Source organism: Phyllostomus hastatus, unplaced genomic scaffold (assembly GCF_019186645.2).
Source record: "Phyllostomus hastatus isolate PE091 unplaced genomic scaffold, TTU_PhHast_1.1 phas_contig_86, whole genome shotgun sequence".
Taxonomy (NCBI): domain Eukaryota; kingdom Metazoa; phylum Chordata; class Mammalia; order Chiroptera; family Phyllostomidae; genus Phyllostomus; species Phyllostomus hastatus.
Genome location: NW_025333977.1, coordinates 16,419,817 through 16,491,905, shown reverse-complemented (window position 1 = coordinate 16,491,905; position 72,089 = coordinate 16,419,817).

The window sequence follows — 72,089 nt, the reverse complement described above, 5'->3', positions numbered from 1 at the left end:
TCAGAAATAACCACATTATAGAGACTATCTTTATTCCATTGTAAGCTTTTGCCTCCTTGTCAAATATTAATTACCATAAAGGCATGGGTTTGTTTCTGGGTCCTCTACTCTGTTCCATTGATCTATGTGTCTGTTCTTACACCAGTACCAGACTGTTTTGATTATAGTTGCCTTATAGTATGGTTTGATATCTGTTATTGTGATCCCTTCAACTTCACACTTTCTCAAGACTGATGAAGCTATCCACGGTCTTTTTTGTCTAGTGCACTGTTGGTGGGAATGCAGGCTGATGCAACCACCCTAGAAATCAGTATGGAGTTTCCTCACAAAATTAATAATGGAACTGCCTTTCGACTTAGTGAGTCCACTTCCGGGAATATAGCCAAAGAATCTTGAAACACCTGAAACAACATATGCACTCTTATGTTCATAGCAGTGTTGCTTACAATAGCCAAGACTAGGAAATAGCCTAAGTGTCTATTAGCAGATAAGTGGACAAAAAAAAAAAAAAGCTGTGGTGTATTTACAAGATGGAATACTACACAGTAGTAAAAAAGAAAGAATTTTTACATTTTGTGACAGCACGGATGGACTTGGAGACTATTATGCTAAGTGAAATAAGCTAGTTAGTGAAAGACAAATGTCATATGATCTCACTTATAACTGAAATTTAATGAAAAAATAAATGAGCAAATGAACAAAATAGAATTAGAGGCATAGAAACATGGAACAGACTGACAGTTGTTAAGAGGAGAGGGAAGAGGTGGAGACTGGTTGAAAGAAGGTAAAGAGATTAGACAAAGAATCTATGTGCATGACCCATAGACATGAATAACAGTGTGGGGATTGACTATGGGAATAGGGGGTGGTGGTGAGCTGAGGGGAAGTTAAAAAGGGGGAAATTGGGACTGTAATATCATAAACATTAAAAAATACAAAAAGTAAAAAAATTAAACAAGGGGAAAAAGAAATAACTAAATTATACACTATTTTAGAGTATGATAAGGACTATGGACTATGAAATATCTCAATTTAAGGTTCATGAATATATATGTGGTGTTCTTCTCAATGATAAAAAGGGTATTCAGATTATGCATATTGAAGAAGATGATACTTAACCCATGACAAAAAAATAACCTTTATATCAACTTATGTTGAAGAAGCTAAATAACTGACCAGTGGAATCAGCATTCAGCATACTCAGTAAGTGAAAGACACATGTCTGGATGACAGGCATAAAAAGTAACAGCACTTGAGATGATTTTGAATGTAAGTTGCAAGCTCAGTTTTTGAAATAGTTATTTCTTTTCCCTGTTAAAAAATTATAGCTTTTATTCCCTTGATCATAGATTGTGTGCCTTGTTAACAAAATTAAATTTCATGGAACTCATTTTTCAAGAATGAACACTTTGTAGGAAAATTGCAATTGTTTTTATTCTCTTCCATAAATTTAAACCAAAGATTCAAGACAATTTAACAGACAGAAACTAGCTTGGTGCATGAAATTTCATAAAAGTATCTATAAAGAATCACATTTTATGTGTTGTATAAATGATATAAATGATATGTGTATATGAATGATATATGTGTGTGTGTGCATATATTTATATAAAATATAAAGAAAAATGCAAAATAAAGTTTAAAAATCTGATGCTATATGTAGTTTTTTGCTTTATTTCTATAAAACATGTATAGTTGCAACCAATTTTTTACTTAAAAATAATTCTAATAGAGTACATACCAAAGTCCACATGGAGAAATAATCGTTGAAGAATAGCGAGGGGGGCACTAAAAGGAAAAATACATATGGAAGTAAATAGTCTTACCAGATGAAACAGCATAATATAAAGGCTCTCTAATTAGTGTGGTCTGGGAACATGAATAGAATGGAGAGTCCAAAATTATACTGAACTACATGTAGAAATTCATTATATAATAAATATTTTAAAATATTCTTTTTTCGGATACCTAAATAACCATTTGGGCCAATCAGATAAATGTCTCTTATTTTCACCAGCTTTCAGGTTTCTTATTCTAAGTTAATATATTGATAGCTTTGTTTCCTCGTTTCCATAATAAATGCACTTTCCCTTAGCTGTTGCTTTAACTGTATCCCATCAGTTGATAAGGAAATAACATTTCACTTTTTGTTGTGAACAATCTGTTCCATTGTCATGTATTCAAAACTTGGATGCAATTTTAGCTTATTAATTTTTTGAAAATCACTGTCTTTATTTTTTAATCTTTTATTGTAATTTTTGTGTTATCCTTATTCCCCTTATAATCTCTTCCACTTTCACCCACCTTCCTTCCCCTTGCAATCACCACCCTGTTGTCCATGTCCATGAGCTTTTACTTGGGTGTAATTTTATTTTTGTTTTTTTTATATTTTTTTATTAATGTTCAAGTACAGTTGTTTCCATTTTTCCACCACCACATTCCCCCACCCTACCCACCCCTTTGAGTGAAATTTTAAATTTTATTTCACAGACATCTCCCCATGGGAAATGCTCACTTCATATATAATATACCATTCAAAATCAGCTAATGATATCTAAATAGAAATGTCACCTAATTCACCAGAGCTTGAAGTTAAACATTTTATTTAGGGACATTTTATTAGTTATATGAGAAAGAATATATTTTATTCATTCCAGTTGGTGTTATAGCACAATTTAAATGACACCAAGCTGTTATTTTCAAATGGATTTAAACAATGAAGTTGTAAATTTGATAATAACTTTGACACCTGATCTTTCTGCTCAGACTGCTCTTCACTGTCTTACTCATACATGCCCTATACTGAGCAAAATATTAGTGTTCACACATTGATTTTTATAAATAACTCAAATTTATCATCAGCTCTCTTTGATTCACATAAGACACTTGTGTTTCCACATTGTTTTTCAAATTTTCTAAAGCATACTAGTTCACAAGGATGTCATGCCACTGCTTTAATAAGGAGATATGAATAATTACAATCTCAAGATATTCTTATGTTATTTTTTCCTAAAATGCTAACACTGAACTTCATTTTCTTATAGTGCTGAAGATTAGAGTTGCAGAATGAAAGGATGAGACTTACCTTATATGTAGAAAAGTTGGTGAAAATATCACTGAAAACCATCATTAACGTATAAGTTTATGTTTTTGTAGCAAACACCAAGTTGAAACAGCTTGCCTTTTTCTGCTAATTTTAATTACTGTCTTTGTGAATTTCTTTATAACTGCCAAATTTACAAGTAATGATGTGTTCTGTGATGGCATTCATCAGGTTGTCATTCATTTTGTGAAGTTAAAACTAATTGGCAATGCTTTCAAGAGTGGCTTGTTAAAAAAAAATCTTTAGATAGACTTGGTAGCAGTGAAAAAAAGCTTCAAACTGCCCAACAAGCAGATGGTTCAATATAAATAAATTGCATATTTGCCAAGCTGCAAGCATTTTCTTGCTATGTGAAAGCAAATTTTTTAAGAATCCAGTGCTTAAGACATGAATACTGAATTTCATAATTTTAACAAAAATAACATAATTGTAGGCATTCCTAAAGATAAATCAAGTATATACTGAATATTTCATCATGAAAATGATGCTAATGCCACAAAGATATCAAGAAGTTCTGGAAGAATATGCAATCATTTCTCAGTACTTCACATAACGAATATGCTTGGCTCTCAACTCTGGATTTACACGTAACTGGATACATACCAGACTCAAAACTGAGAAAGGAAGCCATGGACTCTTTAGTTAACAAAAGCTATTAATAAATACATACTACAAGCTTTCCAAGGCAGAATAGTATAATTTTTCCAGGAAAAAACAGCAGAGATAGGTCTATGCCTCTCAGAGCAGAGGCAGATGGGCTGTGGAGTGCCCAGCCTTGTACGCTTTATCTCACTTGCACCCAAGTTGCCTAAAGTGAGCTCAATTTCCTGATCAAAATTCACTCCAATAATATGTCAATAATAAAAAATTGACACAAACCAATCAAACTAAATTTTTACTTGGAAATTAAGGAGGACATTGCTAGGCAATTGTTTATGAGTAGTTCTCTAAGTGTGGCCCCTCTCTAAGCAGCATTCAATCACCTGGAGACTTGTTAAAAGTGTACATTATTGGTCCACACTCCAACCTATTAAGTTAAAATCTCTGGGGATATATCCAGAAATCTGTGTTTTAAACTCACCAAGTTATTTTGATAAATACTAAAATTTGAGATTCACTGCCCTGGAACAAAATGAAATTGAAAATAGAAATTAAAAATTCTTCTAGGAAACAAGGAAAAGGAAAACACCACATACTTAAACTTATGGAAAAGTAAAATCTGCACTCAGAAGATTTATAAGCATTAAATACCTTTGAAAAGCCCAAAACTGAGCTTTTGAATCTATAATTATTTTTTTAATATTTAAATCTATGTAAAGTCATATAAAATGATAACTATTTCCCCAATTCTTTTTAAAAATCCAGCATAACATTAATACTAAACCATAAACAACAGTAAACAAACACACCCATACAAACACATGTGTTCCACATTTTAATCTTGAACCTATGTACCTACCCCAATGTTCATAGCAGCACAATGCACAATAGTCAAGTGCTGGAAGCAACCTAAATGCCCATCAGTAAACGAATGGATCAAAAAACTGTGGTACATTTACACGATGGACACTATGCAGCAGAAAGAAAGAAGGAGCTCCTACCATGTGCAACAGCATGGATGGGTCTGGAGAACATTATGCTAAGCAAAATCAGCCAGGCAGTGAAAGACAAATACCATATGATCTTACCTATAAGTGGAACCTAATCAACACAACAAACAAGCAAGCAAAATATAACCAAGGACATTGAAATTAAGAACAAACTGACAGAAACCAGAGGGGAAGTGGGAGGGGATAATGGGGGGAGAAAAGGAAAAGGATTTTCAGGAACATTTAAAAGGACACATGGACAAAACCAAATGGGGATAGGATAAAGGGTGGGAGGTGGGGATGGCTGGGGTGTGGGGATTGGTGGGGAGGAAATGGAGACAAATGTACTTGAACAACAATAAAAAAAATAAAATAAACATTTTAAAAAAGAAAATTTGGAATAGTTAAATTAATATATAAAAATGTAAAAAATTGGAGTTTGTACAGACACAGGACAGACAAAATAAGGATAATTTTATTTTAATTGATGTTATTTTTCAGTATTTTCTTCCTAAATAAACATTGCTTATAATAAAATATAACTTATGATCCTAGCTTTCCTGAGAGGAGATACTTAATAACCTATCTCTGAGAATAGCCTGGCCAATATTCAAGAGTATAAATAATCCATAAAAGTGAAATTGAGGGTACTATTACTCAATTTTTAATAGAAAATAATTTGGATTGAGAATCTGCTTACAAAATATATGTTTTCTGGCTTCAGTAGAACTTGCAGCATTACCAAGTGTCTTCTTTAATTTTATAGTTAGTGTATGTATGATGTACACTTGAATCAATATATACAGAGGCTGGTTCATGAGACTAGACTGAATTTATACTGAAAGCTACAAGGTATTTTGAGACCTAAGGTATAAATCTAATTTTGTCTCTATTAACATCATTTTCCCAGTTTTTCCAATTTGTTATCAGCACTCAGTCTTACATAAACCTTAATTAAATAGATTATAATTAATGTAACAGAAAAATATACTCTCCTAGGGGGAGCAAATGATTAAGTATAACAACCTTAAAAGATTTTTTGACTTACAGGAAAGGTCAAACTACATAGTTTAGTATTTAAAGCAATAGATAGTACAAACTTTTTAGAGACACAAATAATAAAATCCCAAGTAAACTAGGTGACTAATGTCATTATAGAGTATCAGTTATAAGATATTTAAATAAAAATTCAATATATCTAAGTAATTGTAAGAACTAGAACTGGTACATTATTGATGCATTATCAAAAGTCACTTTATTTCAAAGGAACGCTAAAGAAATGGAGAATGATGTCATTTTTCTCCTTATGTTCCAAATCATTGATTTGATTCTTGGCTTCATCCACTCTGCTGTTGATTTCCTGTGAATTGCTCTTTATTTCAAAGTGTATCCTTCATTTCTGATTGGTTCATTTTATGCTGTTGAAGTGCCCATTGAATTCCTTGAGCATCCTAACACCAGTGTTTTGAACTCTGCATCTGGTAGATTGCTTATCTCCATTCTGTCAAGTCAAATATCCCTCTTCCATTCCTTTGGCAATATTAATTCATTTGCTAAAACTGTGAGGTCATTACATTTGCATAAAATGTATCTACTTCTTCCTTTCTTCTTTCCTTCCTTCCTTCTTTTCTTCCTCTCTCACTCTTTCTTTCTTTGTTTTGCAAGTTATAGCTGAAAGAGTGTAAGTTGATACTACTTCTTAAGTCAGAGATTTACATTTCAAAGAGTATAAAACAGCCTGGGGTTTGAAAGAGTTAAAAATTGTATCTTACTGAAAAAGAAAAAAGCAGCTCTGCAGTGTACTCAGGTCCAGAGGATAGAGAGAGATAAAATCAACTGCAAAGTTAACAGAAAACACAGCTTCTCAGAAAGTCATGCAGTAGCTCTAAAATGCCATAACCAATCCCTTCAGCAATACTGCTTTTAAAAAAGCTGTGGTGCCATAGATGTTCTTATCCTCAGGAGAGCACCTTTCCTCACTTAATCTCCATTTCAATCTGCCTCAGAAACAACCACCAATCCACAACCCATCCATACTTCCCTTAGATCCTGCTCAAAATTCTTCAAGGGAACTTAAACCTTACCTCTTACCATTTTCCACAGTTCCTTGGAAAAGAGCTCTATTCCTATGTTGAGTCAATAAACTTGATATTGTCAAATCACAGGTATGTTCCATTGCATTTACTATCTGTATGTATTGCAACTGTTTGTGAATGTATTATAAGACCCTACAAACTGGGATGCTAAAAAAATAATTTATAGTGAAAAAATTATAGAAAATCTCTAAATCAGCCCTCAGTTTACTTTACGGTTGTTTTTAAGTTATTGCTCTACTCTTAAGAAACTAAAACAAAACTATTGTATGATGAATTTTAGGTATTTTTAAAAGAAAACCTAAAGGAAACCCCCAACCAGTGGACTTATACTCATAATAAAGATAACCAATAAAATACATATTCAGATTATTTAGGGAATATTTGATTATATCATGAAATGCTTATCTTTATATACTGGGGTTTGAAGTAAGCTTTATTTATTATATTTTAATGTTTAAAATATTGTTAATAATGAACATGTGTTGCTTTTCCTCCAACTGCAGAGATATTAGATAATATGACCCAAAATTCTGTATATTCAAAGATTAGCAATAATAATAATGATTACAGAGCAACTGGTTTTGTAGAAACTGAATTTTACAAAATATGGGGGCTTTTCAAGGAAAAGATTGCAAATTAGAAATTGAATATTTTAGAATGAATAAAGTATTCAAACATATCATAAATTTTTAAAAAGCTGCCAAATGCCATTTACTTATCCATGACTTAAAAAAGGAACAACAGTAACAACAACAGCACTTCTAAAATAAATATTTCCTTACATGTTCTGGGTTTATATTCTTTGTCTCTTTAAATGACATGTTTTAAAGAGAAAGATAATTTCATCTTTCTTCTTGCACAGTTTACTAGAATCTGGTTTTTATAATTTGGAGTTTCGAAAAGTTTCTTTTAGCTTCATAGCTCATTCATCCAGGCTCCGGTAGAAGTAATGCTTGTTTGAGTGTGGTTGGTAGGATAATAAAATGGGTGGAATAATTTATAGTTTTAATTTGAACATTTCACCTAAAATGTCATATGGTGTGCTTAAGTATAATATTGCAATGTTACAAAATTCCACACTTATGATTTTGTAATAAAAGACTTTGTAATTAAAAAGGGGCTCATTTGTGCTAGTCCCTGTACAATGTAAATTTTTAGGGTTATTGTCAAAATTGAGGAAAACTCTACCAATTTTTAATCATGCTGTGAGATTTCAGGGAATGTCAAGTTGTTACAGGGTGCAGCCGAGAGGGGGGACCCCAAATAGGCATTTGAAATGGGGTCCAGAACTCAAGGTGTCCAGGAGATTTTAAGATGTCTTCACCCCTTCCCCCACAGGTGTGATTTGGGGGAAGGGGCACATGGAGCAAGAACATGCAAGGCAGCTTTGCAGCTAATCCATGGCATGGTCATTTAACATACCTATAGCCTTTGGCAGGTCACTTAGATATGCTAAATAGCTATGGCCATGCTCTGGGCCAGGAGGATGGAAAGAGACCCCCCCCCACACACAAAGATGAGACTAAGGGGCAGGTCACCCGAGTTACAGCGCCTGAGTGGGAGCTCAGAGAAGACTGGCTCCATAACATGGGGCCTCACCTGCCTAGACCCATGATGGCAGCCAGAAAAGCTGGAAAGGATGGGAGATTGAGGGCAAGTGTGGCTGAGTGTGGGAGGAGTCAGAAATGGGGCTGCAGAGGAAGATTGGTGCAGGGATTTAAACCCAGACACGGCAGCCATTGAGAGGAGAAGCACGCAGTTTTGGCTGGGTGGGGATTCCCATGGCCCTGGGAGACAGGTCCTCGTGCCTTTGCCAGAGTGGGGACCGCCGCAGCATTAGTAGGGGGAACCACCACCCGGCTTTAGCAGACATCCCGGCGACACAGCTGAGGGTGCCGAGAACCCAGGGAGGCCTACCAGCCAAGACAGATTACTGGGAAGAACCAGGGGCTGCCTGAGCCAAGGACTTCTATTTCCTTTCCTGAGATACGGTACCCCAGACTGGGCAAAGGGGGAAGGAAGGACTGTGTATGTTTGTGGATGTTTTAAGGGACTTTAGGATTTTGGTGAAGACATTAGGTCACTACTTTAAGTTTGTACAGCCTTAAATAAACATTTCCTTTCCTTTTCACGAATCTCTGGCATTGAGAGACATCTTTCCTATAGATGGTGAACATAATGGACCTGGGGATACCTTTCAGTAATAGTATATCATCCCAGGCCCCCCCACCTTGTTGTTCTGTAACAAAGTCATCCTCAATTTACATACACTCTTATTTTTATCATCAGGTTCTGAAGACCACATCTATATTATGTCATATCTGGCTCTGCTCTTTAGTGTCATAACACCTAGTGAGTCATCAAGCACTTGGTAGTAGTCATGTGCCTGAACACCACTTTTACCCCGGGATGGCTAGTAGTAATTAATTATGGTAGGTAGAATTCTGAGATGAATTCTGAAATTTCAGCCTCCTGGTACATATATTCTATGGTATTCTTCTGCATGAGTATGGGCAGAACTATGATTATAATGGACCTCACTCTCATAATTAAATTTCTTTACATAACAAAGGTGAAGAGATTCTATAGATGTAATTAAAGTTGCAAATCAGTAGACTGTGAGTTGATCAAATGGACTGGGTTCCTCCTGAAGGAAGAGAATCAGAACATGAGGATATAAGGAGGCCTAGAGGGAAAGCCACGTGGCAAGGAACTGTGGGTAGCCCCTAGAAACAGTAACTCATGGCTGACAGGAATGGAGACCAAAGTTGTATAAGTACAGAGAATTTAATTTTACAAAAAAAACAAAAACATATGATTAAAGAGAATTCTGACTTATAGGTAGGAAAAATGCCAAGCTAACACCCTGATTTATGCTTTGTGAAACCCAAGTGATAGAACCCAGCTCAGCCATGATCCAACTTTTGAAACTAATATCCATTTTCAGATTTTAAAATTCAGTATTATTTTAAGTATTAAGTCAGCAGTAATCTGTTATATATAATAATAAAGGGCTAATATAATGATACATGTATATCATTTATGTATATCATACATACATAGACACACATATCTCCTAACACCAAACTAAACATATTTCTGATTTGATACCCTCTTAGCCCAAATTGAAAAATGTCCACAGCTATTTCAGTGTACTTTACACAAGAAAATAATGTTAAAGAGAAAATACCAATGAGAAAGGATGGGAATACCCAGAATTAAACTGTTTTAACTTTGTAAAAATTACAAAGCACATTTAAAAAAAAAAAAACTTAACATGTTCTAGGCCCCTCCTAAGTGTTGAAAGGGAACGATAAATTTGAAATACTGAAATATCCCATACATTAAGCACTAGAAAAAAACATTTTTGTGCACTATTTCACTTGATACTTAAATCTATGAATGAATAATAAGGATTAGGCTCTGGCTGGTGTGGCTCAATGGATTGAGTGCCATCTTGTGAACCAAAGGGTCGCTGGTTTGATTCCCAGTCAGGGCACATGCCTGGGTTGTAGGCCAGGTCCCCAGTGGGAGGCACATGAAAGGCAACTACACATTAATTTTTCTCTCCCTCTCTTTCTCCTTCCCTTCCCCTCTCTCTAAAAATAAATCTTTAAAAAATGATGCTTTCTTTAAAAAAATAATGAGAATCAGAAAGTAAGTTATTTTACTACAGATTCTGTGATTCTAATTGTTATGTCATACTCAACTGCAATTAGGTCACTTTCTCTATATTACTGACATACAAAAATGTCTAGAAAATAAGCATATTATGGTCAATATCAAGAAACCTGTATGAACAGTTTTTCTGACTCTAAGATTGCAAATTTCCTGGTTAGGAGTATATTTGTTTTGATATCTAAAAATTCAATAAATATCCCTCTTCTGTGATGTGATTAGTAGCATTGGCTCCTTTGTTTTCTGTAAAAGGTGATCACCTAAAGCGAACTTGTGCATAGTAAATGAGGACCATCCTGTAATGGGCGGGGAAACACAATAAAGGCCTGTCATGGCAGAGGCCATGACTTTTGCTCCTCTTAAGAGAAAAGCCATGCTGTCCCTTTTTCCTCCACCAGAAAAAAAATTCAATAAATAAAATGTGATAAAACAAATGTATTCATTGAAAATTAAAATCTCAGTGTCCTAAGCCTTATGCTGGAGCAAGAACTAGGAACTATAGCAGAAAAGGAATCCCTAAAACTATCCCTTTTTTAGGAAGAAAGGCCAGGGAGCAGTGCATTGGGAACATTATGTGAATGCAGCACTGGGAAAGCAATGTAAAGCAGTCCTGAAATATCAGTTCTCAGCTAGAGAATAGTAGGAATTTTTGCTCAAAGGTTTTTCATATTTTTAATCTTCACAAAGGGAATTAAAAATATTTTCCTGAGGGTATGGTTTATATTGCAAACAAAATCTGGATGAAAATAATAATTTGACATCAAGATAGGATGGTACCCTGTGCTCAAATGTGATTTTTCTAAGAATAAATCAGAACTTGAATTTGAGAGTGAGTTCAGAAAATTAATGTTAGAGGAAAAGAAAGGTAGAAATGATCTCTTCTGCTAGGTGAACTAAGGTGAAATTCATTGGCTTTCATTTTTCATGCTGGGAGCTGACATGTTCTTCAAAAGGTAGCTGTCTATCCATCTTTTAAAATTCAGAACAAATTAAGACTTTCAGAAAGTCAAAAGAATTGAAGCTATTCTCTTTTTTTCTTTTGAGAAATAGAAACTAGATTGGATAGGGGAAACTGGGAGTTCATGGAAACAGACTTCTATTTACAAAGTTCTTAAGAGAGAAAAATGCAAATGGAATACAACTGTTAGGAAATTTAAATAGGAAATTTATAATCTTTAAAGCAGCTGATTTTTCAAATAAAAAAACAATTGTATAAGATGGATATAAGTGATAGAATCTTACCAACTGTTATTGAAATATACATAATTTAAAAACTAATTTTATGTGATATTAAATATATTGATTAAAGACAAAAGCATCATAACAATTTACAAAAGATAACATTTACAGTGATGATTTTAATTTAATTGTAGAAACAATGAATTATCTTTTGGATAATTATTTGTTATATGGCAATGCTCATTAACTTACTTAAATAAAACACATAATGAATATTTTAATAAAAATCTGTAGACTACTTACTTGAAGTTAAAACAAAGCAATATTCATTGTCTGCTTTCACTTTTAAATTAAATATATTTTAATTCAATAAGTTGATGATAAGGATTAATTGATAATTTGAAAGATTTGTTAGTACTATCCCAACTCCCTCTTTGTGTAATTTTTAGCATTCATTCATCACCGCTTCTTTCAAGGAAAGCATATGATCTCTGGTTTGCCTCAGTGCCCCACCCCACCCCCACTGCTTACGTGCTTAGTGTCTTTAGGCATTTGAGCATGAGTATTGTCTGCATGCAGACACATAAATAATTTTGGGCTTGTGATAAAAAATAACATACTTGCCACAATGAAATTTGTACAATTTATGATAATATACTCAGTAAATGGTTGAAAAAGTTCAGACTCTTCATAGAAAACAGAGAATTTAATTCACCTATAAGAAAATGCTTTTGTGTATCTCTTAGATACTTATATTAAACTGAAAGTCATGCAACTCAGTTAGCATTTATTTATTTCTATTTAGTGCAAAGCCTGATGCTGAGTTCTTTGATATGACTCCTGATCTCCAGGTGCTTGTTTTTTGTACAAGAGATATGTATGCATAGATACAACTATGAAACAAAGCAAAATTTTAAAAAAATCCTATAATGGTGGGCTTGAGAATTATTATTTTCTTCAGAGAAATCAGCGAAGACTTTGTTTAGAAGGTGAAAATCTTTGTGTTGGAAGGGGAGCAGGATTTTGTCTATTGGAAATATAGATAAGTAAAATAAAAACTGAGCAAAGGTAAACAATGTATAGAACAAAATACATCAGAGAATGGTATTATTGCTTGTGTTTTAAGTAAAATAAGGACTGGTTTTAAAAAAGGAGGTGGATCTAGATGGCAAAGAACATGACACCTGACACCATGGCATCATTTTCATGGTATATCAGTTAGAATAGGTTAAATTATGTTGCATAATAAACAACTGACCTCCTAGTCTTGGAGGTTTAGACAGTGATGATTTGCTTTACTATGCAAGTAATAGCTTGCATTTCTACATATGAACTAAGGGATTTGTCGTTAAGTTAAGGACATCAGCATAAAAACATATTCTAGTATAGTAAAGTTTAGTGATGACTTCCTCCTTAGAGATGTTTGGGGAAATAAAAACAAAGACATTTTATTTTCTTCTGTAGAAAAGGACAGTTTACCTTTCAGAGTTAAGATACAATCTCTGTCTAAAGGTGGGTCTGTTAACCAGCACCTTCTGTAACATCACAATCTCCTGAACTTAGCATTCCTGTCTTACCATGCATGTACAAATAGCACCTAGACCTCACCATGGCATGCTGCATGGACTGGAAATAAATGTACTCATTAAATTATGTTGAAGGGTATAAAATACAACATTATGGTTCAACTGAATGTACTGTGTATGACGGTTTATCACCATTTTATTGAAGGCATCCTGGTTATAGTAACCTGTACTTAGACCCAAATAAGAAGGGTGGTTATGGGCTGTGAGCCCCATTCCTTGGTGAACCCTATATATGTCACAAAAATGAAAATAAATATACTCATTAAATAATGTTAAAGGATAAAACTTATAACATTATGGTTCAAATGAATATACCATGTATGATAAATCCAGTAACTGCTCCAGATTTTTGAAGACTGATTTAAGTCTGTTTTCTTTCTTCCATGTTTGGATTTTTTCTTAATGAACACATTTTCTTTCACACTCTTTCTGTGGACATTTTTGAAGTCTTGCTTGGGATTATATTCCTCAAAAGACAATTTGATTTTACTTATTTGATTTTGCTTTCACCATATCTGATGACACTAAAAACTCAGGATTACTTTCAACTTTATTGTGAACCTGGACTTTTCATTTTATTTTCTAAAAATAAAGTCTTTATATTTGGATAGCTTTACAATCACAGAAAAGATGCAAATTTAGCAAAGAAAGTTCCCATATACTTTAGTTAGCATCCCCACTTGTTAACATTTTAGATATTACAATGGAAAATTTGTTCCAACTAAGAAACCAGCACTGATATTACATCCCAGGTTTTATTTAGATTGTGATTACTAATGTCCTTTTTTCTCTTTCTATACCCCACTCAAGATGCCATACTGCTTTCACTTGTCACACCTCCTTCACCTCTTGTGGTGTGTAGCTGTTTTCCATCTTTTCTTGATTGTGGTTATTTGACAGTTTTGAGGATTACTGGTCAATTTGTAATTGGATATGCTCCTCATGGCCAGACAGAGGTAATGAGGTTTGCGATAGATGACCACAATGTTGAATTGTCCTTTTCACTGCATTGTATGATGGGCACTATTATACCATACCACCAGTATGCCTTATAATTTATTCTGTTTTTAAATTAATAAACAAGTAGTATAGATTTAAGTCTCAAGTCTATGTAATGTGGTGGATGTCATTAATAATTCTTCAGCAGAGATTCCTTTTTTATTTTCTTTTCCTCTTCTCCCAGATCCAAATGTAGACACAAAAATTACTTCAAACTAGGTCTACCTATTTTTACAACTTAAAGAAGAATGGGTGAACATTTTGTTAATCATTTTTTTCCTGTGGAAACTTAAAATTTAAAATGAGAGCTCTGAATATGTGAGTTTTATATTGCACATTAGAGGAATAGTCATGAGTAATTATTTCAGTCAGTTCAGGCCATTGTAACAAAATTCTATACACTGAGTACCTTAAACAGCAAAAATTTATTTCTCATAGTTCTAGAGACTGGGAAGTTCAAGATCAAGGGGCTAAAAAACCTGGTGCCCTATTAGGGGCCTGCTTCTTGGCTTGTAGATGGCTATCTTGTCATTGCGTTCTCACATGGTAGGGAGCAGGCCATAGGGGCAAGCTCTGTATTATCTCTTCTAAGGGCACTAATCCATTCATGAGAGCTCCCCACCATCATTTTAACATCTAATCCTAATTATGTCCCAAGGCCCCAATATCTAATACATCACATTAGGGGATAAGGTTTTATCACTTGAATTTGGGGTTGACACAAACATTTAGTCCCAAAAGGTACTCCTATTTGATTTGTTTTTTTCTTAATTTGTTTATTACTAACTGTGTGAACAAAATGTAACTGACTTTAAAGCTCCTCACCTGGTCATTTTTATAGTGAGGATAAAGTGTAATATTGTATACAATTGTGCTGACATACTGTATGTGCTTGATATATGCTTACAATTATTTTTATTAAAAGTAGAAAAGTCTGACTTGGTAAAGATAAAATTATACCCTTGTCCCAGAACCAAGGATAAAAAGGATCTAATTTATAGTTTTTTATGACCCTCCATATGTAACATTTCTTTAAAGTAATATGCATGTAGAATATAAAATTTGGATCAAATTGGAAAGAATTGTACTTTGATAAAAGAAGATCAAAACTATGAACAATAAAATGGAAAAAAAACACCTGTCAACAATTGAACCTAAAAAACAAACTAAGCAAACAAGAACACAGACAGAACATAGACACAGAGAGTGTTTTAATTGTTGCCAGATGGAAGGGAGGTGTGGGGGAATGGGTGAAGAGACGAGGGGATTAAGAAGTACAAGTAGGTAGTTACAGAATTGCCTTGGGGATATAAATTACAGTACAGGAATGGAGTAGCCAAAGAACTTATATGAATGACCCCTAAACATGAACAACGGTGGAGGGACTGCTTGAGGGAGTGAGAAATAGTAGGTAGGAAGGGCCAAATGGAGAAAAATTGGGACAACTGTAATAGCATAATCAATAACATACAATTTAAAAAATAAAAAACCTTGATTCTTACCTATTTAGCTATTCTTACTAATTATTTGTTAAGGCAATTTTTAAATCCACCTTTATAGAAATGTGCTATTGTAAAATATTTTGCTGTGTATAACATGCAGCCACATTTTTGTGTACATTATACATGGAATTATTAGTCCTATTGTACCCATGGTATATAATTGTTACATCTATAATGTGCATCTTTATTTTTCCCTCAAAACTTTGGGCACAAAAGTGATGCAGACACCAGCCCGAAGTGTCCAAGTCATTATGGATGAAATGAGACATTCATCCATAATGGACTACCAAGTCTGGTGAAGGCACAGACTGCTTGGCATTTCTCTCAAGGGGAGCAAGAGCCTTGGCCCTTGCCATGACCGGCCTTTATTGTGTTTCCCCGCCCATTACATGATGGTCCTCATTTACTATGCACAGGTTTGCTTTAGGTGGTTACCTTTTACAGAAAACAAGGGAGCCAATGCTACTAATCACATCACAGAAGGGGGATATTTGCAAATGAAAAGGCTAAAGTGTTTGAACTGGTTACACTCATCCTTGGAAGGTTTAGCATGGATTTTAGGAAGTTACTTTGCAGTAAATGTCCTCAATTCAGGGTGAGGGAGTTTTAGCAAAAAGCAAGACTCATAGTGGCCTAGGTACATTGCAAGCCTGATTCTCCACAAGAGAACCTATCTGTGGCCGTGTGTCCTGTGCATCTCCGAGTGGGAGCTGGGCCCATGCCACGCAGAACGGTCTCCTACACAAAAGTACACATTATACGTGGCAAAATATGGTACCTGAGCTTCTAGTAAATGAGAAAAAGAATTGGCCAGAACATAAAACAACACATAGGTTTGACCACAATTTAGCGTAGTACAGTATATATTAAAACATATATCCATGTAATCATTGTTCTCTTTCCAAATATTTTCTAAGCTATTGTTATTCATAATTTAGAGATGCAAAAATATTTTTCCAGGTGTGGGTAATGACTTATGACTATTCCTGAGATATTTCTGTTTCAATTTATAGCTCTATACCACTGAAAAGTGAGGAATGAAAAATAACCTCATTATTTCTATGCAATTACAATGATTGTTTTTTTATAGCCTTTTCATCATGTTTTACATCAAATATCTATTTTTCTTTCTTGAATGTTTATATTTTCTTTGCTTGAAAAAACTGGCTGTTTGTATTGATTCTTCCATTCATATACAGAATTTATAAAGAATATATTATAAAGGACCACCATTAATACAGACAGAAATTGACCTAAAAATTAAACGTATTTCACAAAAAAAAGAAAACACAAAACAGTTGAACTGATTCTTTGTCAATATAAGAAAAATCTGAACATAGTTATTCAAAAATTGCAGTGAGGCATGGCTTATTAAGTATTTTGGTTCCTGGTTGTAGGTATTATTGATGTAATAAAAGTATTTAAAAATAGCCCTGGCTAATATGGCTCAGTGGATTGAGCACTGGCCTGTGAACCAAATGTGGCTGGTTCAATTCCCAGTCAGGATAGATGCTTGGGTTGTGACCCAAGTTGTGCCCCCACTAGGGGGTGCGTGAGAAGCAATCACACATTAATGTTTCTCTCCTTTTCTTTCTCCTTCCTTTCCCCTCTCTCTAAAAATAAATAAATAAAATATTTTTTTAAAAGATGCTAAATATAAGACCACATTATTCTACTATAACATATGATTATAACGAAAGTTAAATAACTAAACCCAAAGCTTAATTACTAATAGTCTACTGTTGACTGAAAGCCTTATTGATAACAAACAGTTGATAGGCACATATTTTGTATGCCATATGTATTTTATACTGTAATATTGCAATAAAGTGAGCTAGCTAAAAGAGAATGTTAAGAAAATAATAAGGAAGAAAAATACATTTACATTATTTATTGTAAAAAATCTGCTTTTTTTTTAGTGGCAGGTGTTTATTCCCCCCCAACCCTCTGCCACCGAGCAAGGCTGCTAACATACACAACAGACACAGGTGTCAGCACCAGGGGTGAGAACAGAACCCCTGGCCTTGGAGGGGAAGACAGGGCTCTCTCCCCGTCCTTGGCCCCACGGTGTGGGATGGAAGAAGAGGATGGCTCCCTTTCTTGCCTTCAGTGGAGACTGAGGGGATTCATGGGCAGACTACCCCTTCCACCTCTCAGCTATGGAGAAGCCACCTTGATGACATGTTTTGTTCCAATTATCATAGTAAGTGGAGAAGAGGTTGGCCTGGTCCCAGACATTACACGGTGAGATGTAAATGGTGAGGGAGAAGTACAGTTCGGATTAAGTCATGAGTAGGGGCAGGTGGTACTATCAGCAGCATCTGTGTCGGGGGAAGAGCAATTACTGGGCTTCTGAGCTTCATTACCCTTAGCATAGCAGGAAGGAGAGGGGAGATTAATGGGGCTTATAAATCAGAGCTGTTCAAACCCAAGTTATTTAAGGGTCAACTGTACTTCCAAGAATAGTTTCACTGATATCTACAGCAAATGAAGTGCTTCCCCATATTTTAAGCAGTATCAAGATGGGAACTATGAAGGAGTTCATAAAAAAAAAAATCATTCCAAACTGATTGACCCTTGCTTGTAATCAGGAAAGAGTGCAATTTCCCGATTTTATATGGCTCAACGCCATGAACAATAAGATGATTTTAGACCTCCTCTTTGAGTTTAGATATTTTTCAACATGTTGGGATGATGGAGATTTCATAAAAAAAGAGCATTTGTTATTTCTAAGGATATCTTCCCAAGTAACAAAAGAAGTAAGTAGGCAGAAGTAGAGAAGCAGTGTTCTCTAGGTTGGAAAAGGTCTTGGGATTTCTCAACTCAATAAGTAACATTACAATTGGAATAATAGAGTTATAGAAAAGCCAGGGCTGGTTTGTCTGTGTGTGGTGTCTATAAAACCCACTTTATTCCAACAGCATTTATGAAAGTGCACCAAAACATTTAACCTTAGATTTTCCTTATCTAATCTTAGAAGAACAATATTTCTCACAGTTGTAATATTTCTTACCTTTGTAAACTCAGCACTTTTCAGTGTCTGAATCTGTGGACACACTTTGAGTGTCAAAACTCAGAGCAGAACTTGGTAAGTCAGTACTGATCTTCAGCTGTTACAAAAAACATACTTATTTTCTGTTAATGCTTTTGGCAAGTTTCTACAGAAATGTCATAGACAGTATTCTCTTTAGAAGTGGCTATTTAGGAAACACAAATTTATGCAGCTTCACTGGCTTATATGTTTAGTTAAATTCTTATACCATTAAAACTGGCCCAGTAATAAACCAGTGGTAAAATCCCCTGTGGTAAATTCTTTGTGCCTGATCCTTATGTATATATGTCTTCATAGTTTAAAACAAGTTCTTTATAAATATACTGTGCATTCAATAAATAGTCAAGGTAATATAAGGGGATTATTACATGAAATCTTAAAATATTCTCCAAATTGTAATGATTGTGCGGATTAGACAGCTCTAACATACAGTAAAACTTTTCTATTGTGGTGAAAGCATGTTAAACTTACCATCCTAATTATTATAAGTGCACACTTCAGTAGTGTTAAGTTTCTTCACAATTGTTTCCAAGGATCTTGAGAATGTGTTCATCTTTCAACACTGAAATCCACTAAGCACTAATTCTCTCTCCCCACTAGCCTTTGATAATCATCTTTCTATTTTTCTGATGCTGTGATTTTGACAACATTTGATACATCAAGTAAGTGGTGTCATGCAGTATTTGTCCTTTGGTGACTAACTTATTAAATGCCCTTTAAGTTCATCTGTGTTGCAGCATGTGACAGGATTTCTTCTTTTTAAGGCTCTAAAATATCCCATTCTACTAAATACAATGTTTTCTTGATCCGCTCATTCTTTAATAAAAGTCTGGGTTGCTTCCACCTCTTGGATATTGTGAAAAAGCATCTTTGTAATCTTTTTTGAGTTATTTTGATGCATATTTAGAAGTAGGATTTCTGGATAATATGCTATTTCTATTTTTAATTTTCTGAAGATCCCCCAAACTCTTTTCCATAATATTTGTATCACTTTACATTCCAAAAGTAACAAGGGTTTTGACCTCTTTACATTCTTGTGATTACTTGTTATTTTACAATCTTTTGATAGTATCTCATTGTGACTTTGATTTGCATTTCCCTAATAATTAGTAATAGTAAATATATTTTCATGCACTTGTTAGTCATTTGTGTATCTGATTTGGAAAAATGTCTATTTAATTCCTTTGTCTATTTTTAAATTGTTTTATTTGGTGTTTTATTGTTGAATTATATAGGATCTTTATATATTCTGGATATTAGCCCTTCAGTAAAGATCATTTGTAATTGTATTTCCCATTCCATAGGTAGCGTTTTCACTGTATTGTTCCCCTTGTCACACAGAAGTGTGTAAGTTTTTGTGTGTTCCCATTCACCTTTGTTTGCTGCTGCCTGTGCTTTTGTTGTCATATCCAAAACTCACTGCCAAATCTAATGTCATGAAGTTTTTTCTTATGTTTTTTTTTCCTCCACAAGTGTTTGGTCTTACATTTAGGTCTTAGTTCATTTTGAGTTGATTTTTGTCCATTGTATAAGGTAAGGTGCAAACTTCCTTCTTTCATATGTGGACATAACATTTTATTCAAAAGTTCTTGATTTTCATCAATAAAATTTAAATTTCTAAAAGTAGAGGTTATAAAATGGTGGATCAAGAGTTATATCTGGTTGATGTGTCTTTTATATCCCTCCCTTTACTGGCAGGTATTTAAAAACAAAAGCTTTAGCTACAACCAAAAAAAAGTTCTCTTCTACATAAAGCTACAGGTTTCTAGATTCTCTTGACACTTTAAAGACCTGGCCCTGTAGGCAGGCCAACACTTTCCTGGAGACAGAAAGCTGTTATGCTTTTGAATAAGAAAACATTGGGCCACTTTGCTACATCCCCCATCACTTCATGTTGTCATTGCAGCATATAGGTCAAGTGGCAGGGGACTTCCAGCATACTCTTCTACTTTTATACTTCTCACAGTAGACTTAAGAAGAAAGCTAACCACTACTTGTACCCTTAATCTATTTCACAAGTGGGAAAAGCAAAATTTGACCCTGAGGGCTACATGTTTCAAGAAAAGATAAAAGTGTTTTTTTCCCTGTAAGTGAAGAATATTGTTCGAACAGGCATATCTCAAACATTCACATTACCTGCTCACCCCCGATAGGCATAGGAGGTAGCAAATCTTGCTTTAAGCACTAATTCATGATAGCAAGATGTGTGCCATAAATATTCTTAAAAGTTCATCACTATATATCTTGCTCCCGAGGAAAGCAAAAATGATAAAACGTTTTTTTTTTCTTTTTTAGGGTAGATAGGAGCACTTTTTTTTCTGTTCAGTGCATGCTATTTTTATTTTTCTCCTAAATTGAATAAAATCCCCCTGGCATGTGAAACCCACCAAGTATGATGCCTGACAAAGTCTCCAAAATATTCAAAGTTGACTTTTGAAGGGCAGTTTTGCTGTTTCCACTGTGGGTCTGGTAATACATTAAGCCATATTTATTTTTAGTAATTAAGAATAGATTTAAACTGCCTACAGATTTCTTCTTTTAAGATTTATTACTTTTCACACACACTCTCTCACACACAACTATAGGCTAGGTTGTAACAAAATATATGAAAGAGAAACAGGTAAATGCTTAAACATAAAAGAAATACTTTCATGTGAAACTCTTGGTGAAAATGTAACATAATAGGAGAATTGTGGCTACCTTTTAAATTCGACATACTTCATCCATTATGGTGACAAAGATGGTTTCAGGAGCCATCATTACCTTCCCTTAAAAATGTTAAAGTGCTTCTGAGATAAATGTCCTTTCTTCATTGCCACTCCTTCCTTAAATTATTTTCTGAAGATAGCAATGTTTACCCGTTTAACTGGATCCAACTATAGGCCTTATGTCATTGTACCATTTTTTCCCTTACAAATGGACTTTAAATGTTATTTTCATCCAAAAAGCTGTTTCTTTCCCATACTTCGTTGATGTTAGCACAATCCATCTGGAGCTAAATTTCCACCCCTCTGGGCAGTGCCTTAGAGTGTCCTCTGACTCATCACTACCCCCTTCATGCAAATTCACTCCCCAGGTCACAGCAATATGACTTCTGCTACCACCATGATATTAATTCAGTGTTCTTACTCTAGAGACGGTAGGGTTTGGCAGGCCTCACGTGGCAAAGCTGCCCTCCCCACACCAAACTTGGAGCATGGCCCATGCATTGTAATCTCTGGAGAGAGTGGCCATCAATGACTCCTTTTATTTTTTTGAAGTTAGTAAATTATCTGTTTTGTTTAAATTTTGGTGTTTGTAAAGAGAATGGGATAAAAATTATAATATAATTAAGAAATTTTAATGCTTAAAAGTTCTGTAGTACAAACTAACCCAATAAAAACTCATAGAAAAGAAAAAAATGTGAATACAACATCATCATATGATGACTATCAAAGTCTTTATATGGTGATCCCATGCTTAATATAGAGTCTTCTGAATTATTTTGGTTTTCCAGGTAGTTCAGAACCAGAAAAATAATGCTCTGGTTTACATTCAGAGCAGTGGAATGGTCCATCACTCTGCTAATTTAAATGCCATTTGGTTTTAATGATCATTGTAAATCTATTTAGCATATGAGCATAAATATCTCTTAGATTCTTGATAAAGTTAATTTCCTAAAATTTTAAATCTGAAGAAGAGAATTCAACTATGATAAAAATCACTAAATTATAAATAACTGCAAACACTGAAGTAGCATTCATCTCTTTGTTTCTTTAAAATATTTTTTTTTCCTCAATGCTCCATTGGGAACTCTTCTAGGCATTGAATCATAGGGTAAGAAAAGAACCTAATTCCTGATCCAGTGGATATGTATCGCAGTAAGAAAAGACCCCCTGCCTGGTGTAGCTCAGTGGATTGAGTGCGGGCTGCGAACCAAAGTGTCGCAGGTTTGATTCCCAGTCAGGGCACATGCCTGGGTTGCAGGCCACGACCCCCAGCAACCACACATTGACATCTCTCTCTCTCTTTCTCCCTTCCTCCCCTCTCTAAAATAAATAAATAAAATCTTAAAAAAAAAGAAAAGACCAATAAAACATAATCTAATTAATTAACAAGAAAATATTCTAGCCCAAAGGTTTTCACACTTGAGTGCACACTGCAATCACCTAGAGTTTTAAAATTTACTATTGTTTTGTGTCCCTTGCCTAGAGATTCAGGGCTGATTCCTGTGTACTTGAATTTTTAAAAGACCTTGTGTAGCTCAGATATATAAGCTAATTGAAAATCATTTGCATATGGAAATATGTTAACCAGGTTTAAAGTAAGAGAATGTGACAGAACTTTTAATTTCTGCATTTCTATAGCCCACTGGATGTTCAAAACATCACCTTAAAATATGTTCAAGGCTTCCTAGAATTGTAAGTGTCTAAACTTTATTACAGCAGGGATACAACTTAATGGAAAGGCAAAGGATGTTTAAAGAAAGATTAAAGAGTATAAAGACAGCTTGCAAATGATTAAAGAAACTCCTAAATATTCTGAAAATGAAATTGATCATTGAAAATATCCACAAGTCAACAATACACATATGGGCTACAAGTGATGGAAAGAAAGAATTGGAAATGAGTACCAGAATTTGAGTGAGGGGTGAGGGTTGAATAAGGTAGAAGAGGACACTCAAAAGCTGTGGATAGATTGAAAAGACCCTGAGTGACCAAAATATTGGGATTAAATTTTTATAGCTCTCTTTATGATCTGTATTGGATACAGATACTGTAAAGTATCTGCTGATACTTTATACCCTACCATCTTGTATTTATATTTGTAGATTCCTTGGTTCAATTTACTTCTTGGCTCTGTTTCTAATTTCTTAAATTATATATATATATATAATGTCAATTCCAATACTCAACACAACTCAGTTAGACATCCTAGTATTAGTGTGTGACAAAAACTAAACTTTCCTTTCTTTAGGTTGTGTCTTAAGCAAAAGATTGATTAATATTTGGGATATAACATAAATTAAGTTTATTTCTCTTTCTTAATCATTGAACTTTAAGATCCAAATGAGTGGGATAAGTATTATTTCAAAGCTTTTATCAGGCAAAGCAGAACAGAATGATATATAACTGTTATGAACATGGGTTCTAGTCAAGGTTCATAATTTAAGGGCATGCTCTGAATTCTGGCATTTATAACCTCTGTGACCTCCAGCACACTAATTAGTTCATCTTTCTGTGCAGATTCCAGGCTAACAGCAGTAGAAATAAAATAGTAAAACAAATCTGATCTTTTCAAAAATTATTCATAGTAAATTTTATGAGGATCATGTTTTACAATTTTTATGAAAGTATTTGATTTAAATTCCTACACAAATCTGAAGTATAACAAAAATATTAAAGATATGACTTAAATTATAAATTACACCATTAAAATATGATATCATGTCATTGGTTTATTGAAACTTTCTATGTCTTAGTAGTGTGTATTTCCATTATTTAAAGGGGAAATATTAACTAGCTACTCTAAAACCACTTATTTGAGGTTTCAGCGACTGACTCAACAAAGACTTCACAATTGCTTTTACAATAGCTCATTTGCTAAAATGGGCAATATATTAAAACGGACGCATGGGATAAGTAGCCAACTCAAATATCTAGCATGTGGCTACCATGTGTAGTTACAGTTGGTTTGCAGAGTTAGTGATTGTGACTCCAGGGTAGTATGGATAATGTTTAATCTTCTGTGGATTTCCTTTGCTCTACAGTTTATAAGAACAAAAGTAGTTCATTGTAAATGCATAAACTCATTCTGTGAAGACAAAGCTTATGCATTTCCCCCAAGCCTTTATTAAAAAATGATTGCATACTAATAAAATAAAGTAAAAAACTGCCTGTAAATACCACGTATTTCTGGTGTTAACTTTCAGGTGGTCCTGAAGAAAATGTAGGTGTCACTATTGAGGCCCTCACTTGGCATCAGGCACTAATTGCTTTTGTTTCCTCATAATAATTTTCACTGAAACAAATCAGAGATTTTGTTAAGATATTTCCACATTGGATTTTTATAATTTTAAGTAGAATATCAATTAGCTTTATTTCCTAGGACAGTTTGCTTTCCTCTACCCTTGACTCTCACCATCTTCAGGAGGACATCTCTGAACTGTATACTTTCTTCCTGTGCAGTGGTCTATTTGATCCACTCTTTGTCATAGTACGAGATTTTATCCTGAATCCCTGGCACTAAATTGACTCAACACACTAAAAGAATTATTTACATTTTTATACTAATAAGAAATAATAAATTGGTTCAATCCTCCACTTTAATAAGATTTTTCACACAGAAATGGGAATTCAGTGAATAAACCCTTGACCAGGAACTGGTTTCCATGCCAATGGCATGAGGTTTCAATAACTAAAATCCAATTGTTGAATATCTTATACAGTAGCAACCTTAAAAAGGGACATTTGGTGCAAATATGCATGAGTTTGTTGTACAGTAACCCTGTGTGACTTAGATTTTTTGTTTTCTAGTCCTAGGTATAATTAAGGTTAAATTTGAGATATGATACTATGTGAAAAATGCAGTACAAGTTGTAAATTGTATCAAAGCAGCTTTTTGAGTTGAATGCAATGAATAATTTCTTCAAGGCCCCCCAAATATAAATATTACTGAAGAACCATAATACAATATTTATTCCCTCGTATTTTATTCTTTCTGAAGCAATTGTACATGGAATTATTTTAATAGTTTCCCTTTCTGATAGTTTATTATTGGTATATAAACATGCAAATGATTTCTGAATATTTATTTTGGATTGTTCTACTTTCTTGAATTCATCCATCAGTTCTAGTAGTTTTTGGAGGACTCCTTAGGGTTATCTAAATGGAGTATAGTATCATCTGCAAATAATGACAGTTCAACTTCTTCCTTTCCAATTTAGATGTCTATTTTTTTTCTTTTTGTCTGATTGCTATGGTCAAAACTCCCACTACTAAGTTAAATAAGAGAGATGAAAGTATACATACCTGTCTTGTTCCCAATCTTAAAGGGAATGCAGTTTTTGCCCATTGAGTATGATGTTGACTGTGGGTTTGTCATATGTGGCCTTTACCATGTTGAGATATGTTCTCTGTATTCCCACTTTGCTGAGAGTTTTTATTGTGGGTGCTGAATTTTATCAATGCTTTTTCTGTTTCAGTGGATGTGATCATATGATTTTTATCCTTTATTTTGTTTACATGGTATATCAAGTTTATTGATTACAGATACTGTAGCAACCTTACATCCCTGGAGTAAATCCCATTTGATCATAGTGTATGACCTTTTTAATGTAATGCTGGATCAAGTTTGCTGATATTTTGTTGAGATTTTAGCATCTATGTTCATCATGGATATTGATCTATACATTTTTCCCTTGGTAGTGACTTTATCTGTTTTAGAATTAGTATAATGCTGGCCTGGTAAAATGAGCATGGGAGTCTCCCTCCTCTTGAATTTGGTGAGAATGCAGATTGGTACAGTCACTGTGGAAAGCAGTATGAAGTTACCTCAAAAAAATTAAGATGGAAGTACTTCATGACCCAGAGATTCCACTTCTGGGAATACATCTGAAAAAATCCAAAACACTAATTTGAAAGCATATGTGCACACCTGTTTTAATTGCAGTGTTAGTTATAATAGCCAAGATTTGGAAGAAGCTGACATGTTCATCAACAGATGAGTGGATAAAGTGCTATGATACATTTACACAATGGGATGCTTCTCCACCTTAAAACAAAAGGAAATTTTACCCTTAGCAACAGCATGGATGGAACTGGAGAATTTAATGCTAAGAGAAATAGGCCAGTAAGAGAAAGTCAAGTACTATATGATTTCACTCGTATGTGGAGTCTAATTAACAAAATGAACTGACAAGCAAAATAGTTACAAATTCATATCAGGCTGACAGTTGCCAAGGGGTGGGAGCTGAATGATGGAGAGATTGAGCAAAAAAGAAAAAAGAGAAAAACTCATGGTCATTGATAACAGTTTGGTGATTGTGGAGGGGAAGTTGGGATACTGAGGTGGAGGAGGCCATAAGGGGGATAAATGGTGATTGATGAAAATTTCACTTGGGTTGGTGAACACAATATATAGTATACCAAAGATGTCTTGTAGAATTGTGCACCTGAAATCTGTATAATTTTGTTAACCAGTGTCACCCCAATTAATTAAATGAAAAGGAAAAAACAATAAAACAATTAACTTTATATCTAAAAAGAAAAAAATCACAATGTCATAATGAGTTTTCCCTCTGGTAACAGATATAGGAATGTGTAGCTCATTATAAGTTCTCAGAGTGGCTGTTCTCCCAGCAGGACAACGTTTTGCAAAATTTATAAATAGCTAAGTGTTTCCAAATATTTGTCATTTGTCAAGCATATAAACTATGCTTGTTAATATATCTAATAAAATATTTATTTCAAACATCAGGTGACCTGGTGTTAGCTAAGACTTTAGTTAAAAAATCTATGGGGTCAGTAGCTTGATATATTGTCTTTAATCAAAAAGAAAAGTGAATTCAGCCACACACAACAGGACACAGGTTGAAAACCTGCAGTGAAGGTATCTTAATTTGCCCTGCCCTCATGCTGTTAACCTAGTTACCATACAATTTAAAGTTAATAATAACAAAGGCTGAAATGAATGTAGACTAAAGTGTGGGCAATTATGCCAAGACGTTTAATAGAAGAACCAATGAGTTTTATCAATTAATTTCAATTCCATTTGACTTTATCTGAAACTTTCAAATTGAAATGTACTGAATCTCAAATTAAACAGAATAGTTTTCTGATAATCACAAGACAATAATATAAATCACCCCTCTGTCTTTTGCCACATTATAACTCTTTTGAAGAGAAATCCTTAGCACATTTTGAGTTGCAGGTCCTGAAATATCACAGCAGTGTATTAGCAGAGAAGTGATAAGATTTATTCCCTCAACAATAAAGTTTATACCCTTATCTACACATCAGCAGAATACCTGGCTTTACTTTCTACATATCTCACTTTAACTGAAAGCTTGACTTCACAATAAAACTCTACTTGGGACTTAAGAAAATGTTTGAACATACCCAGTATTTTTAGTCTGAAAATAGCACCTTAAGAAGTAGATCTGCAGAATGTGTTTTATATGGGCATCAGAAATAAGGATAGTGCAGGTTCCATTGCATTATTTTCTTACAAAATCAGGCTGTTTCATACAACTATCTCAATCTGAAGATGTGTGGAACTCTTGAGAATCATATGAAAAGAACATGAAGACACATTTTAAGTGAATTAATTACACTTAATATAACAACTTGAAAAGTACATATAATACACTGTGATCCAGACAAGGGAATTCTAAAGCTTTGGGGAGAATGTCTTGTAAAGAAGTAGAGTTTTCCAATGTGTAATTAACTGATTACTTTGCAGAGCTATTATTAACTGAACTGCCCTTTGACATTATTAGATCCACAACAAACACATTTGAGGTAGTAGCTTAATATATATTTATTTTCAAGTCATTATCACAGTTTATGATACTTGTAAACAAAATCATGAACAACTTAGAAATTCTGAATGAGCATCCACTATATGCAATGCACAAATAAACCTAATCTAAAAAGAGCCCTGGCTGTTGTGGCTTAGTGAATTGAGTGCTGACTTGAGAACCAAGGTGTTACTAGTTCGATTCCCATTCAGGGCACATGCCTGGGTCAGGTTCCTGCAGAAGGGTGCATGAGAGGCAACCACTCATTGAGATTTCTCTCCCTCTCTTTCTCCCTCCCTTCCTCTCTCTTTAAAAATAAATCAATAAAATCTAAAAAAAAAAAAAGAAAATAGATGAGAAAATCAAACAACAGCTAAAGTACCAGTGTATGAAAAACAAAATATTTTATAATTCCATTTCCTTAAATTGGTTATATAATTTTAAAAAAACTTCTTAGAGGTTGTAAATTAACAATTATAAATAAGCCCATCTTATTTGTCTAAGGTTACTTAATTAATTAAGTATAAGAGTTTCCCTTAATTACGAAAATTGATTGTTCATTACTGGCAACTTTATTAGTTTTCCACTGCCATGTAACAAATTACCAAAAATTTAGAAGATTAAGAACAACATCACTTATTATCTTACAGTTTCGGCAGGTCCAAGCCCAAACGTTGTGTAGGTCAGCATATCACAAGGCTGAAATCAAGGCGTCCACTGAGCTGTTTTCATCTAGAACTTGGGCCCCTCTTCCAAGCATAATCAGGTGATTGGCAGAATTTAATATACCTTAAGATTGAAATCCCTGTTTTCTTGCTGGTTGTGGGTCAGGAATCAATTTCATCTCCTAGGATCTGCCCTCATACCCTAGCCCTCTCAAAACATGGAATTTACTTCAATACCACTGGAAGAATATGTCTCATACTTCCAATCTCATCCTTCAGAGAAGTCTGGTTCTTTTTGAGGACTTCCTAATTAGGTTATTCCCACCACAATAATTTCCCTTTTGGTAAACTCCAAATCAACTAATGTGGGACCTTAAAGTACATATTTATATATTCTGCAAATATACTTTTGTCCTGTAATAATCATGACAATGCATCTACCATATTCCTCAGCTTGCTCACGCAACAGGGCAGGGGATTACATGGGGTATGGACACCAGGAGGAAAGAGTTTTGGGGGTCACCTCAGAATTCTTCCTACTACAATATTGTATGATACCCTTGTAAAATTTTACAAATTCATATAATGCTAGAACTTAAAGTGTCCTCAATAATTTATCTTGTAGTTAGAAAAAAAGTTTTTTTGAAAAATGAAGAAACTGTCTTATTTTCTGTTTTGTATATCACGTGTTAAAGATTTCTATAAATCTTTAAAATCTAAAGATTTTAATACAAAGATTTTTTGATAAATGAGATTTAAAAATTCTTGATTTTTTCTGTTGCTAGGTATGCAAAGAAGTAGGTAACAAAGTTGCCCAGCATACTAAGTTAAGTAATGGCAGAACTAGGATTGCCCTCTATTTCCAACACCACCAGTGTACATACCAGGTTTTTATTGTTCTCATGTCATAATAAGATACTGATTTTAATATGTACCTTTCTTCATTTCTTAGGATAGTCTTTTTATTTTATTTTGTGAATATGGTTGGTTTGGGTGGTAGATTTTCAAGTGTTTTATCCACCTTGTCGGGGTTTTTTTTAAATGGTGTCTTTGAAAAATGTTCTCTTTATTTTTGTTTTTGTCATTTGCTTGTTTGTTTTTTGTTTGGTTTTCAACAGCTTTATTGCATTGTTTTTCCTTGTGGATTTCCTTTCTTTCATCCCACTTGATATTTGTTGAGTTCTTTGATTCTATCAATTGATTTCTCTCATCAACTTTAGAGAATTCCCAGCTATTATCTTTTTTAAATTGCTGTTGTTCAATTACAATTGTCCCCATTTCCCCCCACTCTTCCCTACCCTATCCCCACTTCCCACATACAATCCTCCCCACTCTGTAGTCTTTGTCCATGGGTCCTTTATGCATGTTCCTTGACTTCACCCTTCCCCTTCTTCCCCCCATTATCTCCCTCCCCCCTCTCATCTGGTCTGGTCACTATCAGTTTTTTCTTTATTTCAATGTCTCTGGTTCTATTTTGCTTGCTTGTTTGTTTTGTTATTAAGTTCTACATAGAGGTGAGATCACATGGTACTTGTCTTTCACCCCCTGGCTTATTTCACTTAGTATAATACACTCTAGTTCCATCCTTGCTGTTGGGAAGAGTAGGAATAGCCTCAATAATTTTGAGGAAGAAGAACAAAGCAGGAGAGATTATTATCTTTTTAAATATGACTTCTGTCCCATTCTGTTACTCTTCTCCCTCCTTGAATCCAATTTAATGCAGCTTAGAATTTCTCATTGCATATTCTACATCTCTAACCTCTCTTCTGTATTTTCCAGTTATTCCCTTCTATATCTCTGTGAATTTTTTCTCACTTTGTGTTTAGTAATTTTTTCAGCATGTCACATTTGCTGCCAAATGTATTTAGTGAGTGTGTGTCTGTTAGACTTGCCTACAGTAAAATACCCACATCTTTAGTGTGCAGATTGATGTTGCTTGTCAATTTATTTATACATACAATAAAAATTCACACATAAAATATTTTCCATCATCCCAGAAAATCTTCATGTGCTTCCTTTTCAATAAACCCCCACTCCCATAATTATTCAGTTTTGATTTCTATCATTGCACACTAGTTTTTCTTGGTTTTGAATATAAAATGAATCAAAGAGTTAAAATTCTTTCATTTCTTCTTCTGTTGTTAAAAATAGCATTTGTGATGTAGCCTTGCTGTTGCATATCATTAGTTCATTCTTATAATTGTGAGACAGTATTCCTTTGTATGAATATACATCAACTTATCCATTCTCCTGGTTATGGACATCAGAGTGTTTTCCAGTTTTATGAAAGGATTTATGCCAATGATTTTGTTAAATTCATGTTGTCAATATAAGTCTTCATTTCTCTTGAGTAAAGTATGCATAAAGAAATTGTTAGATTATAGAATAAGTGCATGATTAATGTTATAAGAAACTACTTTACTGAAGTGGTTATAACATTTTGTACTCCTTCCAATAATACATGAGAATTCAAGTGTATTTACATCCTTGTCAACACTTGGTATTGTCAATCATTTTTGTCATTATGATGAGTGTGAAAGATACATCATCATGATGGTATCAATTTGCAATTCTCTGCTCAGTAATGGTAGTGAACACTTTTTATTGCACTTGTTGAGCATTCATGTATCTTCTTTGTGAAATTTTTATTTACAATGTTTGTCTGTTTTGTCATTAGATTGTTTATCTTCTTACTAAAAAATTAAGAAGTTTCTTTACATATTCTATATACAGGTTCTTTGTCAGATATAAGCATTGCAATATTTTCCCCAGCATATGGTCTGCTTTTATTTACTCTGAAACAGTGTTTTATTTTAGCATAAATTTATAAATTGGATTGCCTTAGTTTTATAATAAAGATTTAATTGCATAGTGTTATGGTAAAAGTTTTTAGGTCTTAGCAAAGAATTTTTGGTCTTTCCAAAGATTTCCAAGATATTGTACACTTTCATCAAGATTTTTTATGTTAACTTAAGATTTTAGATATAGAACTAATATATAACTTAAAGATTAAAAGTGAATGTTTGCTTTGTTATGTTGATTTTTCTAATTCATGATACTGTATATCTCTATTTATTTGTCTTTAGTTACTTTTATTCATGTTTTGTAGAGATGTAAACATCACATTTTACTTTATTATTTTATAAAGTTTTGATGTATTTTATGCTATTTCAAATGGCATTTTAAATTTATTTTCCAATTTTTTGCTTCTAGTTATAGAACTACACATGATTGTTGAAGCTGGCCTTGAATCTTGCACTTGCTAACTTCACTTAATAGTTTGTGTACTTTTCTTTTTCTCAGATTCCAAAAGATAGTCTGTTAACAATTAAATCATATCCAAATAGAGTATCCCTTCTTTATTTCTATTATTTATGCCTATTTTTCTTTTGCTTGCCTTCTTAGAAATTAAAGCCATTAGCACAACACTCATTAGACATGGGTGGCGAGAGTAGATATTACTGATTTGTTTTTTCAGACAAACACCTCTTAGGAAGATGTTTTCTACATTAATTATAGTGTTAAATATATGCTTTCTAAAGCCACAAAATTGTTTTCCAAGCAAAACTTATTTATTCATTTACTCAATAAACCAGTCAGGCATTTTATGTAAGAGGCACAAGCAAAGACAGTAAAAGTTCTTGTTTTCATGGAACTTATAGATAGTGTAAGGACAAAAGGTAGCACAGAAAATAAAAGAGTCAATAAATAAATAAGATCAGATATGTTAAAGGAAATTACTGGTGTGAACAATCATTGAGTATTTTTTCCAGTTATATTACCACTTGTACTTTTTAAGAGTGGTATTTCCTAGTTCTGGCCAAGATGGAGACATAGGTAGAAATGCTTGGCTTTCTCGCACAACCAAAAGAAGGATAACAACCAACTTAAAAAAATAAACAATCAGAACTGCCAGAATATCAAACTGCATGAAACTCTGACAACCAAGGAGTTAAAGAAACATTCATCCAGACCAGTAGGAGGGGTGGAGATAGGCAGCCTGACAGGTGGAGAGGATCCATGGCAAGGCTGCAGATCACAGATGCGAGGAGGGATTGGCTGTCCAAGAAACTAAAAACTCAAAACCTGTGGCTATAAAATACTGTGGAGTTGGCAAAGGCAGTAGAAACTCCCAGTCTCACAGGAGAGTTCTTTGGAAACTGGAGCAAGAGCTGAACAAGTAAGTTGCATTGTTCTCTCTCAGACCCCTCCCCCACAGCAAAGAGGGTTGCCCCATCAAGGTGAATACCTAAGGCTCTGCCCCCTTAACAATATAACAGGTGTGCCAAGAGAAAGAAACATGGCCCAAATGAAAGAACAGATCAAAACTCCAGGAAAAGAGCTAAGCAAAGAGGAGATTGACAACCTATCAGATGTGGAGTTCAGAACACTGGTAATCAGGATACTTACAGAATTAATTCAGCTCACACAAAAATGAAGGAAGAAATGAAGGCTACACAAAGTGAAATAAAGGAAACTATACGGAGAACCACTGTGAAGGGAAGGAAAGCAGGACTCAAATCAATGATTTGAAACAAAGGATGAAATAAACATCCAACCAGAACAGAAGGAAGAACCAAGAATTCAAAAAAAATGAGGAAAGGCTTTGGAACCACTGGTTACAACATCTGAACTATAGGGCTGCCAGGAGAAGCGAAAGAGCAATGCATTGAAATCTTATTTGAACAAATAATAAGGGAAAACTTCACCAATATGGTGGAGGAAGTAGACTTCCAGGAAGTCCAGGAAGCCCAGAGAGCCCTGAAGAAATTGGACCTAAGGAGGAACATACCAAGGCACACCATAATTAAGTTACCCAAGATTAAAGATAAGGAGAGAATCTTAAAAGCAGCAAGACAAAAGGAGACAGTTACCTACAAAAGAGTGCCCATAAGAGTACTTGCTGATTTCTCAAAAGAAACCTTACAAGTAATAAGGGGCTGGAAAGAAGTATTTGAATTCAAGAAATGCAAGGACCTACACCCAACATACTGTATCCAGCAAGCTATGGAATGGAAGGGGAGATAAAGTGCTCCCCACATAAGGTTAAGTTAAAGAGTAAGTTAAGTTTCATCATCATCAAGCCTTTATTATATGAACTGTTGAAGGGACTTATCTAAGAAATAGAAAATCAAAAACTATGAACAGTAAAATGACAGCGAACTCACAACTATCAACAACTGAACCTAAAAACAAAAACAAAAACTAAGCAAACAACTAGAACAGGAATGGAATCACAGAAATGGAGATCACTTGGAGGGTTATTGGAGGGGGAGGGGGAAAAGAGGGGAAAGGAATAGGGAATAAGAAGTATAAATGGTAGGCATAATATAGACAGGGGGAGGTTAAGAACAGTATAGGAAATAGAGAAACCAAAGAACTTACTTGTATAACCCAGGGACATGAACTAAGGGGGTATGCTAGAAGATGGGAGGATGCAGGGTAGAGTGGGGAGAGAGGGGAGAAAAAAATTGGGACAACTGTAATAGCATAACCAAGAAAATAAACATGGAAAAAATGGAGAGGTATTTCCTGTCCACTCAAATAGCTCCCTTTTCATATAAGCTCCATGTGAATGAATCTTAAAAATAATTTTAAGACTTGAGAATAATATTATTTTCTCAATAAGTAGTTAAATAATATTAACTTCTTTGGCATTTTTTTTATCTGAAGTAGCATTACTGGACACTCACCCTTAACAGAAAACTTAGTACCATCTATGACATTTCATTACAGTTTTGTAAATATTTACTTACCAGATTTTGAGTGCTTTGAATTTTGAAACTAGACAATATTTGAGAAATAGTGGTGAGTGCTCCATAAGTTCATGTTTAATGAATGGATTAAAAACTATGAATATTTTTGATCCACTGAACAAAATGCTCAAGAAATTCTACGCTTTATTATGTCTTATTTTGTCAGGTATGCTGTATTTTGGCAGGAACTCATTTCATGGTAAAATGGAACTTTATAGTGTGTATGTCAGAGTACATCATTTTCTATTTGGTCAGGACACTGCTTGCATTTAGAGACAATAACTTTTCTTTCTATTAATGTCATCATTCCATCAAGGGCCTAAGGCACTGACATATATTACACAACAATAGGTCACAGAGAAAAGCACTTTAAAATTTTAGTATGCATACATAAGGTAAATTGATTTATACTTACAAGTGACAACTTTTTGCTGAAATTAGATGGATGTGTTCACAAGTCAATAAAGAAACTGAAAGCTCTGCCTACATCTGAGCAAAGATACACTGCTAGTTTACCAAGCTGTTGTGAAGGAGAGCATGGCTGTCTAAACAAATATACAGAATGTTTTGATGTTAACGTTCTATTAAAAATAAACCTTTGGGTTTAAAACAACCACAAGAAACCAACCAACAAACAAAAAACACCTATTATTTTGTGTGGGGCACTGGGTGTAACACCAGACTATCATACATAATTCTATGGTTTCTGTATATTTAAAATAAGCAGAAGTCAAATCCAATAAAAAAGCAATGTTATTCCCATTTACAAATGAGTAAAACAAGACAGGGCCAAGTTTATGAAGATATTAGTAGATGTAGCTCTCACATGAACTACTTTTCAAAAGGAGTTTTTGATGGCATGTTTGATGGAAGACAAGAGATACTGTCCCTCCAGAACACATCTAATCTGTCATCCAGGCAGGGTGTGAGAAATTAGTGTCATTAGAGATTTTCTGAATTCTGGCTGTGTTTTCAGAAAGTCTCCTGATCTTGGTGAGCCAGTCACACATTCTCACATCTCCAGTTACATTAACCTTGCTCTGTCCTGCCCTCCACCGAACATGTTCTACCCATATGCTCTCCTGGATGAATTCTCTGCACCACACACTCCCTAAAAATGTCTAACTGAATTTACTGAACAAAATAATAACCCCCTTCCCTACCTGATCATTATTCATCCCATTCTCTATTGTTTCCATCTTCAACTCCTTGCTTTCTCTTACTAATTTTTTGAACTTTGTATTATCACCTATTTGTATAATCGTTCAATTGGTTCATTTTTTCTGAATTAATCTTATTACTCACTATTTAAAATGTAAATATCTAAACCTTATATTATGTTTTTATCTTGGAAAATGGTACCATTTTACTTAGATTGGTTGTACTTTGAAAATTGACAACAGACTGTATTTTTTAAGTTACATTTTAAGACAATTTTGTCCTATTTACATGTGCTCATGGAAACATAAAAATGGGGCTCTACACCTTTGATTTTTCTGGTGGAAATTTTATACAGTAAAAATTTCTGAGGAAAACTTAATATTGTAAACTTATATAGTTACCAGCAAAGTCTTATTACTTTCCTTGACAAGCTTACCTGTCAAGTGATTTGCAGATTCCAAGAATGTAGCTTTGTTGAATGTTGTTACCTTGCTCACAAACTGTAAAAATGTTATTTGCAGAAGTAGATGGCCCCCAAAAAAGCTTTTTTTGTTATTTATATGAGTACCAGTTTGGGGAAAGTATTGAAATAGGAATGTCACCATTTATCACCATGGAAATTAAGATAGCTGAGAGATTGTTCTCTGGGTTCTCTTTTCCTCAAAATGTTTCTCACTGAGTTCAATGCACTGTAGGAGCTCATTTAAATATTTATACTGACTCGAATTTAGCTTTGGTGTATTGCTTCATTAGGAGCAATAATGAGGCTTGAATAATGACACTTGCTAATGGAAAAAAATACCATGGAACAACAACAGCAGGCACCTTTATCCCTCACTTCTGATAGGGTGATAAATACTGTTTTAAGGTTTTAACACTTAGGAGGATATCATATATATATGGTCAGTTTTCTGCTGTCTGTTTCTATTGTTGTTAGTAGACAGTTTACTGTTCAAACTGCATTTTATCCAGTCAGCATTATCCCATAATATAAAGTGCCTAAATTTTAACAAATGTGTGCAGTCTGGGCTATAGGACATGAAACAGACAAATTTTAGCAGTGCTGAAAGCAACTATGATCTGTGTATCTGAATTTGAGTTTTTCTTGAATATGCTTGTTTATGAAATTGAGACTTTGTTGACCTTACTGTGCCAAACACAGCTTATATTTGTACAATATCCCATTCCCAAAAAACATTTATCAAATTTACAGCAGGGCTTTCATGTTGACAAAGAATTAACAAATAATATGTAGAAGGAGAATTTTCACCTGAAAAATAAAGTGATTTAGAGCAACTCTTTTTATAGACTAAGAATCTCTATCAGTTTTGTTTTCAAAATGAAATTCGTCTGAAGTACTAACCTTGGGAGACTAGAAAATATGTTTTCTTTTCAGTCAGTTAAACACAAGTATGATCAAAGGAAATTGAAGTATATTACATATCCTACAGGGTAACACCACTCTAAGATTTTCACAGGAATATTTTAATTATAAGTTTTGTGATCATTACATCTTAGCCTTTTCAACATTTCTGTTGCTTTTTCCTCGTACCCTTGGATAAATACCAAATAAATATCATCTTTAAAGGAAAAGGTATGAAAAACTTTCTTATCTCAGAACATATGTAGAATATTGAAATAATCTAACAGTAATTTAAACCACTTGTAATCAAATAAGAAAGCATGTAGGCATTTTAATGGGATCCATGGAGCTTGAATGGATTTTCAAAGCAGAGTTGTTCAACTCTCTATCAGTGGGCTAGTGCTGCTGCAGTCCTTTTTGCTCCTGGGGGTGAGAGGGGCTTCCTGAATGAAAAGAATGGTGGGGAGGGTCCACCAGGATTTGCTACATGGAATTATAATACATTATACTTCTGGCTTTTGTCTTACCTGTATGCTTTATCACAAATATAAGTCTTCATAATATTTCATCAAATATCACTTAACACTAAATGCCATGAAACATTCAACCCCTTGAAGACCCCTGAAAAGCCAAAACAGGTAAAAATCAGATCACATTTTTAAGTCTATGTATGTTGCTAACAGAAGACATATAAATACTTGCTTTACTTTCAAAGGAGTATATACACAGCAATTTCAGGGCTCTTGGTGTTAGTAATTTACCAAATATACCAGTTGGCATTATTTTAACATGTTACGATTGCAATATAAAGGTGCAGATATGCATATAAAATACACAGGTATATATGCATATCGGCTGACTAAAACAGCAAGCACTTAAAGGCAAACCAAAAGGATGAATAAGATTACTGTTAATGGCAGGCAAAGGAAATAAATCTCAGCCCAATTTAGAGAAGCTGGGGAATATTAAGTGAAGGGATGAATACAATTGTGGTAGAAGCAGACAAATTATGAAACATTGCCACAAAACATGTCCTAGAAGCCCAAAACTTGAGGCAATAACAGTGGGCTATGTCAGAAGAGCAGGGTTGCATTCATACAGACCTAGGTTTGAATCCTGACTTAAATGCTTAGGTGTGACATTATGACAAGTTTCCAAGAATTTTAAACCTGTACCTGCCTTTTAGTTGCCTTCTGGTGTCAAACAAAATACCATGATTGAGTGACTTAAACAACAGAATTTTATTTCAGAGGGTTCTAGAGGATAGAATGTTTAAGATCAAGGTGTTAGGGCATGTGGGGCTGGTGAGGACTCTGTGTCTTGCAGATGGCCTCTTTCTGGATATGTCCTCACATGACCCTCCCATGGTATGTGTATGGGAGGGTTCCATGGTATGTGTATGGGAGGGGAGAGAAAGATCAACCTTCCTCTTCTTATAGGTCATTAATGCCAACAAGGATCCTAGTCTAACTAACCTAACTTTAGTTACTTCCAAGAGACCACATTTCCAAATACTGTCATATTGGGGGTAAGGCTCCAGCATATGAGTTAGGGTGTTGAGGGGTCACAAATATTCTATAATAATATCCTTTTCTGAAAATGGCATAAAACCAGCTTTTCTTGGATTTGTGAGGATCAGAACACCATAAACGTGGTGGTGCTGCTGCTGTTGTTTGTGACCCTCAAATCAAAACAAAAAGCCCTTACAGGAAGAGGGTCAGACAAGAACACTGAAATTCCAGCAGAATGTGATAAAAGATGTACAAGGAACTTGCAAAAGAGGGGCTTTCAAATGTTTTGAACTTTGAGATCATTCTCTGTTTGAAGATATGTAAGGGATGGGTAGAAAGTTAAAGGTGTAGTTAAAGAAACAAGCAGAATGACCAGCAAAAATTGTTGGGTGTGATGGCATTTCCCATCCTCATCTTAAACCAAATGAGAAGCGTGTCATGAGAACCATGAGCAGACCTTCCCATCCTCAGGTTTCATGTACAACAGAAGTGAGTCTGCAACACATTAAAAAAAAATGTAATGGTAAAAGAATATCATTATTTGCTTGAAGTGGCAGAACAGATGGCAGGGGGAAATGTACACGTCTCCCGTGGGTCAGATGTGGGCTGCAGGAGAATTTGTCAGGTTCTGATAGTACCTCACCCAGCTGCACTAGGATAGAGAAGACTACACGAGTGTTCTCTTAGGGCAAAGCTGGGTTAGGGTGGGGTGTGGCATGAAGGTCAGCTGGAGACCTCAATACCAAGTTAGTGGCATTTGGAATTTGGCAGGGTAGGAGGGGGCACTTTCTGGAAAACACCAAAGAATCATTTCAAGAAAGAAATCAGCAGGGGATGTCTGCCAGGTTGAGAAAGGGCCACCAGCAGATCAAAACAGAATTAGGCTGCACTCCTCACCCTGAATCTCTTCTCTTCTGATTGAACCTTTGATGGGGGCTGTGGGATCAAAAGATGGAGCCAAACAATCAGGGAGGGATTGGCAAAGGAAGAAATAAGCTGACATTTTCTTCCTATCTAGTGCAGATGTCCAGACCTGAAACTGCCTTCAGTGGAAGGAGAAGAATTTAACATATTTGAGGTTCAGCATTTTGATGATTATACTAACTCATGATTTCATCTCATTTAATAAAGATATTTTGAGGTTTGAAATACCCAAGGATCTACCCACTAATTTCTCCCAGAAGCACACAAAATCAGGCTAATGGGTAACTTTGAAGAGACCTGGGAAAGAAAGAAAATTGCTTTATAACTTGCATATGGAGACCAATAAGTTTAATACTTGTTACATTTTGCACAGTGATTAATATTATTATTTTAATATTAAACAGCTTATAGTACACTAGCATTCTTTTTATACTTTCAGGGAATATATACTTAACAAAAATGTTCTTATCTTGTAAAATTAGAATGAATTTTTTAAAGATTTTAGCATATAAGTGTGTTGTGAAAATTCTGCTTATGCAGTAATTTGAGCCAATTGCCTCTATTCCCAAAAGATAGGTATTATTGTCTCTGGGCATATCTTCACAAACTTTAAAGAATACAATACTCAAGGATCCAAAAAATACAGAGTTCATTAACTATCTAATACTCTCTGGAGCGATGAGATTCACAGAAGTGGATGTGCAAGTCTTTGAGTTTCAGTTCTATTTGCATTTATGATGCTGTTGAAAAACAAACCCCTCATAGGAACATCAATGATTAAAGAAGTATCTTCGGTATAGCAGATAATCAGTAAGGAAGTCAACAAATAAAGCAACTCCAGGGATATGTTCTTCCAGCCTTCTGTCTGAAGTCAAAGGTTATTTATCCGGTTTACACGGCAGCTGTTGTCAGTGTCACTGAGAACAAAGCCAGAACGATACCAGAGTCCTTTGAAGTGTATTTGATTGCCACTTTGAGTCTGATGGGGAAACAGTGTTTATTTCACTTGGTGTTAAAAATACAAAGAGAAAAATAGGCATCGATCTAGGTTCCTACTTCTTTGAAAGATTTTTTTTTACATTATGTATGCTGTTGTTTTTAAAAAGATAGTCTCTACAAATATTTTAAGTCCCTTTAGTAAAAAGACTTCTTTTGTGACCAGTAGGACAGCACTCTGACTTTGTACTTTAAAGTTATGTAAGGAAGCTATAGATTTCAAAGTTGTTAGTGTGAATATATAATAGTAGTAGTAATATAGTGCATGAAATATTTTTATACACAAGAGTAGCATCTTGGGATGTTGACTAGAATTTAAAATTGTCAATTATATACCCATAAAATTGCATTTTCATTTTTCTCTATATTATGTGGTAAAATATACAATTGAAAAGCTGAATTTTGGAAATTTCTGAAAAATTGAATTGTAAATGTAGAAATAGCATTGACTCAGCTATAGATTCTTGAGATTTATGCATACATTTATTAAAATGTGTGGCTCAAGAAGCTCTTAAAATTTTATCAAAGAAAGCTCTCTAATATTTAAGAATCATAGGATTTCATAATGTCATAACTCAGGATAATATAGATTATCATTCTTAAGAGGACAAGAGTTCCTATTTTTTTCACAATGTGTTCCTATTGCTTAGAACAGTGGTTGGTCTCAATAACGCTCAGAAGATATCTGTTAAATGAATAAAATGGAGAATCATAACAGATAACATGATATCGGTGTCAAATACTAGTAAATAACACCTGCATTGGGATCAGACAAAAAATGGGTTAAATCCCAGCTCAGTGATTAACTACTTTTTACTTAAAGATCATTAATTAATCTGAAACTTATTTTCATCAACTCTAAAATGGCAAATCACCACCATTATAGTGTCATTTGATTGGAACACCTGGCATGTAAATCAGCATTACATCTGGAGTTGCTGAAAGGCCTCTCTCTCTGCAGAGAGGTGTCCATGGCCATTGCCATCCAGCCTTCCTCCATTGTCCCAGGGATGCATTGCTTGAGCTGGGAAGCACCTCTGTTCCAGCTGCCTCTACCAGTGGCCACACACCACACACCACAAAAGCTCCTCCACACACCACAAAAGCTCCTTCAACCAGAACTTGACTTAGTGGAAGCTCTTTGTCTACCTCCACACCACCACTGTTCTTGGGGTGCATTGCCAAGAGCTGGAGTTTGATTTTGTTCTTCTACCTAGTTTTTCAAGGGCTCCTGGCTATATTCTTTTAATTCACAATGTTGGCTATGCTTTGTACTCTGAACATGGAGCCCCAAGTTATTGTGGCCAGATTCCTAGTCCAGGACTTGTGTTTTTTCCAAAACCAGTGACTACACTGGAATGTACATTGTGGTGAATCCAAATTCCAATAGACAGGTACATTGAAGACCCTTAAAAGTTTTTAAAGTGGTGATTTAGAAGAACAGAAGAATCCCACAGTTAGCCCTGATAGAGCACTTTTTGAACAAAATGGTCCAGTTAATGTTGCACATCTGTTTGTGTTCTTACTTCAAGTATGCAGTGGTGTGAATGATCCTGATTTTGGCTATCCCACAGGAAATTCTTCTATTTTTTGTGAAAATAGAATACTGTAATTGGATTAAAGCTTCAAGGTAAACCTAGAAAAGCTTGAATTTCAAAGGATGAAAGCACAGCCACTCTACAAACTTATCCTTCCAAAGGAAATACAAGCTCAAAACACTTTCCCTAGGTATCTACGGCCATTGGTTACTGTCTAGGTCATCTTTGATCCTAAAAGTACTGTGAGAGAAATGAAAGTGGGGTGCAGGATTGATACATTACCCAAACTAAAAAGCCAGGTTGATAGTGACAGGTGCTTAGGACTAGCTGTGTTCGATACCATAATGCATGCATGATATGAGTAAGATATACCCACAGAGCAAATGTCGTGTTGCCTGTCTTCATTTTGTATAAACTAGACTGGCCATTCCAGAATTATGAGACCACCTTGGAGAAGGTAGGGTGGTACGTGACACTGTGGTAACACCATAATGTACTTCCAGGTCACTGTGTTCAGTGTCCTCCAAAGTAAATACCTGTTGCCTCTGCTGTCTCCTGAATGAGCATATAGTCACCAGATAGGAATAGTGAAACACCAAATTCTAACATGTAGATTGGGAAATCTGGACCTATTTTTATGAGGGTTGATTGCTTAAGTGCCTAAGGCTTAATATGTTATGCTGTATCAATATTTTATAGATTTAAAATTGGTTAACTGTCATATTTTAATGTAAAAAAAAGTTTGGGGAAAAAATGATACCTGAGCAACATCAAGTAACTTTATAGCTGGAAGAAATGTGGTGTTTGGAGAAGTTTTGTACATAAAGAAGAAAAAGGAAAATAAAAAGTGGATTCAGATGTGTTGTTTTAGATTTTTCATAAAATTATTTTTATTTGCTAAATTAGTCTATGGATTATTTTGATTAAAAACACATTTTATTGTAAGATATGGTAAAAAAATAGTGATGAAATTATTTTAGTTCCCACACTATAGCTTATAAAGCATTTTAGACCAGAGATGAAACATAGCATTTTTGCTTAGCCAGGATAAACATAAACCTAATATTTTATGAAATTGAATTTTTATGATTTAAACTGTACAAAATTTGTCAAATATCTTATTACTCTTTTTATTTAGCATAATATGGAGTCTAATAAAATATAAGTTGTAAAATATAGATAAGGTACATATGCTGTTATTACAATACCTAACTTTAAAAGGAACAATTATATTTTAATACATTAAATAATTTAAGAGAAAACACTTACATTTTAATTGCTATTTTAATTTTTTCTTATAATATCCATTTATTTAAATTGATTGACTATCATAATGACTGACATTTTAGAGTTAGCAACTTAATATAACCTACATTTATTGAATTATGCTGATGAGGCTATTTTTTCATGATATTCAAACAAAGGAAATTCTATTTCATAGAATTTTTGACTTCTTAAAGGCTGTTATAATTAGTTTAACCAGCATTAGCCTGCAGCTATATATTTTAAAAAGTTTCCCTGAGGCTTTGTCATCATATTTTGTCTTAAGGATTTTATTGCCTATGTTCCAAACTTTTAGATGTAGAAATATATTTTTTTTAATTAGAAGGTAAATTTTGATACCTGAAGGAGTTAAAACTTCAAATTGTATTTTTCATAGTACTTCTTAAAGTCTTACTCTCTAGTGAGTGTTTACTATAAAGAGGCAAAGTTATATTTGAATTTAACATGATCCATCCCTGGATTTGGATGAATTACTGAACTCGACCAACATTGTTTTAATTCTTTTTCAAAATATATTTTTATTGTATTAAATCTACTGGGGAGACATTGGTTAATAATATTATATAGGTTTTGAGTGCATATATCAATGGTGCATGATCCATGGTTGCATTGTGTGCCCACCACCCGAAGTCCAATCATCTTCTGTCACCATATATTGGACCTGCTTTACTAACACCCCCAACCTCTTCCCTCTGGTAACCAACATAGTGTCTGTATCTATGAGTTTCTGTTTTATATCCCATGTATGAATGAAATCACATGTTTTCTGGCTTTTTGTGACTAACTTATTTTGCTTAGCCTGATATTCTCAAGGTCCAACCATGTTGTTGCAAATGGCAGTATTTCATCTTAGGGCTGAGTATTTCTTTAAAATAGGAAAACCTCATATGCTATTGTGGAGATAAAAGGCAACAACTTCATTTCTTCATTTATGTTTTTGCAATACCTGATGAGTTCTTTGAGCATCCTGATCAACAGTGTTTTGAACTCTACATTTGATAGGTTGGTTATCTCTGTTTCATTTAGTTCTTTTTCTGGGGTTTTGTTGTGTTATTTCATCTGGGCCATATTTCTTTGTCTCTTCAATTTGGCACCTCCCTGTATTTGTTTCTGTGTGATAGGTAGAGCTGTTTTCACTCTGTCTTAGTAGCATGGCTTATTGTAGAAAAGGCTCCTGTAAATTGTATGGGGTGGAGCCTTAAGTAATCATCAGGGTGTGGCAACCCACTTCACCACTTTGTGGCTCAGAGAGGGGACTATGCCACTACCTGTCTTCTGGAGGTTTGCTCAGCACTCACCTCATTTCCTTCACCCATTCATTGGGTAACTTCACCCATTTTCCATATGCTACCGGTGCCCTTCCTGCTATAGAGCTCGTGCTGAATCCCAGAATGGGTGGGTTTGCACGTGTTCTGAGTCTGTGAAGACCCTTTAAACAGAGTGTCTTGAAAATCCAGTAGTTTCTTCCACTGCCTCAACTCCCACTGGTTTTTACAGCCAGAAGTTATAGGATTTATCTCCCTGGCACTGGAACTCTGGGCTGTGCAATCTGTCCTGGAGCTGGGATCACTCACTCCTATGGTATCCCTCCCAATTTTTATCCACCATATGTGAATATGGAACTGCCCATTCTGCCATCACTGTGGCCTCTCTGTTCCAGACTGTGTTTCTACACCTCTCTGCCTATCTCTGTGACTCTTATGCATCTCTTATGCATCTCTGCCTCTCTTATGCATCTGGATGAATGTGGCTCCTTTAAATTCTTGGTTGTTGGACTTCCATACAGCTCAATTTTCTGAAAATTCTGGGTGTTATTGGTTTTGAAATTTACTTATAGTTATTTCAGCAGTTGTGCAAAGTGAAGCATGTCTACCTACACCTCCAACTTGACCTGAAGTTATGAGCTATGAAAATTTTAATTACACTTTTCAGTCTCACTGTGTATTTTTCTTTGATCTCAAAGTGAGCCCAGTGGGTCTATGAACACACCCTGTGATTAATCCTCGAGTTCTAAGTTGCACAGTTGGAATAGACATACACAACACTTAGCAGAATCTACATATTGGTTTCCTGAACTACGGAGTGAGAACTATTGTGGTGGGTAAGGCCAAGTACAGTTCACTAGAACTGTCTCTACCTGTTAGGTAGGATAAATAGCAAAACTAAGGAAGGGAGGAGGAGGGAGACATGTCTCACCCACTAACTCAGCTGTCCTGAGGCTGGTCCAATAAGATTGCCACGTATTTTGAACATTATAAGAAACACCATGATGGCACAGGAGGAGAGGAACCCTTGAAGTTCTATATGTATCATTTCCACTATCTGGGAAAGAAAGCCCTTGAAACTGTTTACTCATCCCAAGGTCTGGAAGAAGTATGAAGAGGGGATCCACAGCGCTCAAAGAAAAGGCCCATGAATAACTTCAGTTAACTTCCCTGACTTTAACTGCCAGGGGTCACCTATCTGTTTTACAACAGATGACAAAAGGTGGTCTGGAGCAAGATAAGAATTCTGGGAAACAACCCTCTACACATACCTATGTTTAGATGGTCACATTGCCCCAGGGGAAGTTGGCACCAATTTTATCCACTGATCCATATGTAACTTTCTCACCCCATTCTGCCAACTATGTAAGTCCTCAGGACAAAGGGTCTGACACTGTGCCTTGCCTTATTGCCCTTGACTTGCTTTTATCTATGCCGTGTACCTTTCTTCCCCACCTCAGCAAGGCCCGTTCCCTTCCATGAGAATGTATCACTCATAAACTTTGCTTACATACTAATAGACTTGCTGATCTTTAATTCTTTACTGTGTTGGCAATAAGAACCAAGTTTTTCTCACAACATTCCTAGGAAAATCATAAACCAAAATCATTACCACATTCCTGGAAGCATTGCAGAGATTACTTCCACTATCAAGGACTAGAGGATGCAGGGTGGATCATTCCTACAACATCTTCATTCAGCTGGCTTATTTAACCTGTGCAGAAGGCAGACAAATCTTGGAGAATAATAGTGTATTATCTTAAGGTTTATCAGTTGATAACTCCAATTTCAGCTGCTTTAACAGATGTGGTTTCATTGCTTGAGCAAATTAATATATTTCTGGATGTTGACAAGCAGATATTGATCTGGCAAATTCATTTTTTTCCCTCCCACTATCCATAAAACTCACCAGAAGAAGTCTGCTTGAAGCGGCAAGATCAGCAATATAAATTTACTGTCATTTTAGTTTGCAGTGACTTTGATCACCCTTCCCTTTCACAAGGTATCACACTGATCCTTATACATTGATTATATTATGTTGATTAGATCTAGCAATCAAGAAATAACAAGTACTCTAGACGTATTCATAAGACATTTGCATTTCAAAGGGTAATAAATACAACTGACTTAAAACTTAGGGGCCCTTTACTTCAATGAAATTTCAAGGATCCAGTGATGTGAGCCATATCAAAATATCTCTTAAACTGAGGAATAAGTTGCTGCACCTGGCCCCTTTTACAACAGCAATGAAAAGATACAAAATCGCCTTTAGATGTTGGAGGCAACATATTCCTCATTTGGGTGTGTCCTCCAGCACATCTGCCAAATGGCTTAAGAAGCTGCAAGTTTTGAATGGGGTACCCAGTAAGAAAAGTCTCTGGAAGAGGTCTATGCTGCCGTGAAAGCTTCTCCAAATATATTATATATATATATATATACACACACACACACACACACATATATATATATATATACACGCACAAAAAAAATATATATATACTACTTTCCCTTTAAAAAATATCTCTTCACCTGCTACTGAGCCTTAGTAGGGACTGAGTGTTTGACCATGGGCCACCAAATTACCATGATATGCAGGATGCCCATTATGAGCTGATATTATCTGACCCACCAAGCCATCAAGTTGGGCATGCACAGTTAACATTCCATTATCAAATAGAGGTTGTATATGCTTTATCAGGTCCTGAAGGCACAAGTTACATAAAATGATCCAAATGCATATCATCTCACTCCTGCTCTACCTCCTTGTCTCTCCCAACCTGCTTCTAAGGCCTCATGGGGAGTTCCTTATGATCAGTTGACAGAAGAAGAAAGGACTCAGGCTGATTTACAGATGCTTCTGCATGGTGTGCAGGCACCACTTGAAAGTGGAGAGGCAGCAGTAATACAGCCATTTGGGGGGATATCCCTGGAGGTTAGTGATGAAGAGAAATCCTACGGAGGGCAGAATTTCAAGTACCTCACCTGGTTGTTCACTTTAATTGAAAGAAAAAAATGGGCCGATGTGCAATTTTATACTGATACATGGGCTATGGCCAGTGATTTGCTATTTCTCCAATAGCCAGGTTTCATGGGTCCAGGAATCAAGAGAAGGAAATAGATCTGGTACCACTCATCATTATCCCTAGTGATTCACTGGCAAAATTTTGTTTCCTGTTCCCTTGACTTTATGTTCTACTAGCCTAAAAACTTAGTTCCAAAGGGAGGAAAGCTTCCACCAGGAGAAACTTCAATGGTTTCATTGAACTGGAAATTAATTAAGACTGTCACCAGCCACCCAGGATTTCTCTTGCCTCTAAATCAACAAAGTAGTGAGTTACTGTGCTGGCTGAGGTGATTGATCCTGACTACAAAGGGGATATTAAACTGCTGCTCCACAATAGAAGTAAGGAAGAGTATTTCTGGATTATAGGAGATCCTTTTATCAAGTATCTCATTGCTACAATACCTGTGAGAACACAAAGTATGTTAAAATAAAAAATGTACTTATATTAATAAATACTGATTGGTCTGTAAAACTGACTATAAGTTTAACTGTGGTAGGTATATGCCATGATACTTCACTCTGTATACTCTCCTTTTACAAGGATAGAGCTTCTTTAATGTATGAAAAGAATACAGCATCTCTGTTTGAAGGCAACACAGACTTTTTATAGTGCCTACCAGGGCTCTCTTTGTATGCTTTTGGCACACTGTGCAGATGGGCATTCCGTATCTTGGCTTTTTATTTCCATCATCCCTAAAGAGATTTTATGCAGGGATTTCATACTGATCATCTGAACTGGCAGGTAATCTCGGCTGTTTCTTCCCCATTCGTGTTTGATCCTCTGGGACTCTAAACATCAGCTGCCAGTTCCTAAGGGCATCTCCACATTCTCTGCCTACCTCTTTGTCTTTCATTGAAGTTTTGTCTTAAAACTCCCCCTCCACCCCATGAAGTTCTCCTTGCATTTCTAATGACTTCTTCTTTGCAAATTTAGCTTGTAAGCTATTCTATTTATATGTCATTGCTGTTTTACCTACCTTCTTTGTAAAGTGTGTCTTTTATCATGACAAAATATTGTTCTTCAGTTTCAGAACTCTAACCTTCAGCTGCATCATGTTCATGTATGATGCTAACAAAGCTGCTTCTAGTTTCGTTTTGGTACATATTTGACAAACCCTTCATTTGCAACCTTTCTTTATTGTTGTTTTTAAGTCTGTTTCTTAAGACCTCATTTAACTAGATGTTTTTGAGCCCTGTCTGTTAATAGGAATCATAACTATGTCTACACGTGGGGCAATGGTTGTGTATAGTTGTCATGCTTCTTCCATCTTGCTTTGTGTTTGCTGATGATTTTAAACTACACTTTCCTATATTTCATTATTTTTTGCATGCTTTTATGAAGTTGCTATTATTCATTTGATGTCTTTCTCTGACTGACTTATTTCACCTAGCATAATGCTGTCTAGGTCTATCCATGATATAGCAAATGGTAAATTTTAATTGTTTTTAATTGCTGAGTCATATTTCATTGTGTATATGTACCAACACTTTTTCATTGACACATCTATTGATGGGCACTTGGGTTGCTTCCAATGCTTGGTTATGGTAAATAATGCAGCAATGAACATAGGGGTGCATATATTCTTTGAAATTAGTGTTTTTGGGTTTTTAGAGATGTATATCCAGAAGTGGGATGGCTGGGTTATAAGACAGTTCCATTTTTTTATCTTTTTGAGGAGTCTTCATACTGTTTTCCATGGCGGCTGCACCAATCTGAATTTCTAGCAATAATGTATGAGGGTTCCCTTTTCTTCACACCCTTGGTCTGCACTTGATGTTTGTAGATTTATTGATGATAGCCATCTGACAAGTGTGAGGTGATACCTCATTGTGGCTTTAATTTGCATTTCTGACAATTGGTGATATTGAGCATCTTTCCATATGTCTATTGACAATCTGTATGTCCTATTTGAAGTGTCTATTCAGATCCTTTGACTTAGGCAAGGCAAATAGACTAGAATTCTCAATAACGGAAAGTAAGATGGGTCCCCTGGGGATGTTCCCACAATCATTTTCTTCTCCTAGTGCACTCTTCACAGTGTTCTAATACTTCTTGCTATGGCCTCAAGTCTGTAGAAGCAAGGATCCGTGCCCATTACTTTATATACTGGGTCTGACATAAAATAACGCCCCCTTTCATTACAAAATCATAAGTATGTAATTTTGTAACATAAAAATATCACAGTCAAGCACACCATGTGACATTTTAGGCGAAATGTTTAGATTAAAATTGTAAATTATTACAGCCATATTATTATCCTACCAACCACACTCAAGCAGGTGTTACTTCTGCCATACCCTGTATAACTTGGTCTTTTTATTCAGACCATCAGATTGTGTGTTCAAGGACCCTTTATCATTATTCTCAGGTTCTCAAACTCCACTTTGTGCTCTTTTCTTGTGTATTTGTTTAGGGTCTCATTGATTTAAGTGCATAATCCAGCTGCTGATTGACTAGGTCAACTATGCATATCTCTAGGAAAACTTTAACTTAATTGATTTATTTTGCATTGGAAAATGCCGTAGCATTGTACACACATGTGTATACATCAGTCTTCCAATGTTTTAGAGAGAGATTGTAAGTGCATATTAAGTTTCCCCAAATTATCTTTAATAAATTTTAAATGTCATTCTGAAAAATGCAATGTGACTATGGGGTCTCCTGAAACTTCTCTGTACTCTTTGTAGCTAAATCCATAACACTTCTAGGATTATCCTTTTGTTGTCATTTGTAATTAATTCCCTCTTTGGGTCACTAATTGATGTGCTACGAATGAACACATAACAAATGCTACAAGAAATGAACTGTAGAAGAACAAGCTCCAGTAAGCCAATCAGTTTTGACCAGTTCAAATTAAATTATTTTATTCACTGCATATAGTATTTAGAGTAAATTGTTCTAAAGTTGTTCATTTAAACAGAATATTTTGGTGAGTCATCATGTGACATTTTCAGTATCTCATTTTATTTCTTGGGTAAAAGTTTATGTAGAAAGTAAACAACTAAAAATGATAAACTAAGATTTATTAGGCACTCTCTGCCAAGTAGTCACATAGTGCTTTAGATTCATTGTATACATTAACAAACATAACTCAAGTTAATACTGAGTTACTATAATTCTCTCATTTTATGGAGGAGGACACTGGAGTGTAGAGAATTTAAAGAAGTTGTACAAAATCTGACCAATAATGCCTCATAAAGAAAGCCTAATTTTAAAACCATGTTTGCCTGAATTCGGGTCTCAGTATTTAACTACAATAGGAAAGTTTAAGTTTATTCATGAATACCTAGTTATTAATAAATGTGATTTTATATAATTATCAAATGATTTAATAACCACAAAACAGCACTCAGTCTGTGGTGGCTGGCATTGAGAAAAAATATAAATGGGATCCAATTTTTCTTGCACAAATATATATTCTAATTTTTAAAAATATTTCAATGTTATAAATTATGAAATAGAACTTTCCAGAAACAACTAATTTTTTGTGAGCTTCAGTGATAAGCCAGATAATTAACATATAAACAAATGGTCAGTGTGTATGGTTTTGCCTTTTAGTTCCCTTTACTAACAAATTAATTCAGTATTGATTGATAAAGTCCTGATTAAACAAAGCCAGAAAAATATTGGTTTCTATCAGTAGATTTAGTATACTAAAGAAGAATATCCTTATTGTGAGCCAAATAAGGCATGCTTGCTTGAGGCAATAAAATCAACATACTTAATTTATATGATATTCATTCCTTTTTTCTACATAACATGTATAATGGTTATATAAATAAAGCATGTATAGTATACATGAGGTCTGTCCAGAAAGTATTCAGCCATGTACTATGAAAAATAAACACATTTATTGAAGAAGATACAAGATAAAAGAACCATTGTACATAGGACAATGATGCCTCAGTCCCCTTCAAAGTAGGCACCTTGGGACCTCACACAGTTCTTCAGGCATCATTAGCTACTGCAGCACGATATTCCTTCTGCTCTGGTAGTAGAAAGCATGGAACACATTTTGTCAGGACATGTTTCATGTCAAGATTTTGGGTCAAAACTTCAGACACAGTAATTTTTGGAATCCCCAGGTCAGCTTCTAGTTTTCTTACTGTCAGTGGCCAATCTTTGCTGGTTGCAGCCTGTACATGTTCAACATTCTCAGGTGTTCTGCTTGTTGCCGGGATCTGGATAGATCCAAATCTATCCAGAATGTGGATTGTTTTCAGAAGGTTCTTGGCTGTCTTTGAAATGTTTGTGCCACACTTTTATTTGCACTTCACTCATTGTATCATCCACAAAAGATTTCTGAAACATCAGATTTCCGTGGAGAATTGTTCAAGCTTAATGCAAAATTTAATGCAGATTTGTTGTTCTACTTGCTCTGTCATTTTGAATGTAATGGCCACACAGTATACACACTCAATGTCATCTACTGCCCCCACTGATTGGTACAGTGAAGTCATTGTTGTTCATTCATGCACATTCTAGTCCACTCTCCTTGGCTGCCAGGTTACATGTATGTTGTGCAAACCATACTCATTCTATTAACAATGGCTGGACTTTATCCTGACAGACCACACATATAAAACTTATTTAATTAAAATTTATTATAACAAGCTATTATATAGGCAATAAATTTAGAAATTTTACTATGTTCTAAGGTTATCTTTTAAAGTTGTGGAATGTTTCAATATTTGCCCATAATCATTTGCAAAGTACAAGAGTTTTGCTTTATTTTTCTTTGTGTATTCACATGAAGGCCTGGGTCAGCTCCCTTCTTTAGCTTGCATGTCCCTGCTCTGTCTTGGCAGCTCAACTATGACCGAGCCCTGGACCAGTCCTCTTCAGGACAACTGCACAAGTGAGTCCTGCAAAACCATTTAATATGGAATCTGTCTGGTTGCCATCACCTTGTTCAAATGAACTATGTGTTTTATTGAATTGTTTATTTTGCTTCAAAAACAAGGAGATAGCAAAAATAAAAAGAGTTCTAAATTCATCATTGATAGTTATCTTTTCCTATGGCTTACATCCTATTTTTAGAATTCAGTAAAAGAGAAAATGTAACACTCATTTCACAAGAAAATTTATAGATGGTTTTCACCTGAATATTATTTATTCCAATTTACCATTGGGAGAAAAGAGACAATTTAGAAAATACTCAGAGTAGAAACAATGACATTTCCAAATTTAGAAGGAGATTAAGTAAACTTTGTATATCCACTATTCGGTTCCCAATTTGTTATCAAGTAATGGCATTTTTACTTCTGTTTTCGTTGATCACTTATTTAGAATAAATATAGAATCTTAATAATGTCAAGGTAGCCCCTATTTATTTATTTATCTATCTACTTTTTGGTATAGGTATGTGTAATTGGTTTTCTTTCATATATAAAATGTTATGTAATGAATTTGTTTTGTTTATTTACAGTAACAATGGGAATGCCTGTGCATGAGTGTTTCTTTAGGGGGTGAATTTCAATGTCACTTTCTATCATGTGATCCTGTACTCCACAGGTATGCTTAAAGATTTGGCTACATAAGCCTTCTCAGAATGCATCAAGATAGCACAGCCAGGTGGCATATGCCTCATCATACACACATTGTGATGCCCTTCAGCATTCATCAAGGAGAACTCATCCCCTTAATACTTCATCATCATGAGCCATATCCAGAAAGATTAATATACATGCTAAAAACAAAATATGAAAGGAAACAATTGATTACATCATCTATAAAGAAGCAATTGTTCCAACATAACTAAATTAATTAATAGCTAAAAAACAGACAACTGGTGATCTAAATATTTTTAAAACATAATCTAATATTTCTGTTCCCCATTTACCATTGGGAGATATGAGACTATCTGGAAAATGCTTAGATAAGAAATGACACTTTCAAATTTTTAAGGGGATTAAGTAAACTTTGTATATCCACTATTTGATTCTCAATTTGTTATCAAGTGATGGCACATTTACTTCTGCTTCTGTTGATCATTTCTTTACAATAAAGCACAGAAATCTTAATAAGGACAAGATTCATAGCCCCTATTCATTTATTTATCTAATTTTTGGTGTTATGTGTATAATTACTATTCTTTCATATTTAAAATGTTATTTAATAGATTTGTTTTAGTTTGATTATTTATAATAACAATGAGAATAAGTGTGTGTTTTTCCTTAAAACAGTAAAAATATACATTTTCTGTTTTGTTCTTCAAGTAGCTTTGTTTCAACTTTATGTAAGTATTTATATGAATAAAATTAACTCTATGAAATACCAAACTAAAAAAAATCATCCCTTGGGCCATTCCTACCTCTAGCAACATTTTTAAAGACACAGATGAGTTTGTGATACCTTTAAGAGAGCTGGGCGAGGTTTTGAAGGTCAGTGGAAAACTGCATTAAGAGACAGCAATGATCATGAAGACAGACAGTCTTATAGATACTATTTTTAACTTTTTATGAAGTTTAACCATATCTAGGGATACATGAGTATATTCTTAAGCTAGAATTGTCAGAATATAACATCTATTTTAACAAGCAATTGGGACCTAAATTTTAGTTTATGAAATCACTTAATACTTATCACATTTTACCTGTGATGTTTTCATATAAAATAAAATTTCAACAATTGATATATAATTACATATAATTCTACTTAAACTGTTAAAATCATATACTAAGGAATGAATAAAAATACTTAAAGTTATATATACTCAGAATTCTTATTTGAGAAACATTAACTTTATATGAAACTTTCTAACATTAACCTTGTCAGAAAAATGTAGAGTGCACCAAGAACTATTTGATTGTACTTCACATCTTTAAAATGTTTACCTTTATTTAAAACAAATCCTACTTTCCAGCATCCAGCATCTATTAGATGATTTTAATTGAATTTTATACAATCACTGTCTTCCTGTGGCTGCTTAGAGGCTAAAAAAATATAATTTAAACTACAATATTTGTAATAGGGGTGGAGCTTTATTTTCTATTTTGTGCTTTGGTTGTTGTTTTTTGTTTTGACATATAATTTGTTTTCTGAGAACTATATTCTCCATGAGGAAATATAACTCTTTATTCTTGGGCTCTTGTTTTCCCTCTGGAGGACCATGGCTTCAGGGGCCACCTCTTGGTGTAACAGCATCCTGAGGGAGGTACAACATGTCTGCATGCAGCTGCTGCTCTTACCCTTCTTAATGGGGTCTGTCTGTCTTGGTTTCTGTGGTGCAGGGGGTTTACTTCATTCATCCTCATTCCCATGCTCTAGGATTTCCTCAGAGATGACTTTTCCATGAGTAGGTGTTTTCCTTATGGTGAGAGGGAGTGAGATTGGGAATGACATAGGTGTCTTCTTGGAGATGTCAGTCAGAAAGACAATTCTATAAGTCATTTTTTTATTCTTCTCAGAAGATCCCAGAAGTACTGATCCCTAAGTGACTGCAAATGTGACCAACAATATTGCCTCACTGTATGACTTTTCTTCCATCCTAGTTTTATTTGCCTCCTCTCTGTAATTCCACTCCTCCAGCAACTGCTATTGCCCTAATCGTCCCTTGTTTCTGACCATCAAGATGTCTCCATCTTCTCCCAGCATCCTAAGAAAGACTAACTTGTTAACTTGTAAACTGTATCAACTCTCAGACCCTTTATAGCTAGTTCTTGACCAAATGGAATGAAAAAAAATTGACATTTTCTTATTTCTGGTACATGATAGAATGAGGTATCTTTTTATAAAACATGAGCTATTAATTTGAAACCATCAATTTGGACTATATCACATGATATTAAGTACAACAGCTTTTCCTCCATTAATGCTCATTTGGCACCAGCTGATGGTCCATGGTAGAAAAAATGAAAATTGAAGATTCCCATCAGTAACAAATTTTCATATTGTGGGTAATGTATTGCTATAAAGAAAAGAGTATTCTGACAGTGAATTAATTCCACACCCATATTTATTTTCTTTTTGGTTTTTAAAAAATATATGTACATGTAAACATGAATATATGAATATGTGTATATATATACTCATTCATGACTCATTCAGTCATTCACACATTGAATAATTAGTTCTTATGAGCTCATTTTAACTAGTTCTCATGGGCTCATGTGTTAAACTTTCCTACAATAAACATTTAAGATATTTGGGAGAAATATTAGTAGTAATATAATGCTTCCCTAGATAGCACAGCATGTTTAGCTTTGATATTATCATGTTTAAATTTGTGACATAATAATAAATATTCATTGAGTATCTGGGAATTACATGAGACTTTAGTCAGGAGTGAGGTGGCAGCCCTGGCTGGGTTCTGTCCCCAGTCTGGATACATTCCTGGGGCACATGCTGGGCAGGGGAGCAACCTCTCGCTGTTTCTCACAGTGAACTCATCACATGTTTCTCTCGCTCTCTATCCCACATCAATAAACATATCCTCGGATGAGTATTTTGAAAAAAAGAGTTAGGTGACATATTTAGGTGACATATTTGAATAAAGGATTGAAAGTATCAGGAAGGGCAGACTAAAACTCTTGATTTTTGTCTTTGATCTATATTTCATGAAATGGTATAAAGGATCTCAAGAGAGCCGCATAGTTCATTCTTCTCCACTGATCCTGAGCAGAGGATCAAGTGCCTCATCCTTCTCCACTGGCAGTCCACTGATGTTGACAAGTAGTAAATCCACTGAACAAATTTAAAAACAAGAATAAGGAAACAGAAGTAGGAGGTTGGGGAGAAGTTTGCATGGAAAGGAAAGAGCACATATAATGCTGTAGGTCTCATATTTTTCACTTTAATGTAGGTGAAAAAATGTTTATTAGTCAAAAAAATATTGCTACTATTTCATTCTTCTCTACTGCATGAAGCTTAAAGATTTTCCCTTAAAACAACTCATTTATTAACATGTAAACTGGCTCCTTTCTTTTTAATGAAAGACTCTTTTTTTTAATGAAACATACAAGGTACTCTTGTACAACCTCAATTCTTGAATGGCTTAAATTAAAGTAACATTGTCAACATATTCATCCATGTGGTTTACTAACATGGATGTACAGAAGTTCTTTCATTTTATTTAAAGTTATAGACTACTAAATTGATTTAAAGACATTAACTGATAAAGGGTTATTTTATGTTACATAGAAAAATGGATACTTCTGTAGTAAATACTAGTAAAAATGAATATTGTATTCAGTGTAAATGAAACATTAGATTTATAACTACAATGGAAATATAATCAGTTGAGAATCCTGTGAAAAATAAATAAGTATACATACATGCACATTTTTCTGTGTATTACTTATATTCAGGATGCCCAGATGCTTTGTATTTGTGTTTGAGGAAGCATATTACATATGGATGTGGTTAAAACTCTGTTAATGTTCTTTATGCTAAAATTTACATTTCAGTTATCTTCATACTAGATTAGTGTCTCTGCATGTACATGTTGGCATTCTCAAAATAATGTTAACTCTCTGTCATATTAAACCTGATAGATAAAATCTTAGTAATTCTAAGGCAAACAGAAACCAAAACCACCTTTTGGGCTAGGCATAGGATAAATCATTTCCCAAAAGATATTTTCGATAGCAAAGAGTGCTGAGTAAAATCTCAACTCACAGTGCCTAATTACCACAGCTGCGAAGAATGAACACTGTAATATCTCAGCTCTATGCCACATGGGAAAGGGGAGAGAAAAAAAATATTGTTTCATTCTAAAAATATTGATACTATGTATTTTGAAAAACTAGTTTTAGAGTCTTAATGTTTAATTTTGATATGATTTTTAAGACATATTTTATATTTCTATAATTAGGTCTTCCAAACTGAAACCAGGAATCATTTAAAAACTTTATTGAAATATAATTGACATATAACATTATAGTAGTTTTAGGCTTACAATATAATGATTTAACATGCATATATACTGCAAAATGATCACACAGTAAGTCATCATGACACAGTTATAATTTTTTCTTTATTTTTTATATTATCCTTATGACTTTCTTTTTTTAAAATGTTTATTGTTTATGCTATTACAATGCCCCAGTTTCCCCTTTTGTCCCCCTCTCTCCAGGTCTCTCTTCCCACAGTAAATCCCTGCACACTTGTTCATGTCCATGGCGATGCTTTATGTTCTTTGTCTAATCCCTTCACCTTGTTTCAACCAGTCCCACCTTCCCCCTCCGCCATACCTCCTTATGATTTTATTCACATTTTATTTTCTCTAGCTTAATCCATTGTAATAATATAGTACATAATACATATAACATACAGAATATGCATCAATCAACTGTTTATGTTATCGGTAAGGCTTCCAGTCAGTGGTGAGCTATTAGTTAAGTTGTCAGGGAATCAAAGGTTATCTGCAGATATTTGACTGTGCAGTTACCCTAAATCCCATGTTGTTCAGGGATCACATGTACTTCTCAACTTTTTCAAAATAATGTTATTATATTTCTCCATTACCATTTAGTAGTCCCTTTACACCTCCCTCTCCTGCCCCAGCAATCACCACACTCTTGCCCATATCCATATTTAGGAGGGTGTAGGGATAGAGCAAAGATATTTTTTTCTTGTGATGGCAACTTTAAAGATTTACCCTCTTAGAAAATTACAAATATGAAATACATTATTCTTAACTATAGTCAGCATGTTCTACATTATCTCCCTGTGACTCATTTATTTTATAACTTGAAATTTTTACCTTTTGACCTTTTCCATCCATTTTGCCCACCCCCAGCCCTATTCTCTAACAATTACCAATCTTTTGTCTCTATCCATAAGGTTTTTTGGTTGTTATTACTGCACTGCTGCTATTGTTTACAGATTCCACATAAAGTAAAACCACATGGAATTTGTTCTCAAGATCCATCCATGTTGCTGCAAACAGCAAAACTGTCTTCTTTTTATGGATGAATAACATTCCACTGTGTATATATGCCACATTTTCTTAATTCATTCATGTATTCATGGAGACTTAGGTTGCTTCCATGTCTTGGCTATTGTAAATAATGCTGCAGTGAACATGAGGTTCATATATCTCTTTAAGTTAGTGTTTTTGTTACTTTTGAATGAATACCCAAAAGTAAGATTGTTGAATCGCATTGTAGTTTTATTTTTAATTTATTGAGGGAACTCCACAATGTTCTCTATAGTTATGGCAGCAATTTGCATTCTCACCAACAATGCACAAGGACTCCCTTTTCTCTACCTTCTTGCCACATTACATTATTTCTTCTCTGTCAGTGGTGGGCATTCTAGCAAGTGTGAGGTGATATCTCATTGCGGTTTTGATTTGCATTTCCCTGCTGATTACTGATGCTGAGCATCTTTTCACGTACCTGTTAACACTTGTAGGTCTCATTTGCAAAAATGCCTGTTCAGGTCCTCTGCTCATTTTTTAAACCCAGTTGTTTTAAATATTTATTTTTGCTATTGAAATATATTAGTTTCTCACATATTTTGAATGTTGACCCCTTATCAGATATATGATTTACAGATATTTTTGTACTGTTCTGTAGGTTTCCCTTTCATTTTGTGGTTGGAGTCTTTTATTATGTAGAAGCTTTACAGTTTGATGGAGTTTCACTTGTTTATCTTTGCTTTTGTTGTCAGTGCTTTTGTTGTTGGATCCAAAACACCAGCACTAAGACAGTGTCAAGAAACTTACCACTTATATCTTTTATTAAGGTTTTATAGTTACATGTCTTACATTCAAATTTTTAGTACAGTTCAATTTCCCCAACACCATTTATTGTAGAGATTATAATTTCCACTATATATTCTTGATTATTTTGTTGTAAATTAACTGACTATATGTATGTGGGTTTATTTACAGTCTTCTATTCTGTTCCATTGGTCAATATGTTGTTTTTATGTCAATACCATACTGTTTAGATTACTATAGATTGGCAGTATACATTGAAATCAAGAAGCATGTTACTTCCATCTTTGTTCTTCTTTCTCAAGATTACTTTGGTATTTGGGGTATTTGTGGTTTCACACAAATATTAGAATTGTTTGTTCTATTTCCATGAACAATGTCATTGTAATTTTGGGTCAGTATTACATCAGGTCTATATATTACTGTGTGTAATATGGACATTTAAAAATGTTAATTCTTTCAGTCCATGAACACTGAATATCTTTCCATTTATTTGTCTCTTACAATTTCTTTTATAAATGTCTTATAATTTTCATTTACAGGTCTTTCACCATTTTGGTCAAATTAACTTCTAGGTTTTTTTATTCAATTTTAAGTGGAATAGCTTCCTTAATTTATCTTTCTCGTAGTTCCTTAATGTATAGAAATGCAACCGATTTTTAATATTGATTTTGTATCCTGCAACTTTTTGTTATTGAGATGATTTTTATTCTTTGATTAATGTGGTACATGTATCACACTGATTGATTTGTAGTTTTTGAACTATGCTTGCATCCTGAAATGCCTCTTGATCATGGTATATGATTATTTTAATGTATTGTTGAATTCGGTATGCTAATATCTTATTATATTTTGAATATATGTTCATTAGGGTTATTAGACTATAATTTTCTTTTCTTGTGTAGTGTTTGGTTTTGCTATTAGGGTGATAAGTTTGGCACTTTTTCCCCCCTCTTCTATTTTTTGGAAGATTTTGAAATGGATTATTATTAATTTTTTGAATATTTTTTAGATTTCACCAATAAAACTGGCTGGTTCTGTTGGGATGTTATTCATTATCAATTTAATCTCTACTAGTCATCAGTCTAGTCAGATTTTCAGTTTCTTCCTCATTTAGTCAGGTAGTTTTTATGTTTCTAGGAATTTATCCATTTCCTCTAGGTTGTCCAATTTATTGGTGTATAATTGTGCATAGTAGTCTCTTATGATCCTTTGCAATTCTGTAGTATCAGATGCAATATTTCTTCTTTCATCATTATTTTGTTTGAGCTTTCTCTTTTTCCTTGGAAAGACTAGGTAAAAGTTTGTCAATTTTATATTTTAAAAAGAGCTCTTAGTTTTATTGATCTTTTTTATTGTCTTTTTAACTTTTATTTCATTTATTTTCACTCTGATCTTTGTTTTGTGCTTCCTTCTACAAACCTTGGGCTTTATTTGCTTTTCTTTCTCTATTTTCTTGAGGTATAATGTCAGGTTGTTTAGTTGAGATTTTTCTTGTTTCTTGATGTAAGCATGTATTGCTATAAAGTCTCCTCTTAGAACTGCTTTTGCTGCATCCTATAAGTACTAGTATGTTGTACTTCCATTTTTCTCAAGGTTTAAAAAAAATCCCTTTTGGTTTCCTCATTAACCCTTTAGTTGCTCAGTATCATGTTCTTTAATTTCCATATATTTATAAAAATAAATTTCTAGGTTTGCATCATTTGGTCAAAAAAGATGCTTGATATGATTTGTCTTAAATTTATTAAGACTTGTTTGTAGACTAACATATGATCTATCTTGCCTAATGTTTCATGTGCACTTGAGTAGAATGGATATTCTTTGCTTTTGGAGGGAATGTTCTGCATTTAGTGTAATGTGTTGTTTATAGCCAGTTACATCATAATTTTGTTCAGATAATATCTTCACTGATGAAAAATGGGACATCCATGTTCTGTACTATAATTGTATTTTATCAATTTCTTCCTTTAGATCTGTTAATATTTGCTTTATATTTTTAGGTGCTCTTATAAAAATCATTTTAAGATAAAATAAATATCTAAGAGGTAAGGATGTAACTGAAGATAATAAATGGGCATAGCCAATGAAAGTACTCCTCTCAATTTTCAACTAAAATATTGATACCTAAAACATCACAAAACAAAATTGATAACAATAAATTATTAACAACTAGAAAATCCAATAAAACTGTCAGGTAAATCAGTTTTTGAAAAATTTTGGTAAATAGCAAAGATAGATAATGTGGGATTCAAAATATGTAAATGATGCATTCACGTTCTTCTAGTTGAGAAAGAACAATTTTGTATACCTCATTAAAAGAGAAGATATTTGAACTTGTCTCTAATGTCCACTTACTGTCATAAGAGCTCATGATTTGAGTTAGTCATAATAAATCAGTGGATTTTTTCCCTAATGACTATGGTTCTTCTCTTTGAATCCATATTAGAATCACTTTTTAGGCTCTTAAAATACAGAATACAGGATGTTAACCAAGATCCACTGACCAAATTGGGAGTCTGTAGTCCTGTGATCTTTTATTTCATTAAATGCTGAATTTTATGCCCATCCAGGGTAAATTATAGATGCTCTATTAAATGAGTGCTGGTTTTTTATTTGGCGTATTTTTCCCTTTGCATTTCTAGATAATATAGTACTTACCATGCAATAAATTATAGTAAGAAAAAGAGGGATGGAATTGTTTTGGGCCCCTTGTGTAACACATCATGAAATCCTGAAAATAAATGATAGAAAGATGAAGTAAAAGAACTTGATGGAACTTGGTATCCACCCTTGGGGACAATGAATGCTTTTGTGTATTTTCAGAGGACAGTTGACACTTGAACAACATGAGTTTGAACTGCACAACTTGTAAATGGACCCAAATAGTTTAAACTAATGCTGTTGAAAGAAAACTACATTTTCAATTTATGGTCACCATTCTGTGTACATGGAAAGTTAATTTGTTATTTGTGTATTTTTAACTGTGCTATTGTTTGGTGGCCCTCACCTCCTTGTTGTTCATGGGTCAACTGTACTTTCACTACCAGAAATAATTTTGTATTCTCATATTAAATTTATAAAACTAATGATATTAGAAAATTAAAAAACAACTGCCTACCCTGGCTGGTGTGTCTCAGTGGATTGGTTGCCAGCCTGCAAAGCAAAGGGTCACTGGTTTGATTCCCAGTTAGGGCACACACCTGGGTTATGGGCCAGGTCCCCATTAGGGGTGCACAAGAGGCAACCACACACTGATACTTCTTTCCTTCCCTTCCTGCTTCTCTCCCTTTCTTTCTAAAAATAAACTTAATAATATGTTATTTTAAATATTTTTTTATATTTTATTTATTTATTTTTTAGAGAGGGAAGGGAGGGAGATAGAGAGAGAGAGAGAAACATCAATGTGCAGTTGCTGGGGGTTATGGCTGCAACCCAGGAATATACCCTGGCTGGGAATCGAACCTGGGACACTTTGGTTCCCAGCCCACGCTCAATCCACTGAGCTACGCCAGCCAGGGCTAAACTTAATAATCTTTAAAAATTTTTTTTAAAAATTTGCCAAAATAAATCATGGGTCAGAAACTAAGTTAAATATTGCAGCGATAATCTGTTTATACTTTTAGGCCTTCACTGTCCAAATTATTTTGTCTATATTCTGATTTAAATCTGTGCTATTAAACTGAATAGTCCTCCACCTTGATTGCATATTAGAACCCCTAGGGAATATAAAGTAATCTATGTCTGAGTCTTATACCAATAAACTATATCAGAATCAAATGCTGGGGCCAGAGTATTGGGCAATTCTATGCAGCTAGGTCTGAGAATCATTATTCTAAAGCCCCCATGTAGAAAATGCTTGACAAGCTAATTTATTTCATTTATGAAAAATCCAACTTTGAGACAATGATTTAGAAACCTGCCGTGCATTTAAATGTGTTGAGGAGTTAAAAATGTGAGATAAAACATCAAATATACAAAATAGAAAAATAGGCTAAGATGTTGAAAATATGATTTTCTTAAAATTGTATATACTTTTATTATTAAATAAAAAGTGAAAGGGTTAAGTAGCTCAGTATATAAAGTAATAATAAAGCAAACCTGGAGAAATTAAAAAATAGAAATTATTATAGTAGGTGAAAAGAAATCAGATGAATAAGAACAGTACTATTTATTTTGAGAAATATTAAGCAAGGATCTTGTTATATTAATGAGAATGACAGAGACAGAGAAGTGAAAGAAAATATGAATTTTCTATCTAAATAATTACTTGGGAAATCCTAAGTAAAAGAAGAATACCAAAATTGTCAAAATATTAAAATCCTTGACTTTTGGTTGTATGGTGCTATATATGATTATCTTAGTATTTTGTCTTTTTTTAAGATTTTATTTATTTATTTTTAGAGAGGGAAGGGAGGGAGGGGGAGAGAGAGAGAGAGAGAGAGAGAAACATCAATGTGCAGTTGCTGGGGGTCATGGCCTGCAACCCAGGCATGTACCCTGGCTGGGAATCGAACCTGAGACACTTTGGTTCGCAGCCCGCACTCAATCCACTGAGCTACGCCAGCCAGGGCAGTATTTTATCTTTTTTAATGTTCTCTGCATTGAACATGTACTACCTCTGTAATCATACACACACACATGTATATTCTTCAGTTGTTGATAATGACTCTCTCTGATAAGTGATTTTAGAATTGACTACTATTGTGGTTTCTCTTTGTCTAGTTTCCTAAATTTTTATTTAAAAATTACTGTGTAATCCAAATGTTAAACTGTAAAAAATGATATGGACATTCCATTAAAGTTATGCATAACACAAGGAAAAGAAACAAGTTCTGAGAAAGCTTCCACAAAATATCATTGTTTTGTAGTTCAATTTATTGCCTGCTCCTGAGATCACCTCATCACTGCAGCCAGGGAACCTATTTTCAACGTCAGCAGCACAGGTTTGCATTGTGAAGTTTCAGGCGCTGACAGTAAAACATAAATTATAGCTTCTGTTGCTCAGCACTGCAACTCTTTTATATGTGATTTATACCTGTGAAAAGAGCACAATGCAATAATTGTGTTGCTGATGTATTTAATTTACAGGTTGGGTGGACTAGAGAAATGTGTTTCAAAGTGTTCAGTCTTGTTAACCATAAACTACAAGCTGGAGGATTCTTTTCAGCAGGTGAAGCAAACAGATGTTGTAGCTTTGATTTCACAAGCAAGGAAATGATTATTAGTTTCTTGGCAGCTTGCATTCTCTCTCTCTCTCTCTCCTCTCTCTCTCTCTCTCCCCTTCTCTATCATCTATCTATCTAAGCAAAACTACATTTGGGATACTTTTTAGTCAAATATATGACTGTGAATAAATAAAATGATTATTATACACACAAACCATTTTACTTTTTCACTGCATAACACCAAATCTTCATTGCTATGCATCCTCTTTAGAAGTCATCTGATGCCAGTTCCATTCACATGCCGATGTCAGGCTACTTCATCAGTGAGTAGCTTATAAATTATGAATTAAATACACTTTCAGTGTTCAATTAAACATGACTTTGGGGGAGAGTAGTTCTGCTGAGAGCAATAGGTAGTCATTAGTGCTAAACTTGACCAGTAATAATCAATAATCCTTAAAACCTTGTTCTTGACCAGTTCTCTCATATGGAGACTACAGGAGTGGCATACAAGTGGCCATCACCAAACACATTCCAAAGTAAATAGAAGTGCTTTATGTGTGTAATTGAAATAACATACAGTTTTATAAACATAAAGACTCATTATAATGTGTCTAGTTATTTGCCGTGGTTTCAATTTTTCACTCAAATTAACACTATGTAAACAGAGGATTTATTCTATATTAATTCTTTCCATGTTACTTAGAGGAGGTTATAAACAAGATTATATATTAAGTTTTTAAGTCCATGAATCCATGATCCTTTTGTAACACTGCTTCTGAGAAATATTTAATTTCATATTCTGTGTACCATGGGAATGAGTAATCATTTCCTTCAACCCTTGACAGGTTAAGTAGTATATGACCCTATTATATTTGACTGGTCTATCATTCTATTTTATGCATTTTATCTTTCATTCACTCATTACTGAGTAACCACTATGTTCCAAGTACTTTTATGGGCTCTGGGGATTCAACAATAAACAAAATAGATGCACAAATCTGCTCTAATGCTGGTAGGAGAGAGAGAGAGAGAGAGAGAGAGAGAGAGAGAGAGAGAATATTGCCCTGAAAAGGTAAGAGTTTATGGAACATAACTCACAAATAGAGGCATGAGCCCTAAATGCTGGTCTATGCATAGAGGGCAGTGATGGTAGATAATCAGGGAGAAGGACATGCAGGGGAAGCTTGTCAAAAGTGTCTTCAAAGTATTATACTTTTTTTGTTGTTTAGTAAGAATTGGGATCATTACCTGAGATTAAAAATGAATTGCAGTTATAGTGGGTTTAAAAAGAAAGAACTATGTATCAAAGAGTTGTCTGAGAGAATTAACGGTTTGGGAAACACAGTTTGGTTTGGCAACAGCAGTAAGTAATAGGACAAAAGCCTCTTTCTCAAGCCCTCTTTCCCAGGCCCGGCTGGACCCCATAAAGCACGACTGACCCGAATTGTTTAATGAGCCTTTGTCTTCAGGACTAGAAAATTACTGGAAAATGCCCTGAAGGTGAAGAGATGTCAGGAACTTAGGAAACAGGACAGACCTGACCACAACCACCACCGGACCCTGTACCCAAAGACGGCATCGAAACAAGCTACAGCCCAACAGAAACATCCTGCTCTACAACCACCCCATCACCTGATAAAAGCCCAAAGCCCTAGCCCCTCAGAGCTGGTGCATTTCTCCACACCTAGCCTTTTCCTTCCCTTGGAAAAGTAAAAATAAAAACTTTTGCTCTCTGTGCTTTCTTCTCTTTGTGAATTCTTTCACAGTCCGCATCACTGACCACCCTAACATTTTGGTGGCCCGTGCAGGGATATTCTCAATTTCTCTCTCTTCTTAAATATCACCCAACAAGGGAGATGCTATTTCTTACCTGCCTAACCCAAGTCCTACATGCAACTCCCTTATGAAACTAGGCTAGGCTCTCTGTGCCCAATTAAGTAAAAACAAGGGTACCAAGAGGCAGAAAATCTTACCCCCTTCCCAGACTGCAAAACACTCTGTATTCTGGAGACCTGGGAGCTGGAAATCCTGGGAACCACTGGGCCTGCCTCTCAATGCAGATTAAGAAAGCCTCATTTTAAACTCAAGCCACTTTTCCGGCCCTTCACCTGACTCTTTAATACCCACTCCAGCTCTTCTCCCTACTTCTCCTCCTCAGACCTCTCCTCCTTCCCCCAGTTCAGATTAGGTTTCTCTCGTCATTCCCATTCTAGCCAGCCATCCCTCTCAGGGGCTCCTAAGCCTGTGACCCAGTTCCCTCCTTTGAGGTTGTGGGATTGGGGGTGGGGGACATTATTTCACTTCAGCATCCCTTTTCAAAGTCAGGCCTCTCCCAAATTGAGGTCTGACTTGCCAGTTTATTTTTTATTTCTAGACAAATTTTGGGGAGATAATTTTTAACAAGAGGGGAAAACCTTAGCTGTATCTGAGAAAATCAATTTAATTTAAGTCTCCCTGATTTTGGCTTTAGAATGGGTTCAGAGTTGTAGATAAATGTCTTATGCTTTGTTGGAGGTGTATGTCTTGAAAGTGTGTGTTTGTGAGTAGAGGAACCTATGTTTCTAAAGGTCATGAAATGAGTTTATAAAAGTCAGTCTAGAGAGTGTCAGCTGCTTACTTTTTATCATTGTAAGTTGAGATTTCCAAGAGTTAAAAGTTCAAATTAAGTTGGAAAGAAATTGTATGATTTTAATAATAGAGGGCATAAAGCATGATGAAATAATTTTTAAGGGCAAGGATCGAAAGTGAGTTATTCTAAAGATGGTTATTTCTGAAAGGATATGAAAGTTTATGAAAGTTGCAAAAAGGTTTATGAGAGAGCTTATAAAAGTTTTAAATTTGTAAAGAAAGGAACACTCAGGCCCCAGTACCCCTTCCTCCACCTAATTTCTCTCTGGTGACATCTTTGACTCTGGTGGGACCTGGAGTTGTTTTCATTACTGTAACTCCTGGTCCTCCATCTGGAGCATCTACCTTGGTCCCCAGGTTTCGGACCTTTCAGAGAGCCAAAGCAGCTCCTCCCAGGCTCCTCCCTGCTGCTTGGTTCCTTTCATTGAAGCCAACACCTTCTTTATTTCCACTGCTCATTCACAGTCCTTGAAGCTTTCTTTGAGCATCTCACCAGGTCTTTTTGCTTGGTATTTAGGACATTCCATCCCCTTTCCTAGTCTTCTTTAAAGCTGTCAAAAGCAAATGAGAACAAAATTTGTGCTTTCTCTACAAAAATTGGTAATTGAAATTATGTGTGTGGTCAAGTGTTCAGTCTTCAGGTGTGTGCTTTTTATGTAATATGTTTGTCCATGTACTACATGTGGCATGTTTTCTGCCTCTGGGTGACATAACTAAGGAATTTTTATTGGCCTAAAGAAATTAAATACTGATATAAATTAAGCAGGATACTGTGGTTTGGACAAATTATTTGATATCAAAACTGGTTTTAAATTTGATTAATATTATTTTATGTTATTATCAAATATATACATATATGTGTTTTACAACAAGGTTAGGTGTTGGGAACTGCCCTGACTGGTATCAGAAGCTGAAACCCCCGCCTAGGCTAAGGCTAAGGGAACGCCCTTGGAACTGTGAGCCAGGAAGGAGACAAAAGCTTATCTTCCTGGCAGGAATGCTGCTTCTGCTGCTTTATTCATAACTGAACCCCAAAAAGCTTGGTCGGTTAGCCAAAGATGGGTAAGATTCCCCATGGGGGGAACGACCTAAGACAGGCACAATCACTTTTGGGAGGCCCCCCAAAAGAAGGACTTGGGGGGGCTGCAGCAAAAGGGGGGTGATGGACCCTCGCTCCTAGGCTTTCACATAGCCTGAGTTCTCAGCGTCTGGGAAAAACACCTCCTTGTCTCTCGGGTTGCCTTAGTTCCCTTGCTCCACCTAAGCCTGAAACAATGACAGGGTGGTGCAGCTCTGTACTGAGAAGTGCGGATTCCCGGGGTGATCAGGCCTAAGAAAGCACGTGTAAATTACTGTGAAATCTTCTTTGTTTAGAATGCTCTCAGTTGAATGAGAAGGGTCTTAGGAGGAAGTTATTTTGTTCCTCAGTCTTACAGCTCTTTGACCCCCACTCAATACACTGGCAGAGTTCCTTGTTTTCTAAGGTTTCTTACTTCCCCCTAATGAGTACTGTACTTTACCTGAATTATTATGCAGAATGATCCCAATAAAAGCAGGTATGGACTGTAAATTGGCGCGCTCCCCACTGAGGGGGGGTGGCCATTTTGTCCCTACTTCCCCACAGAAACTAGTTTGTCTCTGTGCATGTTTTTTCTCGCGTGTTTATCGTCGAGCCATCCACAGCGTTCCGTGATCACTGCTGGCCGGTGACCCACGCAACAGTTAGGTCATAATCTTTTAGTTAAGCTTGTTTGATAACCCTTTCAAAGTTTAAATTTTAAAAGACCTTTTAACCAAGAAATGACTTTGGGTTTTCCCAAAGGACCCTGGAATGCCTCAAGGATTTATTCTCTCTCTTCATAAAAGGAAAGTTTTTGAACTAATTAGGCTTATTTAATATGCTTGAAATTACATGAGAAGCTTTGCGAAGCATGATAATAATAACTATGTCCTATTTGTATTGATATGCATATATTTTTATCAAAATTGATGTTCTAGAAATTCAACCTGCCCTAGGCAAAACTTGCAAAAATTTAAAGCCAAGTTCAAACAGAAAACTCTCAGTGGTAACAGGTGTTCTGTCAGTGACACCGGGCAAGCCAAGAGTGATGGTTCCCTGTGGAGGCATCAAGCAGTGGTACTCTGAGCATTTGCAACCCAAACATTGGGAATTTATGAATTGTTTCCAATGCTCAATGCACACTTCCAGTAAGTTATGTACAGTGTTTTAAAACCTTGCATAGTGTTTGGTCTTTATATGTGTGTGTGTGTGTGTGTGTGTATACATATATATACACATACACACATGTATACGTATATATAGAGAGAGATTGGGTATTAAATCTAAAAATATGGGCTTTTTATTATTCTTTTATGTCATTTCATATTAATTATTACTAACCAAGAAATAGTTATTTGGAAATGTCATGTCTTACAAAGAAGCAAAGTTCTTTATCAATTGCATTATAATCAAATCTATAAACATGTCATTTTAAATTGCCATTTATACATGATTATTGTTTTACTCTAACACATTTGCTAATGTATCTTTGGAAAGGTTCATGGAAAGAACTCTGACTTACTTTAAATTACAGGTATCTAAGCAGGTCATATCTTTGAAGTAAATGAAGATTTTGGGCTCTAAGGAATAACTAAATTCATGAAAATATATGCAAAACATCGAGACAAAAAAAATTGATTGAAAATATTGCTAATCTTAAATCTTTTTGTTTTCCAGATATAAGGAAACTTTTTTTCTCTAGAACAATTTGTAAATTAAACCCTCATAAGCAATGTTGAAGCATTTATATTTATCTCACTACCTAATACCTCCAGAATTCAACAACTCATAATATTATTTTCATAGCAATATGCTTGCTTGCATAAATCCAATAAGAATATATTCTGTTTGCAATAACATCAGTTTCTAAGTCTTTATCTGGAATACCATGATTGAAAGAGTTGTATGTGAACTCTGGATGTCACCAGAAAGAATTAAAGAATTCAAATAGACTTTTGAAGCCAATAAGAGCCATTTGGAGAAATGGCCTGGTGCCTTGGTTGGTCACATGGTTCATAGCAGTCTTTCCAGGTAAGGAACAAAGGTTGCCTTCCTGAAAGATGGCAAGGAATGAACCTCAAGGCAGTTTGGACCTCAAGAACTTGAGGAATCCACCCAAACTTATAGGTAATGCAAGCAAAACCTGATGGTAACTGTGTGGCTTGGCCTCTTTCCCCTAACAGGTTGAATAAAGCTCAGTCTGAAGATTCCTTGTGATATTCCAGGAAAACAGATTTGAAAAAGCCCATGTATTAATTACAATCCCTGCCGTGTTCATGCAAATACTCAGGCCAAATTGAAACTGAAGTTAATGTGGTCTCTTTGATAAAATGAGTGTGATTTTAGGGATAAAAATTGTGTTTCAATGGAAATGACAATGTCCAATTGACACCTACAAACTGAATTAAAACTTAATTTTCTAGTTCTCTTCCAAGATAATGTTTCATTTTTTATTTCATTCTTTTCATACCTGGCATCAGGTAAGCATTACTAACAATCCCAGTCTACACAATGTAGACGTGATAATCCCCTAGGTGGGTCCCATACATACTCCTATCCAAGGAAAGGATGAGATACAATAAAATCATTGGCATTTTAAACAATAAATGTTTGAGTTTTAGAGCAGTTTGTTACGTAACAGTATATAACTGCAACAAATGGAAACAATATATCTACAATGAAATAAGCAATTATACACAGAATAAGTCAGCTCTTATCCTGTATGAATGGAGAAGTGAGCTACACCTGGCTGGCATAGCTCAGTGGATTGAGCACAGGCTGCGAACCTAAGTGTCGCAGGTTCAATTCCCAGTCAGGGCACATGCATGGGTTGCAGGCCATGACCCCCAGCAACTGGACATTGATGTTTCTCTCTCTCTCTCTATCACCCTCCCTTCCCTCTCTAAAAATAAATAAATAAAATCTTTAAAAAAAAAAGAAGTGAGCTACAAAAGATTTTATATTATTTTACTGGTTTAGACATTATGTATCATTTAGTCATGTACTACAGTTGTCCTCTTAAAATAATAGAATATAAAGAAAAATATACTCCTGAAACTGGTAGTGATGCTTGACTTTGAGGCAAATGTGTGTGTGCATGTGTATGTGTGTGTATATATATATATATATATATATATATATATATATATATATACACGCACACACACATTTAATGATTTGGTTTGATTGCTAATCAACCATGTAGTATATGTATGGTTATAATTTTGCTTAGCTACATGGTTGAAATTTTGCTTAGCTACACTGCTTAATGTCTAGTATTCTATAAATATAAGAATCTTGGAACTCATCCTGTTTAGCATGTTTTGAGAATATTAGAATGATCACTCAATACATATATTATTGACTTAGCAAAACATTTATGAGATACAATTGAAATCTGAGGCTAAATTCCTTGCTGAGCAGATCTGGCCTTAAAAGGGCCATAGAAATTCAAAATATCAGGTTTGTACTCTAATTGTCCTTCATACCCCACAGAGCATGGATAATGAAAGATGATTACGCAGTCACTGGCAACAGCTGGGAGGTGCTTTCTGGAAAAGATTTTTGTTCTCTTTTTATTTTAAAACAGCTTTTATTTTCATGATATCTTATGTAGAGCAGATGGTCTCAAAAGTTAAATTTGACCATGAATACTGCATTAGTTATCATGTAACTAGGGAAAGAATATTTTGAACAATAACTTCCTTTTTTAATGTTTCATTCATTTTAGTGTTATATCATGTATACATATTTTCAC